This window comes from Panicum virgatum, chromosome 3K (assembly GCF_016808335.1).
Source record: "Panicum virgatum strain AP13 chromosome 3K, P.virgatum_v5, whole genome shotgun sequence".
Taxonomy (NCBI): domain Eukaryota; kingdom Viridiplantae; phylum Streptophyta; class Magnoliopsida; order Poales; family Poaceae; genus Panicum; species Panicum virgatum.
In genome coordinates, this window is record NC_053138.1 from 4,481,629 (window position 1) to 4,553,331 (window position 71,703).

A 71,703-nucleotide genomic window follows, 5' to 3' on the forward strand; every position below is an offset into this window, starting at 1 on the left:
AATCCCACAAAAAAATGTAGAAACAGAAAACAGGAAACTTTTTTCCCTTATTTTGTTATTTACCAATTATTAAATCAATACCATGTTACCAGCTTCAACTTTCAACTCCATTCAAATAGATGCACATGTCTATCCATCTACACATGTAAGATGTCAAATTGGCCATGTTGCTGAGCATACATATCATTGTTAGAATTAGATTCTTTTTGAGGGAGGATAGAAAGGTCTTAATCGCTTTTTATTCCAATGAATATGTAAAGTTTCTCAGCATGCAAAGTGCACACGGAATTAAGGTACTACATTAGCGCCTCCTTTATCTCTCCATCAGTTGAATGTCCTCTGGATCGGTGAGAATGTTCGGTCTTGATGTTAGAAGGTTGTATGAATAGTCGTCCTGCGATCTTTCTCTCTCAAGGATACACAAAAGATGCAAGGATCCTAGCTTCTTTTGCGCTCCTTTTTATATTTCAATACGAATTTGTCTTTCAATCATTTGCATTATTCTTTGCTTTTGGTTTTGTTTCTCCTGATCTGATCCTTTGCATATCCGCATCACTTTATTCTTGAATACCTTGCGGTCTGCTTTATTCTTGACTAAAATGTAATTCCAGTGACCTTTTGCCGCCGTCCTTTCTGGTCTTCTGATTCATTTCTTAGTCTTGGAATTATGTTTGATGCTGATTTCTTGACCAAGAATAATATGACACTGATTGTCACACCCTGAAATTTTTGAATTTCAAAATGTGATTAAAATTAAAAATAAAACAACAATTTTCTCATAGTTTTAAAATTTTCTCAACATTTATTTTTCTTCGCAGGGAATTTAGTATAAAGAAAATAATTGATTGTCTTTTAGATTAAATAAAGTTGTTTTTTTAGTGTTGCATTCATGCTGCAATGCATTGTTTTATTGTTTGTTGTTCGGTTCAAATTTGAATTCTCTGAATTTGAGTTTGAATTGAATTGTTTGAATTAGTTTCAAAAATGCAAAGCCTCTTCTTTTTCCTCCCCTTGTTTTCAGCCCAGCCGGCCCAGCTACCTCTCTCGGCCCGCTCCGCCCTTCCCCCTCTCCTCTCACGCCGACAGGGCGGCCCCACCTGTCGGGATCCTCTTCCCCCTCACACGCGCGCCTCGCCGCTGCCTCTGGTCCCGCTCGAGCCCCGCCGCTGCAGGTGGACCCCTCCGCCCGAGCAAACCCTCACGCCTAGGACCCCCCACTCACCACAGCCGCTCCGCGCTCGCGTCGGATCCGACTCCGCCCCTGCACGCGTGTTTGGCTCGAACTCGAACCCGAGCTGGATGAGGGCACGCCTCCCCGGGTATCCTGGACCCGCACGTCGAGACCGATCACGGAGCCCTATAAATAGCAACCCGAGATCCTCCTGAGAGCTCAACCCTAGCCGCCACCTTCGTTTTGCCCCTGCAAACCCTAGCTCGGCTTGCGCCCGCCATAGCCAACCTCGGAGCTCGCTGCGCCGCCGTCTCGCTTCGCCTCTACCTCAATCGAGCCGCCGTCTAGTTTCCTAGCAAGGTAAGGAGCCTCCCCGACTCTTTTTCCTCCTCGGTTGCCGCTTCTTCGCGCCTGCGCACGCTCGCCGGCGTGGCACACCGCAAGGTGCCACCGCAAGCCCGCTCCGGCCACCCCTGCGCCAAATCAACCCCGCAGCCGCGTTCCTTGCGTCACACTCTAGCCTCCCGACCGAATCTCGCAGTGAATCGAGCCCAGAGCCTCTAGATCGCGCTACGCCGATGAGGTCGCCGCCGCACGCCGCCGTTTCCTGCTCGCCGCTGGTACCCCGCGCCGCTGCTCGCCCCGCATTAAATCCGCGCCGTCCGATCTAACTCGGACGGATCAGATCTAATCCAACCGGAGTCAGCCCCCAAGATACCGGTCAACCTTTGCAGATTTTCAAAAAGGCCCCTCTGTTTACCCAGTTTCAACCCGAGGTCTAGCCCTATACAAAACTAATTAGGTTTTGGTCCAAATCTTTATAGTAAAACCCTCTGATCTTTAGGAAAATCATGCCCGCAGTCCAGAGCTCGAGTTTTTGCATGTTAGCCCATGTAGTTTAGGTTTAATCTCGTTTTAGTCCCTGGTTTCTTCAGATCTAGCCCCTGGAAGCCCAGTTTCTTCACAAATAAGCCCCTAGAACCTTGTTTTAGCCATAACTTCTTCGTTTTAACTCTGTTTTCATCGATTCTCGCGCTCACGTGATCCTTGTGACGTGTGCGATAGCTTTATGACCTTGTTATCCTCTGTGAGCACAGTTTTCTATGTCTTGCAAATCTTTTCCGCTAGCTCTTAACTCTATAGTTAATCGCGACTAGATTCCTGAAGCATCGTTTATCCCATAGAATCGTCGTTTTAGTTCCGTTTTTTCGCGTTTCTTGCGTTCTCGTAACCGTAGCAGCAAGCCCTATCCGTTAGTACGCTCTCTTAAAGCCTTTCTTTTGTTCTGGTGTATTGTTCTTAGATGTATCTTCTTGTTTGCTTTGTATGTTTGCCCGATGATTGCTCTGAGTAGAAGGATCGCCGTTCGAAGATTGAAGATCAAGAGTTCCAAGTGAGCAAAAGCTGAAGGGCAGTAAGAGTAGTTTTTCGTTGGAGAAAGGCAAGTGACCCTAACCATCTTTCTTTCTATGCTTTATTTACAAGAGTACTATGATTTAATTGGAACATGGAGAACCACCCAGGAAAACAGTACAACCACAATACTATATGGCTCTGGTCTTGGCTAAGTAACTTGATGATCTATATGTCGTGCTGGGGCGGTGATTGGTGGATTTTTTCGGGTTATCGTGCTTTGAGGAGCGGGTGAAGGAAGCTTCGTCTTCTGAGGCACCGCAGAAAAAGGGACCAGTGCGTACATATAGTGATTCTTTGGAAAGGCCTCGTAGCGTCCCTATGCAATCACACCTCGGAAGTGTGATACTGTGCCTAGCTAGCACATTGCGTGGTTGGGTTCAAAGTTCTTCGGAACTTTTACACGAATTGTGGTGAAAGTGTACAACCTCTGCAGATTTAAAACTAACCTCACGGTCAAGAGCGGCTTGGACCCTCACATGATTAATAAACTTAAAGATGGATATAAATCATATTCTGGTTATTTCTCGTGGCCTTGCTGAGTACCAACCATAAGGGGGTGTTTAGAAACAGGGACTTCAAAAAAGTCCCAGGGACTTTTTAGTATTTAGAAGTATTAAATAAATATTAATTATAAAACTAACTGCAGAACCCTGGGGCTAAACTGAGAGACGAATCTAATGATGTATCTTAATCTATGATTAGCGAATGGTTACTGTAGCATCACTGTAGCAAATTATGAATTAATTAGGCTCATAAGATTCGTCTCGCGAAAAAGCACTCAGCTGTCAAAAAACATTTATAAACAAATTTTATTTAATAATATAAAATAGTAAGATTCCTTTTGATGTGATAGGGACTTTTGAAAAAAGTCCTGGAGCCAAACAGGCCCTAAGTGTACTCACCCTTGCTTACTGCTGCTCAGAAGGGAAAGTTGCTGTGAAGTTTTTTGAAGATGTTGCTGAGTTCTAGGCGTACGCAACCCCCAGTCGATTGCCTGTGAAGTTTGGAGTCTCCGTTTCCAGGATAAACTGTATAACTATGATAGTCTTTTATTTGTTGTATTTCTCTTTTTCGTGATACTATTACTGATTATTCACTTATGATGTCTCTATATGTATGAAACTTGATCCTGGCATACATATAGCTATGCATTCGGTTTTGTCCTTAAAACCGGGTGTGACACTGATAAATGATGCCAACAAAAGGTGCACGAAAGAATACCAAGACTATTTACTTCAAAAGAGAAAACCAAGACTATACATGCTGAAGAATGGTAGTAAAGATTTTTTTTTAAAAAAAAATCTATGCTAGAACAAATAGCTACAGTAGTAATGAATTATTTTCACTCGAAGGCTGGAAATGCTTGAAAAATGGTAGCACGGTGAGCATGGAATGCAAATTGTTTAGTGGAAGCAGCTGGTTATTACAATCTGGAAAAAATGATAACACAGATATCTTAGCATATATGTTATGATAGTTTGATTATATCACTATATGATACCAATTGTCAATAATAGTGCACATGCTGGAATGAAACCGAGGGTTAACTAGAAAATACACCCAATTATCAAGATAAAGAGCACCTTCCGGTTGGAATGTTGAATAAGTAGTAGTTATTGCTATATCTAGAAATGCTTCAATAAAGATATAAATTTGCCGAATTACATTTCAAACATTTTTAAAACAACTACTAGAAAAGAACTTTGAAATTCACGCCAGATGATCACGGACAAAAACCCAGCGCCTTTGGATGCATGGACTCTGGTCCTCCTGGACCACCTGATCAGGTGTGCCCCGCTTGAGAGAGAGAGAGAGAGAGAGAGAGAGAGAGAGAGAGAGAGAGAGAGAGAGAGAGAGAGAGAGAGAGAGAGAGAGATCACAGATGCAGCAAGAGTGCATGGACCATTTGACTGTCTCTGTTTTTTTCGTTCTACATACTGTCGGACTGAATTTTCACACCAGAGCTAAGTTTGGAGATCCGAGTCTTGCTGTCGTCCCGGACCTCAAAAGAGGAGCCTATCTAGCTTCTTGCTCCTCACCGCTGCCAATCATGTGTGTGCCCTACATGTTGTTAGCAAGGATTTCGATTGGCATGCATGCATTAACCCTACTAGGTGTGGACCAATTGCAAGGGCACTAGACGTTCATTCAAAAGTAGATCATGCCAGGTCCAAATCTTCAATTTTCAAAAAGAAAAATTGCTAGGTCGAAATCTTGGCTACTAGAGAAGTGTTAGAACTGGTGTTACCACGACATTTTGTAGCTAACTTTTGCATTTGAATTGTCCGTGTTGATTTGTAGGTGGCTTGCATTTTATTTGTGTAGAGATGTCCAACTATCTCCCCGAAAACATGTTTAGTTTCTCATCGCCTAAGATAATCAACATGGTTAATTCTGAATAACAGCTGAATAATCATGGAAAATCCAAAGAGAGCAGATGCCAGAATTTATTCTCAAGAAAAAATTCAGAGAGAAAGAGCGAGAGAGAGAGACTTTTTTAGGTGAGGACGGTAGAGATTATTCTCGAACGCGTAAAAATAATTTCCAAATCGCATCATCCAAAAGGTATCAAATGGGTGGCTGTACATCACTGTTGATCCTGATAATCCCCAACGCTTATCTCTTCTTAACCCTCCAATATCTTCTGATCGCAACGACATGACAGAGACATGTCAAAAACATTGGTAATCACCGGATTAATGTGGTCGGCATGCATTGGATTCTTGGGACCGGCCGTATGGCTAACTAGGGACCAATTGGAAATCGCTGTACAGAGGATCTCATAAAACACAAAGGGATTATGTGCATCATCCCAATTTGTTGTTGTGTCACAATCCATGTATCTTTCTCCTCTTCAGCATTGTTCCTCCCCCCCCCCCCCCCCCTTTTCATTTGTCAAGCTTTTTCAAATGGCCGTGCCACTTCCATATTTTGCATGTAGGCTAATTAACCATGATCACTTCAAACTATGTGTGTTTGGTCTAGTTTTTTTATTTGGGCACACCGTTTACTTTCAATATTAAAATTCACAGCATTATTACTAAATTGTGCCCGTGTGGATTGCTACGTAAAAAAGGCAAAAAATGATTTGACAAACTATCAACTATCAATCAAACATATTAGCTTGCTATTGAGTTGAAAATTCAGCTAGATCTTCTTATTTGCAAAATTTCGTCTTCCATCCTCATGGGCTCAAGTTTTTTTAGATTACATAGTACAACTCAGACACTCACAACGCACGCACACTTACCCTTATGAACACACGTACGCAGACACTACCACTATGAGCATCTTCGAAGACTGAGCCGGCAAATCCTCGAGATTGACGAAGTCACCACAGGTACCTCACTGTCGACAGGGACGCCGCCTCCACTGAATGCACAACGCCGGTAAATCCTAGAATATTCGCTCCCACAGGGAGTCGAACCCAGGACCTGATGGTGCTACTGAGGCTGCTGTAACCACTAGGCTACAGGCCCTTTCGCCTCATGGGCTCAAGTTGATGTTTGCATCATGCATCATTAGCTAGTTTGAATGGTTTCGTTTGATAATTTTCATTAATTAAGGGCGGAGTTGATTTCAACAAAGTGAAATATGCATATACAGGTTAAATAATCGAAACCAAAAGCCTTGACTGAACTTAACTCAACACAAGGACTCAAATAAACAAAAAATGAAACTTTTGCAGCAGAATAAAAAGTGCTTTTGAGGTTTATATATCATATCTTTCTTACTAATCATGGTGCATTCCCTGCATCAGGAAGATGGCCACATGGCCCAAAAAATGTGGATCGTTCGATCGGCTGATCCGACGGTTTGAAACAAATGAAGATGTAAATTTTGCAACAAAAAAAAACACCTCGAACTTTGTTGAAATCAACCCGCAGTTCATGAACGGTAATTTTGCAAAAGAACTCTCGAACTTTGTGAATGTCAATTTTATAAAGTACTCCCTAAACTTTAACGAAATCAACATGCACTTTATTGATGGTAATTATTGAGTTGCATGCAGCAACGAGTTCAACCCAAAAGCTTAAGCTGACCCAAAGAGGTGGGCAATTCACTTATATTCCAACACTCCCCCTCACATGGAGGCTCCCTCAAATCTCAGACTTGGAATAGGAGCGAACAATAATTATTTTATTTAATTGCGCTAACTAGGATTCAAATTCGAGACATCTAGCTTTGATACCATACTGAGTTGCATGCACCGACCAGTTCAACCCAAAAGCTTAAGCGGACGGGAGAGGTGGGCAATTCACTTATATTCCAACAGTAATTTCATACAAAAAACTTGGACCTTGGCGAAACCAATCTGCACTCGATGAACATCAAATTCACAGAAACCCCCTAGACTTTTGCGAAACCAATCCCCTTAACGTGTATCAGTGACGGGTTGAATTGTCTCGCATATTTACACACACCTATGATGACTGTCACATACAAACTTTCTCGCTACAGACGCATGGATGGTCCATAAACATATTTCAATGGCCCGGACCTCACACACATACATTTAACAATCCAAATTAAATTTGATCGAGCTCGCAACAAAACTTTACAAGCACGGATATATACATCCGCGACGGGCCTCTGTGGAGCGCTAACGGCACAACATTTTTCTAGTGTACAGCTTGTGGGCAACTCTGGCTTTCTTGCTTGTATATGTTGCCAAAAAATGGATGGCGCTGGTAAGTGTACCTATTAATGAACCTTATCACGCCAGGAAGGTATATGCGTATATATGGCGTTTATGGCATATCCTTAGATATTTGGAAGCATAGCAAATATGTGTGCTATTTTTGTTTTAAAAGGAAAATTCTCTAAAAGGTGTGACAAGAATAGAGGAAAATTCTCTAAAAGGTGTGACAAGAATAGCCATTTTCATCCATCTTTTTGTTTATACATGTGGCTAGGGTTTGTTGAGTTACGTGCCGTGTTACTTGCAAGGGAGGTAACAGGAGACTGCTGTGAGTGAATCATTTTCTTGTCTTTAAAGATACATTAACACACCATCCTTCATTTAAACAAAGATACCTTAACACCGTCTCCCACAGGGATTAGTGTTTGGAGCTTCTTTTAATTCGTGTGGTTTCGTTCGAAAGGGATGTTAGATTTGGTTAGTTGGAACAATTAACAAACATAAGTGTGCTTTGCCTTCAAAGTGTCGTCTTATATACGTGCAAAAGCTATTCTTGCTGGTGGCCCTGTTTGGTTGCCACTATTCCGTTCCGTTTTGTTTGTTCGAAGGTGGCGATATCAGCCGGCAAGACAGCAAGTATGAGTGCAAGGAACTTTTATCTTTAAAAAAGAGTGTATGGAACTTTTCTTTTTAGTATGAGTTTTATCTTGTTTTTCGACGGCATGTTAGGGTTGAACTCACTCTGTACTTTAAGTGCCATTCAAAATAATTCTACTATCAGTGCCGTTACAAGTTAATAGGAAACGTTTTTTTCTTTCAAAGTTTGAGGAAGTAACAAAATCTAAGAGGTCTGCAGTAAAATCTTGGAGATAAACATCCACATCTGACAGGCCTAGTAAAAACACCCGGCTATGCACTCGTAGTCTCGTAGGGAGTTAGAAGTTTTTACAGATTTTGGAAAATGAAACTAATGTGTTATAATATAACAATTTTGATAATTATGAGTTGCGAATTTATTATTTTGTTGCAAACAAAAATGAAACCCATAAGAAGCATAAAAGAAAGAGGGAGAAATGTGATTACACGAAGAGCTGGGCGTACTAAGTAAGTAAAGGCCCACTAGGGTCCAGCCATTTATCACCCTCCTTCCAGAGCAGAATTTTCGTCCAATTATCATCGTCTGAGCAGTGAGATGATGATCATCCACCTAATTGTCACAAACAATATCAATCAGCATACATATCAAGGTTACCTGATTGAAAATTTCTTGGCAGCACCAATCTTTCATCGAAGTCATAAGAGCGAACTCTTACTCAGTAGCAAACAGTGATAAGTGGTGTTAAAAGTGCACACTTATATGATCATAATCAATGGGTTTGTCGCTTTGCATCAAACTAATATCTTCACATGAAAAGTGACCCAAAATATCCGTCATTAACCTCGCAATACAATGAAAGGGCACTTACAGAATCTGTCGTGAAAGGTTCAATGGAGCAATGATAATAGTGCGCACAAAAGGTACAAAGCATTGTATAAACAAAATGGAAGTGACTTGTTGATAGGGCAGAACAGGCTCGTCCCTGATTATATCCCAACCGACGCTGATGTAAATCACAACATTTTTTTGTTTCTCCTCATTCCAGCTTCTCAAGCTCGCCCATCCTCTCTATAATTGCCTGAAAAATATGCAAGTATACGACTTACATGTAAAGCAAAAAAGCATGTCTTGTTTTCCTGCATAAAGTCTGGAAGTTGAAATGAAGTTCTCAAAATAAACAGCACAACAAAATTCTATATACATTTATGTTGACAACTTGAGATGCAGGTAGTGAACTCACTACATCAGCTCATTTGCTTCCCTACACGCATGCATCCATCCATATAATTATTTCAAGTGTGTTCTGGGTTGACCTGATGACCCAGAACAAACAAAACTTGCATCCCTAATGTTGAATTCATTGTGAAACTGCAAATAAAAGTTCATTTAACCTAGAGCTGTCTAGGAGAATCGCAAATAGTGCAGGCACAATCAGATGGGTGATTTGTTAAGTACAGTGAATGATCTTATGTTTTGACACCAAAACAAAATAAGGGCGACAAGATTTAGAGAAACTGAGAAATGTTTGTAGTCCGAAGAGCACCATTTTGTAGAAGCGCATTTAGCGTTACTCCATGCAAACTGAGAATACTGATGATATATATTAACCTGATCTCAGTTAAAGATAGAATAGTAGGTGCATAAAAGAAATCCTTTTACCATTCCAGAACTCCTATGTGTTAGATTGATCTCCTTTCTAATAGGCCCAACGGCCTATTAGGCACTTAATCCGCGCCCTGATCGGGGGCGCTCAACCCTTAATGGTTGGTGGGCCCCCGCTGTACAGCGCCAAATAAAAGGGGGTGAGGGGCCGGGGAACTCGACACAAGGTTCGCCGCGCCGCTAGTACCCTCACCCACATTTCCTAAACCCTAGCCGATCTAGAGGGGGCGCTGGAGCAGCGGGAAGCCTCACCGCCACCGCCATCGACGCTGATCCATCGGCGTCACTGTCACCGTCCCCGACTCCGACGCTACGTCCACGACGCCTCTGCACCGCTCGTCGACGCCCTTGAGCGGTTCTCCATCAACGAACCTGAGATGGCCGTAGGATCGAGTTCGAGTGCTGGTATTGAAGGTCCACTACCTCTCTCTTTCCCTCTCTCCTTTCTGTGTACTCTATGTTCTAGATCTAGGACCCCTTTTGTACTCATGTCGTGGTGTGGCAAACCACAGCCGGGTGGCGGAAGGCACCCGCCTAAGCCCAGAGGGTGAGTACTCGGGGGTTATCTAGTGACTAGTTCAATCTCGCTCAAGAACACGATGAACACAGCAGGATTAGAGTGGTTTGGGCCGCCGGAGCGTAATACCCTACGTCCACTGTGTGTTGTATTGCCTTGCCTCGAGAGAGTCCGCGAGAGCTTGTGTGTTGTGTGTCTGTTCGGCTTGTAATGTACAGCGAGCGCCTCCCTTTTATATCTCAAGGGAATGCGTACATGGCCGTTGGAACCCCGACAGGTGGGCCCAACGATGTAGTACAAGATAACGTACTATTCATAATTATGGCGTCACAGGCGAAGGAGATCTTTCTCCTGGATTCCATTGCCCGCTCCCGGAATCCTCCGTCCGGCGTGTCCAGGCACTGTCTTGTCGGAATGGCGCCAGGCATAGCTAGCGGCGTTGCCGGCCACGTAGCTGAACAGGCCGCATAGCTTGCGGCGTAGGCGGCATGATGGAAAAGTGATGTGCTGTCGTATCCAATTAAGGTGGCAGACGGGCCCTGCACGGGTGCGGCACAGGCGGCTGCACTGTATACCTTGGTAATACGCGGTGCACAGCGAGGCCTGACAAAGGCTGTCCCGCGTGCCGCGGCGACAGAGCACGCCTCAACCACCCGCATTAAATGTTGTGGGTGGGCGAGTCAACCAGCGGAAGACTCGCGCACGAGCCCGCACCCGTGCCTCCGGGATAGGTGGCATCTCCGGACCCCCACGCAGTAAGGGAGGTCCGGATGGACGCAGGAGGTCCCAGACCCCTATGGGGGGGTCCGAGGCCTCGGCTGTCAGCTCGGAGCTTCCCTTCCTCAGGGACACGTGGCGCCTTCGGACCCGTCCCTAGGCGGGGAACGGGCCCGGGGCCGTTGGCCTAGTGAGGAAAGGGCCTGGCCCGTGGGGCCCGGCTGCTCCGTTCTTTGCGCGTAGTTACGGATAACTACGCAGGTCCTGCCTTCCTGCAGTAGGAGTGGGTATCCCTGCTACAGGGTACCGACAGTGGCCCCCGGGCCCACCTCAGGGGAGGTACGAGCCCGCAGGTGGGGCCACTACTGCGATTTGGTTCTGCATAACTTGAAACCTCTTACTGCAGAGGTCTTGACCGGCTTTGACCATCCATCAGGTCGTTTGCTACCTCATCACGTCGCAACGGCTTACTGACTCATGGCCCCCACGCATAGTGGTTAACCTAGTCACGCTCGCGACGCTCGGCATTGTTGCGGCCGGAGTAAACGGTACATTTACCACCGGCGCAGTTCCCGAAAAGCTCGGCCACGCCAGCGCTTAATACGCGCACGTCAGCTCAGCTTCCGCCTCGCTTCGCGCGTGGGCGACGGTTCAGATCCTACCTTTTCACACCTTTGTTGGTTACCCGCTCTCCCTGACAGATGGGCCTGGGCCCCCTTGTCATGGACCGGCGGTTAACACCAGGTGCAGGGCGTCGCTTGGGTTACAGCGACGGTTCCGGGGCGCGCCGGTTGAGTCAGGCTTTATAATGGGGCGAACCGCATACCGCGATTACTTTCCCGCATTCGCCTTCTTCCTTCTAACCTTTGTGCCCTTTTGCCTTCGAGCTTTCCTTGCCCCTTGCTCCCCCACACAGATTGTTCTTCACCTCCACAGAGAGATGACATCCCTTGTTCATCCCCGCCGGTTCCAGACCGAGGAAGAGTTGAACACGGTGCGCCGCTTGCTAGGGTGGAGCCCACAGGAGACTGGCTGGGGGATCCGAGCAGGCTCGGTTCCCCTCGGTAACCTCCGCACCGGGGAATTCGTGCTATTCACCTCGCACATCTCCTGTGGCGTGGGGCTGCCGATCTCTTCGTTCTTGCTGCTGCTGCTGGAAGACTTCGGCCTCCAGCTTCAGCACCTCACACCCCACTCCCTCCTCCTGACGTCCATCTTCGTCCATTTGTGTGAGATGTTCATGGGAGTACGGCCCTGCGTCATCCTCTTCCGCCATTTCTTCAGACTGGTGAAGTCCGGGAGGGCGAAGGATGAGGTGGGGGCGTATTACTTCCAGACAAGGAGCGACCTGCCGACGCCTTACATTCCCGGCCTCACTAGCGGGAGGTGGGAGGAGTGGCGCAGGGATTGGGTGATTGCCACCACCGAAGCTAACGAGCGCCTCGCCCTGCCGACCGAGGGACCCGCCACCGACCGTGCATCCTAGAGGGCCAAGCCGATCCTGCAGCCGGATTTCGACTCCGTGCTGGGCAAGATCAGGTCACTTGCGGAGAGCGGCCTCACCTCGTTGCACGTGCTCAGAGATTCCTTGAATCGCTGGATCGCCCCCCTGAAGCAGAGGCCGCGCCCTGCTTGGAGCTTCACCGGCCTCAACGACTGCAGCAGAACCCACCGCGGAGAGGGGAGCGACCTGACCCAGGAAGCACTGGAGGTCCTGGTGCGGGCGGTGACGGGGGAAATCTTCGTCCCGGAGAACCTGATCCTTCCCCAGGGTGTCGTCCCCCTCTGTGAGGACTCTGCGAGGACGGCGGTGCTGGCTACTCTGCCAACTCTTGACGACGGTGGGCTGGCCCCACGCCAGACCGGAGGCGACCCGAACCGTGGGCTCCGGATCCCTGGCGCGTCCGGGGACCAAGCTATTCCGAGCGCCGCGGGGTCCGGCCCCACTACGAAGGGGAAGCAGGTCGTGCCCGGCAGCGCCGCCACAAGCGGCCCCAGCCAGGTCCGGAGCAGTCCCGGCACGTCGTCGGGAGATGCAGGCCGGCGCAGGCTACTCAGGGGCGACGAGACCCCAATCACAGAGCCCGCCGCGAAGCGTCAGAGGACCGCTGGGGGCGCGGGCCAAGGTAGCTCCCGGGCTTCCGGCCCTTGCGGATCCTCCGGGGCAACCGCGCCGCCACCATCACCGCCGAGAGACAGCTCCCTCCGGCAGCAGCAGCAGCAGCAGCGGTAGGAGCAGCAGCAGCACCAACAGCAGGAGCAGCAACAGGAGCCGCAGCAGCAACAGCAGGAACAGTCCCGTGTTGCGCCTCCGTCGCCGCCACGGGGACAGCGGCAGCAACAGAAGCAGTCGTCGAGCCTCCGCGGACGCTGGATTCCCGGCGCTTCGGGGTTAGTATTATTCTGGTTACACCCCTTATTCTCGGTGCTCTGCTTTACACTGAAAGCTCCTTCTCTTTGTTGCTAGGGCTCCTCGCCCAAGCATCCCTTCCACCATCGCTAGCTCGTCGGCTGGCGCACAGGCGACCGCGGCCTCGGCGGCGACAGCGGCGGCGACGGCGGGTGCGGGATCCTCGGGTGCAGCGACCTCTGCCAGCCCGGTGGTGCCCGATGCGGTGGTGACGGGCGCGCCATCACCAGGCTCAGCAGTGCCTAACGCTGCAGCGGCGGGTGTGCCTGTGGCGGGCGCGACAGATGCAGCGACGGCGGGGGCGCCGTTGCTGGGCACAACCACACCTGATGCAGCGGCGGCGGAGGCGCCGGTGCTGGGCGCTGCCGCCCCCGACGCTGCTGCGGCAGAGGCGCCAGTGCTGGGCGCAGCCGCACCCGACGCGGCGGCGGCGGAGGCGCCGGTGCTGGGTGCCGCCGCACCCGACGCGGCGGCGGTGGAGGCGCAGGTGCTGGGCGCTGCCGCACCCGACGCGGCGGCGGCAGAGGCGCCGGTAGCGGCGGCGGAGGCGCCGGTGCTGGGCGCAGCAGCACCCGACGCGGCGGCGGCGGAGGCGCCGGAGACAAGTGCTGCAGCGGAACCTCCCACCTCCAACTCCGGTCCTGTTGCAGAGGAGGAGTTGGAGGTGGTCTTTGGCAGGCAGCTCCTGCAGCTCCAAGTCCCGGAGGAGGAAGCGACTCCCCTTCCCCAGGTGCTGATCCAGGTCCGGCGGTTGATAGAGGAGGCCACCTCCTCCGCCGAGGCGGCCTTCCGGCGGGAGTGGGGTGCTCTGGAGAGCGAGCGCCAGTGGCTCTCGGACTGGCATACCCGCCTAGAAGAGCACACGAAGGCTGAAGCCTCCCGTGCTGCAGAAGCCCGGTCAAAACTCAAAGCCGACCAAGAGGCCTATCGAGCCAACCTTCTGAAGGTGTTCAACCGGGAGCTTGCAGTATCGAGCTGGGAGAAGGCCCTGGCCCAGCGGGAGGAGGCTTTTGCCCTGGAGGTGGTCAGCTTTGCAGCTCAGCGGTCCGATCTCGAGAGTCGGCTCGCTGCACAACAGTCCGAGCTTGAGACACGCAGCCAGGGTCTCGAGATCCGCAAGCAGGAGCTGGACGAGCTCTCTAGGACCCTGGCTGGATGGCAGAAGCAGCTGGAGGAGAGGGCCAGCAAGCTGGCTGTTGCTGAGGCGGAGCTGGAGGAGGACCGGAAGTCCCTCTCTAAGCGGGAGTCCCACGCCACCGGCATAGAGAAGCAGCTTGGGATACAGCGCGAGTCCCTCAAAAAGCAGGAGTCGGTGGCGAAGAAGAAGGCTGAGCTCGAGGAGAGGTCCCGCGAGATGGACGTGGCCAAGGCGGCTCTGGACACTCGGGTGCAGGAGGCGGTCCGGAAGCACCAGGAGGACCAGCGCGTGGGGGCCCGGCGGATTGCTGACTGGGCGACCGAAGCGAGCCTAGCATTGGTGCCACTTGGAATGAGCCCAATCCAGGTGGCGGAGCCGCCAGCTTCGATAGCTGACGCCCTCCTAGTGCTGAACTCCGCTTCGGATAGGCTCCGGCGTCTGGAGCCGGTCCTTGCTGGCCAGCACGAAGCTGAGGGCCGCGAGCTGATCCGGATGGTGGCGGAGCACATCCTGACCTGCCTCCGGAGCCACGGCCCGGCCATCTCGCTGACGCCCGTGGTCGATGGCCCTGTAGTGGAGACGGAGGCCGCCGCTCGGGACAGCGTGCGGGAGGTCGTCGACTTCGTCGCTGTCTACTTCAAGCGGGAGCCTGCAGACCCTTGAGCTGGGCATTGTATGTTTTTCCTTTTTGCGTTATGTAACAAACATTGTACTAGTTGAAAATTTTGAAATAGAAGAAAACTTCAACTTAGCTGTTTGTCAGTTGCTGGTTTGCGGTATGCAGCACCCCGGCGCCCTGGCCCCCTGGCGGATAGGTTCAGTTGTTTGGACCTGTCTGCCACCTGAGCCGTAGGAGATACTCCGGACCTCCTTGGGCATAGGTGTCGCATAGTTTGTAAGCCGAGCGAGCGTCTTATCCCCTTCCCTGTGTAGCAGAAAGAACTACAGAGAGAAGAATCAACTTGTTCGCATAGTAGTAATGCTATTGCGACTTAGCTGTTTGATGCATGCAGGATCGATCGTTGGCGTCTGGCTCAAAGCAAACGCCCCGGCCCCCTGGGAGATAGACTCAGCTGTTTTGAGTCTATTTACCATCAAGACTGGACTTCGATCTGCATGAAACCTCTAAAGCGGATGTCGGGACCCCCTGATAGGTAGGGTCAATGATTTGATGCTGGCTACCACCAGTCAGGGCTTAACCTGTGTACCACTTCAAAGTTACAGCTTAATAGCAGACCCGCGGGGCTTACTCTGGATGGGTCCCAGGCTAGTACCAGGTCCGGGGCTCTAGATGCACAGGTCCAGGTAGCTCAGTGCTTGTTACAGAGTGGTGGAGTGTGTAGGCTTAGGGTGCGGAACCAGGCTAAGGCGCTACACAGGGCTCCGGACCACTCCAGGAAACAACACGATCTTTCTGGACCTGGCTTCGACGCCCCAGACCCTTCCCAGCAGTGGGTAAGGTCATTTTGTCGTACTCGATCCTTTGAGAAATGGAGCTGGACATGACGTTTAGGACTTAGGAAGCCGACTACGAGGTCCAGGCCCCTAATTACCCAGCTCCGGGTACTAGGGCACTCGTTATAGGGTGGTGGAGTGTGTAGGCTTTGGGTACGGAACCGGCTAAGTGGCTACACAGGACTCCAGGCCACCCCAGGAAACAAGCACCCCCTCTCCAGAGCAGGTCCGTAGGGGTCCGGACCCCTTTTTCCAGCGGCGAGAGGGTCCGGACCTGTACGGGAGTCCAGCAACTCAATACAGATCTTGGGTGTAGCGACAAGAGCGGAAGTCCGCGCGGGGGTTAGAAAAGTAAAATCTCGAGAATCGCAATGCGAATTTTAAATTTTGACACAAAGACAGAACCGTGAGGCCACTACCATGAGGCCCCCGGGCCCGCCTCGGGAGAGGCAACGAACCCGCAGGTGTGGTCACTACTGTGAGCAACTTGGCTGCTTCTGGCGCCCAGCGGTGCGCGCCGCAAGGGTCTTGTCCTGCGTCGTCCATCCTTTGGGTCACCTGCTGCATCATCACGTTTGGACCTGCACATGACTCAAGGTAGATGCTTAGTAGCGTGCCCACGGGTCCCAAATCCTGTTGGCTGTAATCCTTTGAGATAGACAGCTAGGTTCAGTGAACGGAGCTCAAGGGGCCGGCCTTTAGGTTAAGAGAAAGTCCGGACCTCCAGGTTCCCAGTCCTAGGTACTACGGCACTCATTCACAGGAGGTGGTGCGTGCAGGCTTAGGGTACGGAAACAGGCTAAGCGGTTACACGGCTCCGGACCTCCCCGGAGAATGAGTGCGCTTCCCTGAACCTGCAGGTTCCCAGGGGTCCGAACCCCTCTCTTCCATGAGGGGTCTCGAGCTAAGTCACTAACTAGCCAACTCAATTCGGACCACAATCACCGCACAATAGTAAGAAAGCCACGTGGGGGTTAGCGCAAATAGAATGCGTAGATTGAAATTGGAATGTAACATCCTTAGAGGCGAACTGAGAATAAACTTTTCCTTTATAACTAGATGTATATGAGATGTGCGATGTAAGCCAGAACACGGGTTTATGAGGCCGGAGCTGTCCGGACCTCCGGGCCCCCAGTCTTAGGTACTACGGTACTCGTCCTAGGGAGGTAGAGCATGCAGGCTTAGGGTACGGAACCAGGCTAAGCGGCTACACGGCTCCGGACCTCCCCGGAGGGTGAATACGCTTCCCTGAACCTGGTTCGCAGAGGTCCGGACCCCTCCACGGGGGAGGCTCACCGGACTGGACCACACGGAAGTACTACCTAGTTACAAAGGAAAAGGCTTTATTCCCTGCTGGGCCTTAAAGGGTAGGACTTACAGAGATGTAGAGTCGGGGGTGCGACCGGAGTCGGCTTTCCGCCGGAGCGGGCTTGGTGCGACCGGAGTCGGCTTTCTGCCGGATCGGGCTTCCTCACATGAGTGAGGTATGCTGCGAGCTAGGATTTGTCTCTCCGCCGCTTGCAGCTTGTGAGGGGGCCCTTGATGGGCGCCCTGACTCTTGCCGGCGAGCAGCGCGCGCCGCCGCCGACGGTGGCTGCTCTACAGGCACGGTTGCCCTTGGAGCAGGAAGGCGAGAGGCGTGTGGCGCGGATGATGCCACACCCTCTGTCATCTCCACGTCGTCCACACGAACCATGGAGATGAGGAAGAGATGAACTGCGACCAGCTAAATACCCCTACCTGGCGCGCCAAATGTCGTGGTGTGGCAAACCACAGCCGGGTGGCGGAAGGCACCCGCCTAAGCCCAGAGGGTGAGTACTCGGGGGTTAGCTAGTGACTAGTTCAATCTCGCTCAAGAACACGATGAACACAGCAGGATTAGAGTGGTTCGGGCCACCGGAGCGTAATACCCTACGTCCACTGTGTGTTGTATTGCCTTGCCTCGAGAGACTCCGCGAGAGCTTGTGTGTTGTGTGTCTGTTCGGCTTGTAATGTACAGCGAGTGCCTCCCTTTTATATCTCAAGGGGACACGTACATGGCCGTTGGGACCCCGACAGGTGGGCCCAATGATGTAGTACAAGATAACGTACTATTCATAATTATGGCGTCGCAGGCGAAGGAGATCTTTCTCCTGGATTCCATTGCCCGCTCCCGGAATCCTTCGTCCGGCGTGTCCAGGCGCTGTCTTGTCGGAACGGCGCCAGACATAGCTAGCGGCGTTGCCTGTCACGTAACTGAACAGGCCGCATAACTTGCGGCGTAGGCGGCATGATGGAAAAGTGTCGTGCCGTCGTATCCAATTAATGCGGCAGACGGGCCCTGCGCGGGTGCGGCACAGGCAGTTGCACTGTGTACCTTGGTAATACGCGGTGCACAGTGAGGCCTGACAAAGGATGTCCCGCGTGCCGCGGTGACAGAGCACGCCTCAACCACCCACATTAAATACTGTGGGTGGGCGAGTCTTCCAGCGGAAGACTCGCGCACGAGCCCGCACCCGTGCCTCCGGGACACGTGGCAGCTACGGACCCCCACGCGGTAAGGGAGGTCCGGATGGACGCAGGAGGTCCCGGACCCCTATGGGGGGGTCCGAGGCCTCGGCTGTCAGCTCGGAGCTTCCCTTCCTCAGGGACACGTGGCGCCTCCGGACCCGTCCCCAGGCGGGGAACGGGCCCGAGGCCGTTGGCCTAGTGAGGAAAGGGCCTGGCCTGTGGGGCCCGGCTGCTCCGTCCTTTGCGCATAGTTACGGATAACTACGCAGGTCCTGCCTTCCTGCAGTAGGAGTGGGTATCCCTGCTACAGGGTACCGACAATGGCCCCCGGGCCCACCTCAGGGGAGGTACGAGCCCGCAGGTGGGGCCACTACTGCGATTTGGCTCTGCATAACTTGAAACCTCTTACTGCAGATCAAGAAAAGAGAAAGAAATCATACTCGATCTGTGCACTGTGCGATCCTAGAGTTCTAACACTATGTTCAAGAAAAAGTTATATTGTACCTTTGTCTTCTCACTAACTTAAGAAATTGCTAATTGATATTCTAATTATATTCTGTTAAATCATATGCTGGGAAAACTATGGAAGCTTCCATCAATATTGCTTATACAAATAATGCATAGGTGACAACAATATGTATTATGATGGGAGAAGGTAGTACCCTTTTGCTTGTTTCTTGAAGCTCTCCAGCAAGAATAAACTTATCCAATATCAAGTAGACCTATAGCACGCAGTCAAAAAGGTCAAAAAGCAAATATGCAAATGAATTTCAGCTAACCAGAACAATTTAACAAAAAGTTAGTGTAACATCCCAGCTTTCATCGCTATTAAGGGGGAGTGTTGAAATATAAAATGCAAACTTCTAGAAGGTTAAATAAAAATAAGGATAAACCATGTCATAATTTTGTTCACCATGACAAGTTTCTAGAATGCTCCACAAAGAATCATAAGAAGACATGAAGCTTGGATATTTTCTTGTCATGGTAAAATTTAGAATTATCTAGAAATAGATATTTGTAGAGAACCTCCTAGAGTGTGACATGTGTCACTCATACAAAAGGGTATGGGTGCCTATATAAGGAGAGTGCCACCCCTTGCCATGCCATAATACTCCACTCCATCCCACACACATCCAAGGACATGGTAGAAGTGAGCATAGGTAGAGTGTGCTAGGTTAGCCACCACAAGGTGTGTGTTCCTTTATAACTTTGTTGCTCCAATAAAGTAAGTGTCTTTATAAGTGTTAGTCTCCCGATTAAGCTTAGTACTTAGTGTACAAGTTGTGATCCATCGAAGGTTGGCTCTGTCACCCGGGATCACAAAAGGGTCTGGGCTTCATCGAAGGTTGGCTCTGCCACCCGGAAGCCAGTTTCATCTATTGGTAGGCTCTACCTCCCGGAAGCAAAAGGCGGCTCTGCCGTCAAAAAAGACTCGGTACACTAAGTAACTAGAAGCTGACCGACTCTGAAGTGAGCTGGTGTAGATCCTCAACTTAGTAGAGCCACCTTAATTTCCAACAATCACTAAAATAAAACTTATGTTGCAATTAAATTAGTAACGTAAAATAATACTAACGTCATATGAGGTATTACATAATTACTAGGCAAAATATTTTATACTCTTGCATTGCATTAGTACATTCGTTCCCTTCAGTAACCAGCATACGCATGCTTGCGCCTACAAAAATCATCTCGTCTCTTTCCATAGAAGTCTCTCGAGTCACCGTACCACGCCATAATTCCCAGACAATCATGACAGCGCCTACCTCCTTCGCCATAACTTCACCATCCCCTGGAAGCCACAGAGTACCCACACCATTGACCTTGAAATAACCCGTCATGGCAGCACTCACTCCATTTCCTGGAAGCCGGCAAGAGTGCTCACAATATTAAATAACCTGTCATGCAAATATGGCGGCACCCACCTTGCCATAAATCGGGGTCATCGCGCACAGTGCCGGCCGAGATTTTTTTCTCCGCCGCGCGAACCCTCACCTTGTCTATAAAAGAAGCCGACGCCCCTCCCTGCCGTCCTCACCCGCGCTCGCTCTCGCTCGCGCACGCGTGACACGCCGGCCCCACGACGGGACCGCGCACTGCCGTCGGCACCACGCCGTGCCACCCACCTCCGCGTCCCCACCTAGCCCACGCCGCTGCAGCGTCCTCGCCGGCTTTGCCGCCTCGACGCTCGCGCCTTTAGCACTGCCACTGTTCGCGTTGACGACGAGCTGCCGCAGCCCACGCCATCGCCCGTCCCTGCGCGATGCCGCTGCTGCTCTCCTCACCTATAAAAGGAGCGAGGCCATGACGAGCCCCATCATCAGCCCAAGCACACCGAGCCGCTTCGCTCCGCTAGCTGAACCACTCCTCACGAGCCCAGCTCACTCACGAGACGAAGCTCCAACAGTTGACCCTCTTCTTCGAGCTGTTCCGCACCAAGGTGAGATGACATGCAGCTCCCCGACCATTAACTCCACAACACTAATAAAGGCCCAAAACACCCACCTCTGTGAGCACTTAATCCAAATCATTCTATTATCGGAATTAAATACCGACCAATACTATAAACTCAATATCTCCTTCATATCAACTCCTTTACACGTAACTCTTTTCCTAAACTCTCCTCAAATCATATACTATCTATTCCTCCCATTTTCATCTCCATTTGAGCTTATTGCTTGCTTGTGTTTGTTTGCCAGTTTTGCCGTTTTCACTCGTAGATCACGGAGTGACAGAGGAGGAGCCTGCCAAGGAGCCAGAAGACCCGCACCGCGATCAGGAAGCCGCCGCCGCAGACGCGTACGAAAGCGAAGGCAAGTTTCATCGACCCCTACGTGAGCGGTTTCATCCATGTGAGGACGTCTAGTTGTAGCCCTGGTTTAGGATCGATTACATATACCGGTACTTGAGTGATTGAGTGTGCTCATACATGCATATGAGTAGTCATGCATATCCAGAGTTGAGACTAGGATATGAAGGGTTTTTGCTAAGACTAGGGCAGCTGGATATGCTGGAGCCGGCGCTACCATGGTGGTAGACTGGCAGGTGAGTGCTACCATGGTGGTAGGCTCGAGTTGACATGTTGAAGGATGGTTGCTGCCCTGGTGAACCATAAGGACCGAGTTATTTTGACATCTCACCTAGCTTACTTTAGTACGACCACAGGTTCCGGTATGGGCCAGACTTAGCCTAATCCCACTGGTTAGTCTGACGGTCGTAGGGATGGTTTACGAGTATAGACCATTGGGGTCAGGGCCCGAGGGTTTGTGCAGCCGGGCTGGGGCGAGACCACGGCTGGGTGTCGGCTATGTCGGTTGTCCGTTCGGGCAGTCGAGCGTGTGGGTACAGTGTACGACCTCTGCAGAGTGTATAATCCATTTGAATGGTCCGTGTCCATGGTATGGACAGGCTACGGTGTGGTCCTGACAACTAGTGAGCTACCTACTGTGGGTTGTGTCGGGATGGGTTGCATATCATTAGTTGCATTGCTATTGCATTATGCTTAATGTGTGTCGTGCATGTCATTCGCCTCCCGTAGGGTGAGGTGGAACTTGCTGACTACTTTTGTACTCAACCCTTGTTGATTTTTCTCCAGAGGATCCTGACTTTGTGCCGGAAGACTACAAGTAGATCGTGTCCGCACCCAAGCTGATCGAGTGGAGCCGTGATGGATGAAGAGCTAATCCTCCATGTCGTCATGCTAGCCGTTATCCTATGGTTGTTCTGTGTAGCTCTGTGTTGTCGTTTTACCCCTCGTGTACATGTTGAATAAAGCTCTGTATGACACTGGACTCCACTTGATGTAACATATATTATGCCGAAGACCTTATTCGGTAATTAATACATGGTTTAGCCTTGATCTTTGGGTCGGGGCGCTTCAGGTGGTATCAGAGCCATGCTTAACTGTAGGACACGAACCAGTAGTGAACGATGACCGTAGGAGACCTAGGATGGTCAATCCTTAAAACCCTATTACTCCTTAAAACTTTATCCTTATTATGCTAACCCTACCTTTGTAAGTCAGATGGCGGATGACTGGATCACCACCTACTACATCAACAAAGATGGATTCCCCAGGGTGCTTTATACTGCCACGGTGCGACTTGGTATTCCGGAACGACCGGAGTACGTGGGTCGTGAGTTCATGGAGCATGGCACCGAAAGCTGTGAGGTCACCATCCATATTGGCGCTAGTGATAAGTACTTAGAGATGCAACCCTGGAGCGTCACCGCCACTAGAGCCCGTATGCCTGACACCATTCAACTTGCAGCTCGCAAGGCACTGCGGTACCTGTGCCAGATGTTTGAATGTCACTTGGGTTCCACTCCCATGAAGTACTTTCCACCGTTGGATCGTAGCCGTCCTGCTTGGGCGGCGAGGATCCGCAACCTGGAAAGCCCCGCAGGGACAGAGAAGAACCCCACAGTTGTCGCTATGTCTGGCTATTTGCTTAGCCTCGACGATTTGTGAGACCAACTGCATCAGCGTGTGAGAGATTTAATCCAGCATGCTGAGGGAGCGGAGTCCCATTGGCGTAGGGCTAAACTGGCCGTAGCCCAGGCAGAAGCCTGAGCAGCCGAAGCTGAAAGCCGCCTTGCCGTGGCCGAAGAGAACCTTAGGGAGCAGGCAGATCGCCACAGTCAGCTCCTTAGGGGTGTCTACCTAGTGGACCGTGCCAAGCGCAAGGAACGCCATCCCAGGACTGTCGAGGAACCGCCAATCTTAGAGGGAATTCCGTTGTATCCCTTGTCCCAACCACGCAGGAGGATTGGTGAATCAGTGCCACCCACACCTCCCGCGTCTCCCCGAGATCCCGGAAACAGTGACCCCGAAGATCGTGTTGTAGGGTTCAGTAGTCGAGTCGTCCCGGCCGATCCTTAAAAGTCGAGCCGCGTTATTGTAATCCGTCGTGTCATGTATCCCTGCTTGTTTGAATGAATGCTTGTGTGAGGCTTGAATGATTTGCTTGTGTGCATCGTGCAGTACAAAATATTTTATATACATACAAATCTACCCCAGCAATATACTATGGGAGTCACCTAATCTTGCCCTCCTTGACTGTAGATGTCTCGTTGTTCGAGCCGAGTCCAAGGACTCCATGCTCAGGAAGACGGTGATGAGGTCAACCCGAGAAACCAAGCCCCTCTGAATGTAGCCCCAGAAGCACCAGAAAATGGACACCTGCCGCCGCCACCTCCCCGTGCCCCAGCACCCATTGATCTGGCAGCCATACTGCAGCAGCAGAACCAACTCCTTCAAGTTCTTGTGACCACTCTCACAGCTCAAGCTCAAGGCAATCTTGGCAACAATAGACCTGCAATGCATCATAATGGCAATGGCAAGAGAATTGCAGATTTCAACCGCTTGCAGCCACCTAAGTTTGGAGGATCTGATAACCCTATTGAGGCAGATGATTGGTTGCGAGAGATTGAAATGAAGCTCGAAGTGGTCCATGCAGATGACAGAGACAAAGTTTTGCTTGCAGTACAGCAGTTAAGGGGACCAGCCCTTGCTTGGTGGCAGAGTTACTGGGAAATAAATGAAAACGCCAACGAGATGGTATGGGCTGACTTTGTCAAGATCTTCAGAGAACATCACATTCCCAGCAGTGTTATGAAGCTCAAGAGGGATGAGTTCAGAAAGCTTCGTCAAGGTGGTATGACTGTGACAGAGCATCTTCATAAGTTCACAGAGATGTCTCGTTATGCACCAGAAGATATCAACGATGACGAGAAGAAGCAATAAGCTTTTCTTGGTGGGCTTAACCCTGAAATCAGGACCTTAGTTGAAGTCACCACCCACAGTGATTTTAATGCTATGGTCAACAGGGCTATCACCACTGAGAGAAACAGGAAGGCGGAACTCAGTGAGCGCAAACGTTGGTTTGAAACCAAGAAACCCCAGCAGTTGGAGAAGTTTCAGAGGACCCAGTATCCGGCTCACTCAGGCCCGAGGAGCCAGGGTGCCTTTTCATTCAAAGCGCACCCCGGTTCTTTCCAGAAGCCAGCCCATTCAGCTCCTGTTATGAAGACCCAGAATACCTTACGCACCCAACCGTCGGGTGGAAGTCAAGTGACCAATGTGAAGACCTATTTCCACTGCCGCGAAGCCGGACACTACAAGACCAACTGTCCGTATTTCATTCAGCCCGCCCCTTCTGTTTTCTCCAACTCTGTTCAAGGACCAAAGCAGTCGACTGGAGCCAACCGTGCAACACCAGCTAAGAGCCAGCAATAGTCCTTCGGCAAGGCAAAAGTTAACCATGTGAATGCTGAAGAAGCAGAGGATGCACCCGGAGTGATTTTCGGTGAGTTTCTGGTCCAATCCGCTCTAGCCTCAGTGCTTTTTTATTCTGGAGCATCACATTCCTTTATATCCTCCCACTTTGTGGAAAAGCATGATATACCTACTATAGCCCTTAAGAGTCCAATAATGACCCGTTCCCCTGGAGGTCGTATACCCTGCCACTTAGGTGTCTTAGATATCCCTATAAACCTAAGTGGGGTAGTATTCCTTGCCAACCTAGTAGTCCTTACTTCCAAAGGGATAGATGTCATACTCGGTACGGACTGGCTCACCAAGCACCGCGGAAACATAGCCTGTGCTGAGAGAGCAGTGACAGTCACCAACCAACAAGGGATTACAACCACATGCCTAATCCAGCCTAGCCTGTCAGACTCTATGGTGAACCACATCCAGACAGAATCCCCAGAAGATGTGCCAGTAGTTCGAGAGTTCGCAGATGTGTTTCCAGATGAATTACCCGGTATGCCTCCAAAAAAAGATGTAGAGTTCACTATTGACTTAGTCCCTGGAACCAAGCCTATTGCAAAGAATGCCTATCAGTTAGCAGCCCCAGAGCTTGCCGAGTTGAAGAAGCAGCTTGAGGAGCTTCAACAAAAGGGATTTATTAGACTTGCGGCTTCTCCGTGGGGAACCCCAGTGCTCTTTGTGAAGAAGAAAGATGGAAGAATGAGACTTTGTGTGGACTACCATGATCTGAATGCAGTCACCATCAAGAACAAGTACCCTATGCCTCGGATTGATGACCTGTTTGATTAGCTGAAGGGAGCTAAGTTATTCTCCAAGATAGATCTGAGGTCAGATTATCATCAGCTCAGAGTGCGACAAGAGGACCTCTCTAAGACAAACTTCAGGACCCGTTATGGCCAGTATGAGTTCACAGTGATGTCTTTTGGTCTGACCAATGCCTTGCCTTTTTCATGACCCTCATGAATAAGGTGTTTATGGAGGAGTTAGATCGGTTTGTTGTGGTATTCATAGACGACATACTAGTCTACTCTAAGAGTGCTGAGGAGCATGGACAACATCTCAGAGTTGTGCTGGGAAAGCTCATAAAACACCAGTTGTATGCCAAGTTTAGTAAGTGTGAATTCTGGTTGCAGAGAGTCAGTTTCCTAGGTCATGTCTTAACAGCTGAAGGTGTTGAAGTGGACCCAGAAAAGGTCAAGGCAGTATCAGAATGGAAGCAACCAACCTCAGCCTCGGAGATCAGGAGTTTCTTGGGATTAGCCGGATATTACCGGAGATTCATCGAAGGTTTCTCTAAGATAGCCCGGCCTATGACTGAGTTGCTCCGGAAGGACACGAAGTTTGTCTGGTCTGAAGCTTGCGAGCGAAGCTTTCAAGAATTGAAGAGGTGACTAACTTCTGCCCCAGTGTTAGTCTTGCCAGATAATTAGAAGAGCTTTGTCGTTTATTGCGACGCATCCCGACAAGGATTGGGTTGTGTGCTTATGCAAGAAGGAAGAGTTGTATCTTATGCCTCAAGATAGTTGAGAACACATGAGCAGAACTACCCCACCCCTGATTTGGAATTAGCCGCAGTGGTGCAATCCCTCAAGATTTGGAGACATTATCTGATCGGGAACAAGTGTGAAATCTACATGGATCACAAAGAGTTTGAAGTACATTTTCACCCAGTCAGACCTCAACCTTAGACAGAGAAGATGGTTGGAGTTGATCAAAGACTATGATTTGGAAATTCATTACCACCCTGGAAAGGCTAATGTGGTGGCTGATGCGCTCAGTCGTAAAGCATATTGCCATCACTTAGTCACACAAGCCCCGGAGCTAAGTGAAGAAATGAGGAAGTTGAACCTAAGGGTTGTACGCCACTCTTGCAACATAACTTTAGTGTCCATCCCGTCCTGGATGACCAGATAAAGGAAGCTCAGATGGAGGATAAAAGATTGGTATGGATTAAAGGTCGCAACAGTGAAGGCAAAGCCCCAGATTTCAGAGTAGATAAAGATGGAGTCTTGTGGTTCAACAAGAAATTATGTGTGCCTAAGCAAGGTCATTTCCGCAGGACCATCTTGGATGAAGCCCATAACTCAGCCTATTCCATTCACCCCGGCACTACGAAAATGTATCTGGACCTTAAGGAGAAGTATTGGTGGAATGGTATGAAGGGGGATATCGCTCGATTCGTCGCTCATTGTGATGTGTGCAAAAGGGTCAAGGCAGAGTATAAGAAGCCCAGTGGATTACTCCAGCCGTTGCCGATCCCAGTATGGAAGTGGGATGAAGTTAGTATGGATTTTATCACAGGTCTACCAAGAACCCAGAGCGGTCATGACTCAGTTTGGGTAATTGTTGACCGACTCACTAAAGTGGCACACTTCATCCCAGTGCGTACCACTTATGGAGGTGATAAATTAGCCAAGTTATATATTGAGCGTATTGTGAAGTTGCATGGAGTACCTAAGAGGGTTGTGTCAGATAGAGGCACCCAGTTCACTTCGAGATTCTGGAGCAGGTTACATGAACCACTTGGTACAAAGTTGGACTTCAGTTCAGCCTATCATCCTCAGACTGATGGCCAGACCGAAAGAATTAATCAGATCCTTGAAGACATGCTAATAGCCTGTGTTCTTACTTATGGTAAAAATTGGGAAGACAGTTTGCCATATGCAGAGTTCTCTTACAACAACAGCTACCAGTCAAGCTTAAAGATGTCGCCGTTTGAAGCCCTCTACGGGAGGAAGTGTCGCACACCTCTCATGTGGACCGAAGTCGGTGACCCCATTATTGAGAGCCCAGATTTTATTAAAGAAGCAGAAGACAAGATAGCAGAAATCAGAGAGAATCTAAAGGCAGCTCAATCCCGCCAGAAAAGTTATGCCGATAAAAGAAGACGTACTCTCAGCTTCGAAGTTGGAGACTATGTGTATCTTAAAGTTTCCCTAATTCGCGGCACATGCAGATTCCAGGTACGAGGAAAGTTGGCTCCACGTTACATTGGACCTTTCCCAATTATCAAGAAAGTGGGAGCGGTAGCCCATAAGCTTCAGTTGCCAGCAGAGATGTCAGATGTGCACGATGTATTCCATGTGTCTCAACTCAGAAAGTGTCTGCGAGTACCAGAAGAACAAGTGGCCCCAGAGACAATCGACATGCAGGATGATCTCAGATATCAAGAGGTACCCGTAAAAATTCTGAACACTGTGACGCGAAGAACCCACAACTCAGAAGTCAGGATTTGCCGACTTCAGTGGAGCAGGCATTCGGAAGCAGAAGCAACTTGGGAGAGAGAAGACGCACTCCGAGCCGAGTTCCTCAGTCTCTTTAGTAGTGAAGCTGAATCTCGGGGACGAGATTCAACTTAAGTGGGGTAGGTTTGTAACATCCCAGTTTTCATCACTATTAAGGGGGAGTGTTGAAATATACAATGCAAACTTTTAGAAGGTTCTATAAAAATAAGGATAAACCATGGCATAATTTTGTTCACCAAGACAAGGTTCTAGAATGCTCCACAAAGAATCATAAGACATGAAGCTTGGATATTTTCTTGTCACGGTAAAATTTAGAATTTTCTAGAAATAGATATTTGTAGGGAACCTCCTAGAGTGTGACATGAGTCACTCATCCAAGAGGGTATGGGTGCCTATATAAGGAGAGTGCCACCCCTTGCCATGCCATACTACTCCACTCCATCCCACACACATCCAAGGGCACGGTAGAAGTGAGCATAGGTAGGGTGTGCTAGGTTAGCCACCACAAGGTTTGTGTTCCTTTATAACTTTGTTGCTCCAATAAGGTAAGTGTCTTTATAAGTGTTAGTCTCCCGGTTAAGCTTAGTACTTAGTATATAAGTTGTGATCCATCGAAGATTGGCTCTGTCACCCGGGATCACAAAAGGGTCTGGGCTTCATCGAAGGTTGGCTCTGCCACCCGGAAGCCAGTTTCATCTGTTGGTAGGCTCTACCTCCCGGAAGCAAAAGGCGGCTCTGCCGTCAAAAAAGACTCGGTACACTAAGTAACTAGAAGCTGACCGACTCTGAAGTGAGTTGGTGTAGATCCTCAACTTAGTAGGGCCACCTTAATTTCCAACAATCACTAAAATAAAACTTATGTTGCAATTAAATTAGTAACGTAAAATAATACTAACGTCATATGAGGTATTACATAATTACTAGGCAAAATATTTTATACTCTTGCATTGCATTAGTACATTCGTTCCCTTCAGTAACCAGCATACGCATGCTTGCGCCTACAAAAATCATCTCGTCTCTTTCCATAGAAGTCTCTCGAGTCACCGTACCACGCCATAATTCCCAGACAATCATGACAGCGCCTACCTCCTTCGCCATAACTTCACCATCCCCTGGAAGCCACAGAGTACCCACACCATTGACCTTGAAATGACCCGTCATGGCAGCACTCACTCCATTTCCTGGAAGCCGGCAAGAGTGCTCACAATATTAAATAACCTGTCATGCAAATATGGCGGCACCCACCTTGCCATAAATCGGGGTCGTCGCGCACAGTGCCGGCCGAGATTTTTTTCTCCGCCGCGCGAACCCTCACCTTGTCTATAAAAGAAGCCGACGCCCCTCCCTGCCGTCCTCACCCGCGCTCGCTCTCGCTCGCGCACGCGCGACACACCGGCCCCACGACGGGACCGCGCGCTGCCGTCGGCACCACGCCGTGCCGCCGTCGGCACCACGCCGTGCCGCCCACCTCCGCGTCCCCACCTCGCCCACGCCGCTACAGCGTCCTCGTCGGCTTTGCTGCCTCGACGCTCGCGCCTTTAGCACTGCCACTGTTCGCGTTGACGATGAGCTGCCGCAGCCCACGCCATCGCCCGTCCCCGTGCGACGCCGCTGCTGCTCTCCTCGCCTATAAAAGGAGCGAGGCCGTGACGAGCCCCATCATCAGCCCAAGCACACTCTCGAGACGAAGCTCCAACAGTTGACCCTCTTCCTCGAGCTGTTCCGCGCCAAGGTGAGATGGCAGGCAACTCCCCGACCATTAACTCCATAACACTAATAAAGGCCCAAAACACCCACCAGGCCGTGAGCACTTAATCCAAATCATTCTATTATCTGAATTAAATACCGACCAATACTATAAACTCAATATCTCCTTCATATCAACTCCTTTACATGTAACTCTTTTCCTAAACTCTCCTCAAATCATATACTATCTATTCCTCCTATTTTCATCTCCATTTGAGCTTATTGCTTGCTTGTGTTTGTTTGCCGGTTGTGCCGTTTTCACTCGTAGATCACGGAGTGACCGAGGAGGAGCCTGCCAAGGAGCCAGAAGACCCATACCGCGATCAGGAAGCCGCCGCCGCCGCCGACGCGTACGAAAGCGAAGGCAAGTTTCATCGACCCCTACGTGAGCGGTTGCATCCATGTGAGGATGTCTAGTTGTAGCCCTGGTTTAGGATCGATGACATATACCGGTACTTGAGTGATTGAGTGTGCTCATACATGCATATGAGTAGTTATGTATATCCAGAGTTGAGACTAGGATATGAAGGGTTTTGGCTGAGACTAGGGCAGCTGGGTATGCTGGAGCCGGCGCTACCATGGTGGTAGACTGGCAGGTGAGTGCTACCGTGGTGGTAGGCTCGAGTTGACATGTTGAAGGATGGTTGCTGCCCTGGTGAACCATAAGGACCGAGTTGTTTTGACATCTCACCTAGCTTATTTTAGTACGACCACAGGTTCCGGTATGGGCCGGACTTAGCCTAATCCCACTGGTTAGCCTGACGGTCGCAGAGATGGTTTACGGGTATAGACCATTGGGGTCAGGGCCCGAGGGATTGTGCGGCCGGGCTGGGGCGAGACCACAGCTGGGCGTCGGCTATGTCGGTTGTCCGTTCGGGCAGTCGAGCGTGTGGGTATAGTGTACAACCTCTGCAGAGTGTATAATCCATTCGAATGGTCCGTGTCCATGGTATGGACAGGCTATGGTGTGGTCCTGACAACTAGTGAGCTACCTACTGTGGGTTGTGTCGGGAAGGGTTGCATACCATTAGTTGCATTGCTATTGCATTATGCTTAATGTGTGTCGTGCATGTCATTCGCCTCCCATAGGGTGAGGTGGAACTTGCTGACTACTTTTGTACTCAACCCTTGTTGATTTTTCTCCAGAGGATCCTGACTTTGTGCCGGAAGACTACAAGTAGATCGTGTCCGCACCCAAGCTGATCGAGTGGAGCCGTGATGGATGAAGAGCTAATCCTCCATGTCGTCATGCTAGCCGTTATCCTATGGTTGTTCTGTGTAGCTCTGTGTTGTCGCTTTACCCCTCGTGTACATGTTGAATAAAGCTCTGTATGACACTGGACTCCACTTGATGTAACATGTATTATGCCGAAGACCTTATTCGGTAATTAATACATGGTTTAGCCTTGATCTTTGGGTCAGGGCGCTTTAGTTAGAAGGTCTAGCAAAATCAACGACAGTTAAATACTTCAGTTTGGTTTCAGAAAGACAAAAACTAGAACGATAAGCAGTTAAATTTGACCTTAATTGTAGCAAGCATAAAGTTCACAATGTTTATTTTTCAAATCAGTTTTAAGTAGACTGTTCTCACTTCTCAGATTTGAAGATTTATTTTCTAATGTCTAATGCTAATACAATTTTGAGTTTTGACAATATTGAGCACAACTTTGGAGATTTCCATATATGCAACCTCCCAATGCATAGGTAATCCTTCACTGAATAGGAGTACACTAGGCAGTGTAAATACTGGAGATTTCCATATGTGCAACCTCCCAATGCATAGGTAATTGTTTATTGAATACAGTAGGCGTGGTGTATACACATTTAAAGATTATCATTTGATAAACTGAAGGCGTTATTTATTGACATATAAAAAATGGTGATAAAAATAGTACAGAGTATTGGGAAACTAAGATAAAGTAACTAAAGATTGTTAGGTTCAAATAGGTCAGCTATGTCAGATATCCAGGAGTAACATCTTATATTGTTTGTGGTTTTCCGATGGCCCCTTCTATCATCTACTTTCAGTTTTATAACATCTTAGCGAGTAACAGATGACAAGTAAACACAAACAATACCAAATAAGTGCTAGCACATAGGCATGAACTTGGTCATAAAAAATTGGCTAACCCGAACATATTAAATTCTTGTCAGTTGACAAAGGAAACTCTTTCGAACAGTTATTTAAACTGCATAACAGACTAAATGTAAACACAAGTAATGCTGAAAAAAGAAAAACTTAGGCATAATACAGTAGCACTAGTTAAAACACACGAAAATTTGGTTAACAACGAACTTGTTGATAAGGTGTTACATGAAACCAAAAAAATAAACAAGTGTGGGGTTGTGTTGAAACTAGACTTTGAAAAAGCATATGATAAGGTTTGTTGGAACTTCCTTTTTGAGAATCTGAAAATGAGGCAATTCAATGATAAATGGTGTGCCTGAATAAGACAAGTGGTAATGGGGGGGGGGGCTGTCTGTGTGAAGATCAATAATACATGTGGCCCTTATTTTGTTAGCCATAAAGGAGTGAGGCAAAGGGACCCCTTATCCCCCATGCTCTTCAATCTAGTTGCTGATTGCCTGGCAAGAATGGTCAGGAAAGCTCAACATAATGGCCTGATCTATGGGCTGGCAGAAAATCTGATTGATAAGGGGGTAGCTATTCTACAATATGCTGATGACACGATTATAGGTATCAAAGATAATATTGATGTAGCAAGGAACATGAAGCTTCTCTTATACTTATATGAAATGATGTCTGGACTCAAAATTAACTTCTCAAAAAGTGAAGTCTTACTTATCAATGGGGATGATGAGAAACAGAATCAGTATGCTGAATTGTTCAGCTGTCAAATAGGTAGATTCCCCATCAGGTACCTGGGTGTACCGGTGAGTGCTAGCAGGCTACATGTGTGTGATTGGGCTCCACTAATTGACAAGAATGATAAGAAATTAGCTACCTGAAAAGGAAGCTCCTTATCCATTGCTGGTAGATTGACCCTAATCAATTCTATCCTGTCAAGCTCTTTCATCTACCACATGTCAATCTATCTCCTTCCCAAAACAACTGTTGCTAAGCTAGATAAGCAAAGAAGGACTTTTTTCTGGCAGGGGGGAGGGGTCAAAAGAAAATACCATCTTGTTAAATGGGAGACAATCTGCAAAAACAAAGAAAATGGTGGATTGGGAGTAAAGGACATTCACAAAATGAATATCAGCTTACTTTGCAAGTGGTGGTGGAGATTGGAAAGTGAAAATGGCCTTTGGCAAGACATAATTGAAGCTAAATATCTGAAAGGAAAACCAATTAGTGCTGTGAAACACAGACTAGACGACTCCCCCATTTGGGCAGACCTACTGAAAATCCGAATGGTCTACTTACAAGGGAGACAAATCCATACAAAAGATGGAAAGAAAACTTTATTTTGGGAGGACAGTTGGTTGATAGGGGGGCCATTATGTATTGCCCACCCGGTATTATATGATTTATGCAAAGATAAACTCATAACAGTACATGAGATGCTGGTACGAAATGGGCATCCAAACTTCTACAGGTGGCTTCACAATCCTTTGTTTGAGGAATGGCTAGGGATTGTCGAAAAGACTTACTCCTTTAATTTTAGCTCACAAAAGGATATTGTAACGTGGAAATGGAACAGCAGGAAAAACCTTTACCATGAAATCTGTTTACAACCGGCTGTCCAGTGGTAGTGAATCTAATAGATTCAATCACATTTGGAAGTCGAAAATACCCTACAAGATTAAAATTTTCACTTGGCTACTGGAAAAAGGTGCAGTGTTAACCAAAGACAACATGATCAGGAGACGATGGGCGGGGGATCCATCCTGCAAATTTTGTGACCAGCCAGAAACAATCAACCATCTCTTTTTTCAATGTCTGGTGGCCAAATGCATTTGGGCTTTGATCGGGCAATGCCTTGGAGCAAAAAATACCCCGAGAGATTGTGAACAGTATAAGCAATGGATTAGGAAATGGCTGCCTAACGGGCAAGCTGCTTATCACTTCGGTTTTGCGGCAGTTTGCTGGGCCATCTGGAAATGCCGCAATAAAGCAGTCTTTGATGCTAAACTCATCCGGCACCCTGCAGAAATTTTGTTACACTCATGTGCTTCCATGAATTATTGGGCAGGGCTCTACACTGCGGACTTTCAAGGGAAGCTCTTGGAAGGAGTCAAGACACTGCTGGCCTGTGCGCACAAGGTGTTGGCGCAGCAAGCTAGAGGATGCCCCGTGAGTCTGATGCTGCCGGCGCCCGAAGATCATGAAGAACAGGAGGAGATGGAGACTGGGACTCAACGCTAGAAGAAAGAGGAAAAGAATACCTACTTGCTAGAGCATGCCCCTTTCTTTTCTTTTGTTTCCCCTGAAACTTTGCCACTCTGTAATCGATGCCCCGTGTCCTCCCACCTGGAAACTCTGGGTTCCGAGGTTACCTAGCGTTCTCTAGCTTGAAAGTCAGGTTAGAGTAGTCGCTCTAGTCTTGGCTGCTAAACCTTCCTCTCGCGCCTAGTCTGAAAACTCTGTAATTCCATTTTTCGAAATGGAATTGGGAACGATCCTCGTTTCGAAAAAACAACGAACTTGTTGATAAAGAGAACACTTAAATAGAAATTACTCTTTAAAGTTTAAATACAAGATGTGATATGATCAATACTTATAAAATATTGCAGATTGCTATATTAGCCTGGTGAGACACAGCAGTTACCTTGTGGAAGTTAAATACTAAATCAAGTTCACAAACATTGCTGAAGAAATGATCCAATATCTCGACAAACAAATGGATACACTCCAAATATGCCAACTCATTGTCAGTGATATCCACGCATATTGGGAAAAAAAAGCCCTGCATATCTCCTGTAGATGACTTTGTGTGTACGGAACTGAAAGAGAAGTCCCACATTAGTTACAAGGGGAAATAACGAAATTGAAGAAAGCTACAGAACTGGCTATCAAACTGATATACAAATAGAAAATATATTATGCACAACCCATCTTCTTCTAGCAGAAATTGAGCACTACTCAACAAGAAATTTTAGAGATTTAGGATATATAAGTTTATCATATAATACCAATATTGAGCACTACTCTTAGTGATAAATCTTGAAAACATATCCTAAAGAGGCACTTGTAATATCTACAGTACAAAATTTCTTCACTATTTCAAATCAGTAAGTGCTTGATTTTGCTTCTATTTCATGGTAATAAATATGTAATCATGAGTTTCTGGAAGTTAATTATGGATAGGTTTTTAGTGTTGATCTGTACTGTAAGAATAAAAGAGGGAGCAGCCAAGAGATGAATGGATGATTACATGACAACAAATAAAAATTGGCATGAAGGTAATGTATGATACTATGATATAATGCTATACCCAAAATAATTCATGGATAGTAAACAACCTCATCTGTCAGATATTCTCATACTAACTTACATCTCCATCATAAGGTCCTGTTTGTTTCAGCTTGGAGTTGTGAATTGTTGTAGGTTTTATAATCTCGAGCTGAAATAAAACAAGTAGATTTCTCATCCTAAATTGCAACAGTCCAACGAGATAAATTGTTACAATCCAGCAATCTGCTCCCCCTAGGTTGCAGATTGTTCTGCTTTTCACAATCTAAAAGCTAAAGCACATGACCTAACTCACGTATTTTAACTCAACAGCAAGTAAGATTTGATCTTGCCGTTAATTAGATTCAGATCAAGTTATGTTTTCTAACAACAAAAACAAGAGTGAGAATCACCCACCTCGACGAAGTTAGTGAACTTGGGGGGTTTTTACATTTTTACCATTATAACGAATGACACTCATCGGATTATCACTTTTAGAATGACACCTACAACTATGCCAGCGCAGAGAAGTTTGAGTTACATTTTTGCCACATTTGCTGATGTGGAAAGCCATACAGGCATGACATGCCAGCACCCAGTCAGCTCGGGGTGTGAAATGTCCTCCCTGCCCCTCTCTCCCTCTCTCTCCGACAGCCGGGCCCTGCAGATTATCTCACTGCCAGGTGGATCCCACTTGTCAACTTCATCCCCTACCTCTAGCACTAGCCCGGTCGCCCAGCTTCTCCCCTCCCTCTCCTCTCTCCCCGCGATGCTGGGCCCTGGCCCCCCGCCTGCAGCTGCTGCATGACCCGTGCCGCGTCGCCTGGGCCCGTGCTCGTTGCTGCAACGCCCCCGGCCTGCACCCGCTCGCACCTGCTGCCGCTCCCGGATCTGCGCCTCGCCTGCCTGCGTGTGAGCAACCCTGCCTCGTGGGTGCCTGCTGCGTGTGATGGAGATTGGAGGAGCACGCGTGCGATGGAGATTGGAGAATTGTGTTTTTTTTATTTGATTTGGTGGCTAGCTCCATCCTATCGAATGACACTGGAGCGGAGCCCGCCTGGCCGTTGTACGCTCGCGAGGCCACGGCTTGAGCGGAGTCCTCCAGGTCGCCGCATGCTCGCGTGGCCGCGCACCGACGCGTGCGCGCCTGGCCACGGCTCGAGTGGGCTGACCGGTCGGCGAGGTGGACACGGCGGTGTGCCGGCGACCACGGCCATGCAATCCTGCTAGAGGTGAAAGACGAAGCTGACGAGTGGGGCCCACCTGTCAGTGAGAATTTGCAGGGCCTAGTTGTCGGAGAGGGAGGGAGGTGGGGAGGGGTGGGGAGGACATTTCGCATCTCGAACTGACTGGGCGCTAACGTGTCGTGCCTGCGTGGCTGGCCACATGAGTAATTGTGGTAAAAATGTAAGTTAAACTTCTCTTAGCCGGTATAGTTGTAGATGTCCTTATAATCTGATAAGTGTCATTTGTAATAGTGGTAAAAATGTAAAAACCACATGAACAACTTGGGATCCCGGTTGACCACGAGCCGATGCAATTGGATTCACATCAACCAAGAACCAAGAAAAAAACACCACGGGATCAGCAACGCCCAATTCAAACCTGGAGCCCAGCACCAAGATCAAATCTTTCTTGCCCAGCAGGCTCACCGCTCACCTCGTACTCGACCTTGTGCTTCTCCGAGTCCTCGAGCGGGAGGTAGTACTTGGCCAACCGCGTGAAACCCTGCCGGTTCTGCAGCAGGATGAACCGGATCTGCGCCGGCGAGACAGAGCGAACCAAGGTGAGGAACAAGAATGAATCAATGAAAGAACTGTGACGATGGGATGTGCGTTCATTACCATGGCGGAGGACGATGTTGGTGCTTCAGAATCGGGAAACAGGGGTGCGATTCGGGGGGGGCAGGGGAAGAAATGAGGAGGATTTTCGTTTCTTCAGTTCTTTTCGGTCGCAGCCGACGGCTCGAAGCCTGTTTTGCTGTACTTGATGAATAGTCCATGGAAAGGGTTGGCATGTTTGCTGGATTTCGAGTATAGAATTTTTAGAACTCTGAATTTTCAGTTTCATACTATCTATTTATTAAACCCATAAATATATTCACCATGTTCAGCAGGCTGGAGCTGGAGTGGTGTGAGAGAAAAATACTATTACCTGGCTGGTGGCTGGAGGCTGGAGCTGGAGTGGTGTGAGAGAAAAATACTGGAGGACTAGAGGGCTGAAGACCAGCCGGACACGGCGATTTTCAGTAACAATGAACAACGGTTGGCCAAAACTATCACTGTGAGATGAGAGGAGACACGACCTTTGAACTACCAAACATTTATGTTGTTCGCAACCTACAACTTGAAACGGAGTAGTATGTTCTTATCCTGCAACTATGAGACTGTTCGGCTGGCCTAATGAACAGTGCTCGGCTGGCTTATTACGACTTATTCCCTCTCACGGAATACTATTTATTCTATCAGTCGAGCACTATTCATTCCACCAGCCGAATAGGCTCTATAATCGAATAGTATTGTTCTTATCACTTAGATTGAAATTATATGCAGAGTAGTTGTTTAGCTTATTCAAACAGGCAACAGGAAGGTAGAAAGACAATTATTTAAATTAGATCGTGGCTTCTATGGTTCTGTTTATTAGAGCTTCCAAAGAAATTCATCTATTAGGCCTGCTCCAGCTGGCCAGCGAAATTGTCAGTACTAGATGGAAGAGAGAGAGAGCGCACTGCAGACGCATGCAACACCTTGGTACAAGTGCAGTGAGGAGAAAAATCTTAGAATCCGTTCCAGACTAGCGAGTAATGTATCGCTAGCGTGTGCTTTTTCTACTGTTCATCGATTTGAATATTATTTTTGTTAGCGATAACGGCGGCCATTGGAGGAGGCCTTAAACCAGGAGCACAGCTAGAAAGTTTTTTTTCTAAAAGAATATTCTACGGTAATAGAGAGCGCAGTCCTCAATTCATTATCATACACTTTTTTTTTGAGTTGGTCGTCTCATCTCCACGAGAGAGAAAAAAAAACAAGAAAATCGCACCTTAGTGTGATGCCCGACCCAAATACGCTAAAATGTTGTTGGGCCATATGATATGCTACCTAACCAGCCCAAGTGCTAACGTTCTGGGCTTCTGGCACACCCAAAGGCTACACACCGTGGTCCTTGGTGCCTTTGTAAGGCTGCTGATGTAATCTTTACCATGAATAAATAAAATTCATTCCGGCTTTCTCAAAAAAAAAACCCAAAGGCTACACACAGTATATGGAAGGGAAATAACAAGCTAGTTTAATTAAAATTGCAGACGGTCAAACACACTATACGCAAAGAGATACGAAAATCGACGGGTTCTTTTCAAATTTCATCATGCTTTACTTGTTCAAAAAATATTGGCGTTGCCTGTGCAACCAACCAAAAGATAATCCCACGAGAGAAAAAAAAAGTAAGAAATCATCACACTAAAATAAGAGCCCAATGGATAAACACTCTGTAAAATGGCACAATCTGGAAAAAAAATAATATTTCCATCACTCACATAGCCACAAGTAATAATATACGGTAGAGATAGATTTAATATTTTGTCACTAGTTATTAGGCTATGTAATAGAAGGAGAATTAGTTCAGGCACAATTAACATGATAAATAGTATTTCTCCACTATTTCTCATATCTAACACTCTGAATTCGCAGAATGGCCATCAATATAGTACGGTACAATACAATACATTGTTCCGTGCACGGACAGTAAATAATATAATAGAACAAAAAAATAAGTACGCAAAAAATCAGATATATTGTACTACTATGTGTGACTAGCCGGGACCTAGTGGCCACTCGATGGCTCGCATATCCGAGCAGCAAGTTGTTCACCAGATGCGCCTTCAAAAAAAAAAAAGTTGTTCACCAGATGCACTACTGGTCCATCTAGGTTGCTGGCCAGCCAATTTATTTGGCACACATTGGATCAAGAATTAGCTTGGTTCTCAGAAGATTGCATTGGTTGAATGCTGCCATGATTCATTTTCAGACAGTTCATTTGTCATTTTCGAGAAAAATGATTTTATTTGGTTTATGGACCCGTAAGGATTGTCTGTACTTCTGCATCTATCTTTGGATTTATGTGGCACAACAGTACAGAAGTACGGTCTCCACATGTTTATTTGAGAGATATGGATTACACTTTATTACCTTAGGATAGTTAATCTTTATTTGGTTGGAATTTCTTATAGGTCAGTCTCTAATGTGAGTAACAATATATATAGTTATGTACAGCATCAACCCGTTAAACATATAACAAAAAAGAACACACAATTCATTCATACTTCAACCGATACCGTCGCAATCTTTTCTTCTCCTTGAGAAATTGACCCACATTCATACATCACAATTCACAAGGGCAGCCGTCGGCTTCAAATTCAAGCCGTGGTGAACAAGAAAGGGATAGGAGAGAAGAAGAAAAAAGAATCTTTAAAAAAGAAGAAGAAGAAGAAAAGGCATCCATAAACGTGCACAACCGTAGAGACCACACGATGTCCACAAGGGACGGGAGCAAAGCGAGTACCAGAAAGTGTCGGGCACACATAGGGGAGATATTTTCAGGACGAGCTTTATTTTCCACCTACACGAAACGATCGAGCAGCAGCTGCTTCAGGTAATCAAGTTTTCTCCAGCGGCTTCCTCCGTTCATCCGCCGCCGGCCGGCCATCAGCACCAGCGCGCAGACATGAAGATCGGGTGCGACGCGTGCGGGCGGGCGGAGGCGGCGGTGCTGTGCTGCGCCGACGAGGCCGCGCTCTGCCGCCGCTGCGACGCCGCCGTCCACTCCGCCAACAGGCTCGCCGGCAGGCACAGCCGCGTCGCGCTGCTCCCGTCCACCGCCATCGTCGACGGCAGCGGCAGCCACCCAACCTGTGACATCTGCCAGGTAGTACGTGCGTACCCTCTAGCTTTGCTGCTGAACCTTCATAGTAACTCTTACTAACAGCGGTGTAGGTCCAGTTTTCATCAAAACAGAGTGAGTAATTAACAGAACCAGCAGGGGATTACCCCTCCTGTTTCATAAAAAAAATTATGTAATAATAGGACTTCATTAGATCAATATGGATTCTACTTTTACAGTAAGTTTATCTCTGGAGACTAGGCATTTCAGAATCTTACATTCTCAGCACTTTCATATCTATAGTGTTGTTATCATGATGTCAACTGTGTATTATACAAATCATACCATTGATGTTTGGGAATAGTTGGCTCAACCTGTATATATACCAAAAGAAATAGAAAAAAAATCCAAATTTATTTCAAGGAAGCATGCATGGAGTACCCACTAGCCTTTTGTTACTGATGAAGCATGCGTACATTCTGACACAGATAAGGCTACCTATTTCTTCACTGAAGAAGATCAATATGGGTCTTGATTTCTTGAATTAAAGCAGTATAGATCATGTTACCTCACAAAGATTTGGCGGATTGTCTGCTTGCTGCTGCCATTCTCATCAAATGGTCCAGCATTACAGCTCATGTGAAGTACAGCGACGATGTGACAACCCGTATCTGATTGCACATCTTTGCTCGTGATCTTGACAGCTCTGCTGGTTGCTACTTGCTAGGATAGGTGATGCATAGTTATCAAAACAGAGTGATGAATTTTCAGTTGCTACTTGCTATGCATCGGTCCTGCAACCACAAGTTTGGTTAAATTTTCAGTTGAAATAGTTAACTCGAACAATAAGCAGCAAGGCCCAGCCGATAAATCTGCAGCAAAACGTTATGAATGTAAGCCTAACATGACATAAATAAAGTTCAGAGAACTCTGCCTGGTTTTGCATTTGCCGTTGTTCTTTTTTTTTGGTGAAGAAACCATTTGCAGTTGGTTCATTTTCAATTCCTCATACTGTCATACACTACGTGTGCAATTAATTTGTATCCGCTGGCTGGCAGGAGAAGACGGGCTACTTCTTCTGCCTGGAGGACCGCGCCCTGCTGTGCCGGCCCTGCGACGTCGCCGTCCACGCCGCCGGCGCCCACGTCGCGTCCCACCGGCGCTTCCTCATCACCGGCGTCCGCGTCGGCGGCGGCGTCGGCGCCGTGAGCCCAAGCACCAGCAGCGGCAACGGGAGCAGCAGCGCTCCCAGCAGCTCCGGCAACCCGAGGACCATGCCCGACAAGGCGCGGCCATCGACGTCGGCCAGCGCGGCGGCGGCGACAGAGGGCCTTGGCGGTCAGCAGTGGCCGTGGAGTGATTTCTTGGCGGACGACGTTGGCGTCGGGATGGACCATCTCCATCCGGACCTGTGCTGCCCTGCCGAGATCTCCGAACCTGGCTCCTCCAGCCTGACGGGATGACATGTATGTTCACTGTTCAGAGATCACTAAGCTGATAATAATCCATGGCATCAACTGACCCAACAAATAAATTGTTAGCTTTAGCGTCCTGTGGACCATGTACTTGAAACAACAGATTAACAGAGCATCGGGCAATCAAATTGCGGTGTCAATGTATCTGATTGATTGGTACGGTCCGCCGGTGTGTGGCGGCGTTCCGGCGAGGCGCTGCATGAAGCAGAGGATCGAGTGCTTTACCCTGACGGGGGGATCGACCCTCAAGGGACTTGCAAACTTGCAGCGGGGCTTGCTGACGGCGCGTTGACAACACCGGTCAACGAAAGCCGCGACGCCGGCCGGCGTTCCGGGCGAGACGCCGCCGAGCAGCATGAGGAAAATTTGGGGTTTCCCTAACGCCGGCCGTGAATGGGTCACTCACAGCAGCCTCGGACGCCGCGGAGCATCGATCCTAGGCCCCCGGGCGGTGGAAGCCGGCGAGTCCGACGCCCCAGGCCGCGGTAGAGAGAACCGTGCAGATGGGCTGCAGCTCCCATGGAGCACGTCGCCGACGCGCGCGCCACTCTTGCGCGATCCCCCGAGAACGACGACGTTGACCAAGTCAGGGTGTGAGTCTGCCGAATCCGGGCCGCACATGTCGGATCGAACGGCCTCGATGACCCAAGGGGTGGACGGTAAATGAAATACCGTCCACCCCCGACCCCAGCGACGCCGACCACGAGCGCCCCCTCAGCTTGGTGCCCCGGCTCGCCACGCCGCCGCCGCGTTCCCGCCGCTACCCACCTCCGTTTCTTTGCTCCCGGCGGCCGACATACATAGTGCTGCATCGTTTCTGCTCCAGTTCATCGATCTGCTCCCGTCGGTTTCATGCGAACGACTCGAGAGTCCACAGATGGATCCATGTCGAGAGCCTCGCCACCACCACCATTTTCTGCAGTTGGCCTTGTACCATGGGCGCTTCGGGACAAGCCGCCAGCCCGCAACTTGTCTGTTGGGTGCTGCAGCTGGGCGGCGTACGTGCCTCTTGCCGCCCTGGCCGTCGCAGTGATGCTGCGGTTCCCATGCCCCCGTACCGGCTGCTGGTGGTGGCGGTGCCGCCGGGCAGGCGGACACTCCCTCGGAGATCAGCAAGGTCGCTGCCGACCTCATCAGCAAGGTCGCTGCCGACCACGTGAGGTTCGAACCGAAGCACAGAGGCGACCTCCGCTTCTCCTTCCCAAACGAGGACGTCGCCCACGGCCGCGCTCGCCATCAGCTCCCGAGAACGGCGATGACCAAGTCATCATGCTCCGACTCTGCCGAATCCGAGCCGCACGTATCCGATCGAACGGCCTCCAGGTGCCCAAGGGGTGGACGGTAAATGAAATACCGTCCACCCCCCGACCCCGGCAGGACCTCCACGAGCGCCGCCGCCGCCTCGTGCTCCGGCTCGTCACTCCGCCGCCGCTACCCCGCCATGCAATCGTGCGCTGAACTCTTCTCCTCCCCGCAACTACTGGGCGCCGTGGGCTCGCGTGCCCAGGCAGCGCGCTTGTGCTCGCACGCTGGTTGGGCATGGCAGGCGGACATGGTTCGCGCGCACCTCGCATTCGTCTTCCCCCAGAACGCGAGCAGCTGTGAACGCGAGGCGTCTGACTCTAGACTGATCGAGATCAGGGAAGACGACAATGGATTCATCATGGGAAGCATATGCCTTTGCTGAATATGTTGTTGGGACTCATAAAAAATATGGTTGCAATTGAAAATTCAGAGCCAAATAAGCTGCAGCCGGACCTCTGAACATATCCTGACTCTTCAGCTAAATTGATAGCAGCTTTGTCATCTACTGGGCTCTTCAGTTGGTTCAGAGTTGACATTCACACCGACCAAGTGATGGATGAAGGAGGGGCAGGGAAGGCAGAGACGCCCTTGTTCGTTTGCTGCCTGCCACATCCAAGTCCTATCTCGTTCAGCTCGAAGAAGAGAAGAGCGCTACTGAGGAATCTCGAGAAGCCTTTGGAATGATGCAGAACAATCTGAACATTGCTCCTTCTGAAACGACTGAAGCCCGTGGTAAATCGATTTGCACAACAATCTGAACCCATGCTTTCGCTCACTGTTGGAAATACTTTGGCTTGCGGGATTGCAGCGTCGCGTGACGCCCCTGTGTCGCCGCCGGAAACACGTTGCTGTCGTCAGAAGAATTGGGCGATGACCGTGCTGGCAGCCGGTGAGGGCCGACCTAGCACCCCCAGCCAACGCTGCCGACGACGTCGAAGCCTTGGAGACCGTCCTGACGAGCGCGTTCCTGTACCAGGAATAGCCTCTTGGGGTCGGAAATGGCTTCGGAAAACCAGGCGAGAGCTCGCCTGTTATGGCGGCCTCGGACGCCGGACGCCGCGGCGTCCGCGGCACGGGTAACCATGGCACGCCGATTTATCAACATGTAGGTCAGTAGGTCGCTGCTTCGGCTGTCGTCCGCCGAAGGACGCGGCGGCGGGGCTGCCGGCGTCCTCGCTCGAGCAGTTAGCATGACCACCGTCGAGCTCCGACGCTCGCCATCCTTTCCTGTGCGACGCCAGCGTTCCGGGCGAGGTGGACTGCAGCTCCCATGGAGCACGTCGCCGACGCGCGGCGCCACTCTTGCGCGACCCCCCGAGAACGACGACGACGACCAAGTCAGGGTGCGAGTCTGCCGAATCCGGGCCGTAGATGTCTGATCGAACGGCCTACAGAACCCAAGGGGCGGACGGTAAATCAAATACCGTCCACCCCGACCCCAGCAATGCCGTCCACGAGCGCCGCCTCAGCTTCGTGCCCCGAGCCCCCGACTCGCCATGGCGCCGCCGCGTTCCCGCCGCTACCCACCTCCGTGTCCTTGCTCCCGGTGGCCGACATCCATGGCGCTGCATCGTTTGTGCTCGAGTTTCTGCAGTTCGTCTGTTCAGTGCTGCAGCTGGGCAGCGTGTGTGCCTCTTGCCGCCCTGGCCGTCGCATCGCAGTGATGCTTCGGTTCCCGTGCAGCTGTACCGGCTGGTGGCGGTCTTCTTCGACGCCGGGCAGGCGGACACTCCCTCCGAGATCAGCAAGGCCGTCGCCGCCGACCCCGTGAGGTTCGAATCGAAGCACGGCGGTCACCCTTCTCCTTCTCCTTCTCCTTCCCACGGCCGCGCCGCCATCAGCTCACCGAGGCCGGAAACGACCAAGTCATACTGCGACCATGTCGAATTCGATCCGCACCAATGGTCTCTAGTACCCAATGGTCGGACGGTAAATGAAATACCATCCACTCCACCCCCGACCTATGGGTTCGTGCCTCTGGCCTCTGCTTGCTATAGCGCCGCTGCGTTCCCACCTTAAACTTGCTCTCGGAGGCCGACATCCATGGCGGAACCGGTTGCGTCGATCAGCGGAGTAGTTAAAGGTGCAGGCACGGGCCTCCAATGGAGCGGATGTGGCCTGGCCGCGGCATGCCGGCCGGCATCCCCGGCACAGGGCACGATGACGAGCAGAGGTCCTTGCGGGTTGCGCCGGCTGTCGTCGTCGTCGACTATACCCCCGACCAGGCTTCCGTCGAATCTACGCGGCGGCCGCACTGCCGTGCCGGCGATCTCTAGCAGCGAAGCCGCTGCCCATCCTGGTCTGATGCGCGAACCTCCGTCCTCCGGCTCCCGGGATAAGAAACGACCAAGTCAAATTGTGATTATGTCGAATCTGGGACGCACGGCCACCAGGACCCAAAGGGGTGGGCGGTAAATGAAATTACCGTCCACCCCCGACCCCAGCAAGACCTCAACCCCCGTCCGCTTCGGGCCCCGCCTTGCCACCGCCGCATGCGTGCTCCCGGCGGCCGGAATCCATGGTGCCGCGGCACCTGCGGGCCACAGCGAGGCTGTCTTCTTCCAAGACAGCAATTGTCGTCGCAGCTAGCAAGCCAGATACAAGAGGGACGCCTACCCACGCCGATGAGGCCCTGCCGAGTGCCGAGCACGGAGCACCCCAGCCATGGAGACCGTGCTGAGGAGCGCGTTATTGAACCAGGCAGAGCCCCTCGGGGTTTACGGCGAGCTCGCGTCTCTAAATCTCTATGGCGGGCGGCCTCGGACGCTGCGGCATGCCGGCCGCCCGGCGTTCACCACACAGTCCAGATGACGATCGAGAAGAGGTCAGGTCCTTGCTTGTTGCGTTCGTTGTCGTAGGACGATGCCCCGCTGCGGCGTCTGCCGAAGGATGCAGCGGCGGCGCTGCCGGCGTCCTGGAGCAGTGTGGCCGCCGTCGAGCACTCGATCGAGCTCCGCCGCTTGCCATCCTGGCGCTATGCGCCCGACCTCCCGGCTCCCGAGACTGGAAACGACCAAGTCAGACCGCGACTGTGCTCAATCCGGACCGCACATATCTCATCCAACGGTTTTCATGGCCCTAAGGGGTGGACGGTAAATGAAATACCGTCCACCCCCGACCCCAGCACCGCCGTCCACAAGCGCCGCCTCCGCTTCGTGCCTCCTCCCGCCTCGCCGCCGCCGCGTTCCCGCCGCTACCCGCCTCCGTATCCTTGCTCCCGGCCGCCTGAATCCATGGTGCTGCGCCACCCGCGGCCAGCAGTCGTCGCAGCCAACAAGCCAAACGCACGCGTGCTGTTCCGGCGGCTCGAGCTCCGCTGGTCACGCTCGCTCCATGGCTCAAGACAAGAGACGACGACGATTGCGTAATCATCAGAAGCATACCGCTGCGCGGTAGTCTGATTTCATGCACAACAATTGCTTGCAACTGTAAATTCAGTCCACTGATGGCAAGCGAGGCATTGGCATGACGATGACGCCCCTGCTTCTATCAGACTTCATTCTTCACACAGCAGAGAGCTGCAGAAGAGAGCAATGCGGAGCGATCTTTGCCACAAGACAAGACCACTCTTGAAGTAGCTTTCAGAAGGTGAAATCGACGCACCATGACCCCGGAAATCGGACTTGCCGGACAATACGATACATCCGCATCAACTAGTGACTTTGAGTGAGCCCTGTGTGTGTGCTAGAAGAAGGGGAAAATGTACTACTAGTTTCCTGTGGCAACAGAGTTCGGCGGTGCTGCACTAGATCAGGATTGGGCTTCACCATGAATGCATACAAAGTTCGGCGGTGCTGGTATTTTAGTTTTCTGTACCAATTTCGTGTATTGACCTTCTTTCCTCCTGTTTCCTCCACAACAAAAAATGGGCAATCAGCTCATGCCACAATGTTCTCTGTTTAGAGGTTCATATCCCAGCTGCATACTGCTGAGAATTACAGCACGCTCTATGTTCCCAGTAATGCTTCCCAGGTCGGTGTGGAAGCTTTTAACGTATCTTAAGAACAGTGTCTTTTTTTTATAAAAAATGGCAGCACAGCATCCACAGAAGGAAGCATGAAATTAAGACACACTTGTGATCTTGGGTACATAATAATAACAAAAAAATGGGAAAAAAAACTACACCTATGTTGATCAGTTTTTCAATCGAGGTGTTCCTAATCGGATATTGTTCTCGATGTAACAAAAAAACGTTACAATTCACAGATGTATGCATTTTCCTTTCCTGTTTTCCCACGAAGGACACAAGCATAGAACAACTTTATAGGCCCACATATGAATACAACGTAGCTTCCACTTGCTGATGAATGTTGGAGTAATGTATCTCATTGCCCTCCAGCACTGAATCTGTCAGTCATGCACCAAAATCCCATCCCGTGAAGGCCAGAAATATGCGGCCACCAGAATTTGAATAACTAGCAGGCTGGAAGAAGAATGTCAGATATGGTCGTTTCAAAAGTTCTTATCTTCTAAAACAACAGTGTCTGCCATTTTGCAAGACAAGAAATTTTGAAATGCACCTTTGGTTCCAGGCTTGCTGCAATGCTGCATAATAAACATCGCGCAAAACTGTTCTGCCAAATCAAGAAGATTTGCCTGCATTATCTTCAGAGCTTGTATCTCATGCGCGAGATCCTCATCTGCAAGGCTTGAGGGCATTTGGCTCTAGCATTGCTTAAGGGCTTGTTTAGATTACCAAATCTTTATAGAGCTACAGTAACTTCGACAGTTTGACTACTAATTAAGAGTATTAAATGTTGATAACTGACAAAACCCATTCCACAACCCCCGGATGTAATTACGTGACGAATCTTTTAAACCTAATTTGACAATAATTAGAAAATATTGTGCTACAGTAAATGACCTCTAATGACATATTAATTAGGCTTAATAGATTTATCTCGTGATTTTCCGTCCATCCATGTAATTAGTTTATAATTAGATAATATTTAGTCCTTCTAACCTTTGGTTGAAAATTGCTACAGCGAATTTCGTCCTAATTTTTACATAATCTAAACAGACCCTAAAGTTAGCTAGGAGTCCGTGCTCGTTGCTGCAACGCCCCCGGCCTGCACCCGCTCGCACCTGCTGCCGCTCCCGGATATGCGCCTCGCCTGCTTGCGCGTGAGCAACCCTGCCTCATGGGTGCCTGCTGCGTGTGATGGAGATTGGAGGAGCACGCGTGCGATGGAGATTGGAGAATTGTGTTTTTTTTATTTGATTTGGTGGCTAGCTCCATCCTATCGAATGACACTGGAGCGGAGCCCGCTTGGCCGTTGTACGCTCGCGAGGCCACGGCTTGAGCGGAGTCCGCCAGGTCGCCGTATGCTCGCGTGGCCGCGCACCGACGCGTGCGCGCCTGGCCACGGCTCGAGTGGGCTGACCGGTCGGCGAGGTGGACATGGCGGTGTGCCGGCGACCACGGCCATGCAATCCTGCTAGAGGTGAAAGACGAAGCTGACGAGTAGGGCCCACCTGTCAGTGAGAATTTGCAGGGCCTAGTTGTCGGAGAGGGAGGGAGGGAGAGAGGGGTGGGGAGGACATTTCGCATCTCGAACTGAGGAAGGTCAGCAGCAGGACGGACGACGAGAGAATAATCACAACGCCGACAGCGAGGATTTGCACTTGGATTCCAGGATTCCAGACGAGCACCAGGATGGAGATGTTCATCAGGAGGGGCAGACCGGGCAGTATGACCTTCTTCACGGCATGGGCATCCATTCGATCCACCTCCTCCCCTCCACAAACAAAGATGTGAATGAGGGATTGTTGCAGCTTGGCAGATTGAAACGCAACTCCTCGAAACCCCTGATTGGATTGATTCGTAATCGTAAGCAGATTCACGAGTGTATGGCTAGCTTAGCTTGAGTGTGGTCAGCACCCTTCCTCTGTCCTCTCTTGAAGCTCTAGGCCAAGAAGCAAACAGATGAAATAAAACTAGTATCTTATAGGAGCAGTTGTTATAATTATATGCCCGGTCATCCCCTTGATATATTTATTATTCGTGTTTGGACAACTAGTCCATCAAACTGTGTGCTCTCGCACGGGCTACTAATTTTGAGACTCGTGGAAATGTCAACTCTTGTCGACTCATACATGGTCAGTTTGGTGAGTGGTGACACACACACATCTATTATATATTAACATAAGATTGTCTATACTGCGATCTAGTGATTGGCCTATTGGGTGGTATTAGCCTCCTTGTTTGCTCTGGCTATTGGGTATTGGCCTCGTGCTTGCCATTGCCCATTACCAGACCATCTCGATCAATCCATCTCCTCGATCCAGCGCCATGGAGGCAGCCTACGTCTTTGTGCTTCTTGGTGTGATCCTCTCGTACTTCCAACTCATCTTTGGCCGCATTTGCCGGTGGAGCAAGAGTTGGTTGGTCCAGATTGGGGCAGGGGCGCCCCACTACCTGAGCAGCTTGTTCGCGAGCATCGCCCTGGCCAACATGCCGCAGGAGCGCACGGTGCCGGTATGGATCATGTATGCCACAGTTTTGAGCAACTCCATGGTAGCTTACGATGCAGAAAACAGGTTCAAGTACCTGTGGACCAGCGGCAACATTTTGTACTTCGTCTACCGTGCCACGGGCGCCGTCGACCGCGCCGATGATCTCGGCGCGTCTAGCAGGCTGGCGGCCAAAACCTTGGTGGCCGCCATGGTGTTCGCGTGCGCGTCCTGCAAGGTCAGCCTCACCATGGCGAGCTCTTCGAAGCGCCGCTCCATGGAAGTGGAAGAGTACATGCGCCACGAGAACGTCGGCCAAGACTACGACCCCTCCACCCTGCAAGGCTACCGGTACGTCGTCGACTGGGAAGCAAGAACGACCGTGGAGCACATCTTTATGCATAGTCATGTCGACGTGGAAGGTAACCCTAGTGGAGGTAGATGGGACGAGGAACTGGGTCGGCGGCAGAAGGACCTCTGCCTCTCGTTCGCCTTGTTCCGCCTTCTTTTCCGTCGCCAACACGGGCTCCTCTGCGCTGAGGCCGATCTCCCCAAGACCCGCGCTCTTGTCCTTGAAGGGCTGCTACCTGATGAGGAGCAAGCAGAGATGGGTGACTACAGGAGGGGTTTCGGGGTGGTCGAGGTGGAGCTGGGCTTCCTCCACGACCATATCCATGGCGGCTACGTCCTCTGGTCTCGCACGCACCGCACCTCCTACTACGTGCTCGCGGGTCTCAAGGCGCTGCTCATGTACGCCGGCCCGGCGCTCTACATTGCAGTGGCGGCGTCGCACCCAGACTCGGTGAGTATCACTCTGCTGGTGCTGCACGGTCTGTTGGACTTGCTGCAGGTCATCTTCTACTGCAGCTCCGACAGGTGGATGGTGGCCTACATGTGCCGCGCGCATCACCAAAAGGATGGCCTCCGCAGGATGGTGGCGCATCTACGCAGGTCCATCAAGCTGCCGGAATTCATCAGGAGCAACGACTACTGGCAGAGTCGGATCGGGCAGTACTCTCTACTGGAAGAAACAAGGAGACGTCCACGATCCATGGCTGCGGATGCTGCAACCCTACTGTTCCGTCCGCGCAGCTGGTTCGGACACAAGGCGCAAGAATCTGAATCTTCCCCTGCGAGGCTCCCACCGGGCCTCAAGGCCAGCATCGTGCGGGTCTTACGGGAAAGCAATGGCGAGCTGGACGGCGTGCCGTCGCTGGAGCGGGCTCACAACCTGCCGTACTGGGAGCTTAGAGGCCACAGGAGTAGCCACAAGATCAAGGTCGTCCTGAAATGGCACATCGCCACCTGCTACTGCGACATCGCGCTCCGACGATCGCTGGAGCAGCCGGTGGGAACTTCCAGCCGCGGGGTCGCTGAGGCGCTGTCAATGTACTGCGGATATCTGGTGGCTTTCCGCCCGGCGCTGCTTCCAGGGCGCCAGAGCTACACCAAGGCCGCCTTCCAGCAGGTGCTGGACGAAGTGATGGCGCTCGTGGGAGATCAGCTGTCCGTGCAAGGCAGGTTCGAGAGCCTGGAGCGTCGGAGGGAGCAGGGCCACATGGAGACGCTGGAGCAAACAGTGACGTTGAGCGATGGCCTGGACCTTGGCTACCTTCTCATCAGCAGAGTGCGAGATCGGGAGCTGCTCTGGAGGGTGCTTGAAAACATCTGGGTGAAGTTGATCCTCAGCCTCGCGCCACAGCAGTCCGACGACGCTGCTTACGCGAAGCACCACGCGACCTACCTGGCGCGAGGAGGAGAATTTGTGACGCACCTCTGGGCTATGCTCTCGCACGCAGGCATCCTAGAACAGAGCACCTGGCCTCGAGATGGTCAGGTTCACGAGGAACCCCAAGAGTTTTACAATCAACTCATGGCCCGTTACGCCAATGTTCACTATAGTCCTCGATGTTCAACTTTTATCTGCTGCCATCCAACTTTTCCTTTTTCTCGATAAATTAATAGCATGAGGGCTATTTCGAATAGATAGTTTCATTTCGCAGTTTACAACAGTGTCACGTCATCTAAAGACGTTTAAGTTGATGAATGAAATAATGCGTAGTTTCATTTGTTGAGTTTCACAGGCTAGGTCTAGGTATGACATTTAGTTATGATACATGAGATTGGATGAAGGCAAATCTATAACAGCACCTCTGGTTTTCAACTGCATTTTGGAGGAGGTAAGCCTGTGGCGCGCCTAGCGCCACGTAATTCCTATGTTAGTCTCGTGTCTTGTTTCTTGTGAGATTGAGCGTTTTTTCTTTCATGTAATTTCTCCTTAGTGAACTGTAAAACTCTACTTCTCCTTACATAATCTGGCAGCGCTCCTACCTTTTTCTTCAAAAAAAGAGAGAGAGAGATTGGACACACTTAGATGGAATGACCGAATGAGTCTCTCTACTCCCCAATACTAGTTAACATTTCGCAAACAAAAAGTATCATACCTTTAGAAGCAGTAGTAAATCTTGGCACATTATCATATTTGCTGATTGAAACCCTTATATAACCTCTACGGGAAATGGTCTAAGTACACGGTACGGGCGACCTTGTTTATTTGTTGGCTAGACCCTCTTTGTCCATTGGGTGGCCATGATGGTTCAGTTGGGTACACATTCAAAGTATGCGTCTTTGGTGAATGGCGACCGTATAATAATCTAGAGTCTATTCACCATATTTGTGGTGAAGTTTTATCTAGGTCCCTAAACTCTTAAATTGTTCATCTGGGTCCCCAAACTGTGTAAAGGAGTCCATCGCAGGTCCCTGACGTGCCACACAAGCGTTCAACGCTGATATGGCATGCCATGTGGCACCTTAGTGGCAAACATTTTCAAAAAAAAAACTCGTATAGTTATATCTTCTTTCATTTGCTCCCCTCTCTCTCCATCACACAAGTACCGGCACTCTTTTTTTTCTCCTGGGCAGTGGAGGCCCCGGTGGAGGAGGCTCGCCGGTCGGCCTGGGCGTCGGCGGCCCCGCGGGGGAGGCTCGCCGGCCGACCTGGGCGTCGGCGGCCCAGCGGAGGAGGCTCCGGATTGCCCTCCGGTTGCCTCCATGGTGGCGTCCTCGTCGTGGGGAGGCATGCGGGCGTGGAGGCACCAGACGCCAACAAGGGGAAGATGAGCCGCACCGCGGTGGTGGCAATTGTGGCCAGGGATTTTGCCGTGGTGGGGCTCGGGGCCGTGAAGCGGATGCGCGATGCCGCGGCGGTGGCGGGCGCGTCCAGGAAGGATTCGAGCACCACATGGCCGTGCTGGACCGCCTCCACCCCCCAACGTCATGTCGCTCACCGCCTACTACTACGCCGGTCAGCAGGGGCGTCGGCGGCCCCACGGGCGAGGCTCGCCGGCCCGGGCGGCAGCTGCCTTGCGGATCTGGCACCCCAGCCTGGGTGTCAGAGGCCCCGCGGGCACGGCTTATGGGTGGCGGCGACGGCGGCTAGGTAGCAAGGGGCAACGAGGAGAGAGAGAGAGGGCAGAAGTGGACCGAAAAATAAAAGATGATAGATATTGAAGGGGCATTTGTATATTTTTACCATGGTGGCATGGCACATCAGCACTAAACGCTGCGTGGCGCGTCTAGGACCTGCGGTTGACACCTTTACACAGTTTGGGGACCCAGATGAATGATTTGAGAGTTCAGGGACCTAGGTGAAACTTCGAAAAAAGTTTGGAGACCTGAGGTGCAATTTACTCAATAATCTACTGTGCGGATCTGGTGGTGATATGTGCACCTGTTATTGTCACATTTTGGTCGCCTAACTTAAATAACAAAAAGATGACGTACCCTATGTAGGAAATGCAAAATTTCCAACTGGTTTGTTAAATAACTTGGCTTTAATTTGTATGTTTGACTATCCGTCTCACACGCCACATATATGAAATGTGATTGGAGGATTATAGTTGTGCAATTTTATATTCATCATTCAACTGCCATAAGTTGAAATATGAAGGTGCATTTCGATGAAGACAGGCTGTTATTCTTATCCACAATCCCATGGCAATCCATTGAAAATTGCATGGTCACCCCTGATCTTGAGCTGTTGGCTCAATAATAACTTCATTTACTTAGTCTTGCTGACTTGGGGATCTCACAAGTCCGATATATGTTATTGAATTACCAATTGTAAATCTGGATGCATACATCAGCTGCAAGGCTGCAACCGAGTTAAAAAAGGTTTCCTCCAACCATGACACATCAGTAATCTCATAGAGATCTGAGCATCTATTATCTCAATGCAATGGTGTATTAAAAGAAGTCACTCTGTTCTTCGAGAGATTATAAAAATGGTCACGTTAATCGAATAATAGAAGGGTATACATTGTTGGATTTTTATGAAAATCTAGCAGTCTAGATTAGCTCAAACAGTCCATATTAAATACGTCATGTCAAATAGGACTAACTAGTAAGGTGACCCGCGCAAATAGCGCGGGTAGCTAGTCTTTTTCTTTCTAATCTCTATATTTTTCGATAATGTTATTGTAATTCGTTTTCCAAATAGTTCAAATTGAGGGTCATCTATATCATTTTACATCATTTATATTTTATGAAATATTTTTGGAACATGAATTTAAGAGAAAATAGAATCTCTTATGTACAAACATATATTTTTATATTTTCATGCTCATGCTTTAATATTATTTGTATGAATATTTTTAAAAATTTTGATTGGCGGTGTATACCAGTAAAAGCAAGTAGTCTTCTTTCTTTTCTGTATATGACTATTTTTTTGTGTCACTTGTCGTCCATACGCGGTCTACAAATTTAGTATTAATGCTGGCAAGGTACAAACTTCTCCTTTATGCTCACCACTCTTACACTGTTCGGCTGACTGTAAGTTGTTTGGGCTGAATTCGGCTGGGCTGACATAGTTTAGCTGTTCGGCTAGAAGACAGCAGCTGTTCGGTTGGCCAACTTGCCAATTAGTAGTTTCGATCGCCGTCTGACGCTCGCTCACTCAGTCCGGATCCAAAATGGAGTCCACGGCTTGCTCACATAGTCCACGGCGGAATCAGCAAGCTGGCTGCTCGTTGGCTACGACGGGCTACAACACCTCCAGTCCAGACCAGGCATAAGTTGACCACCCGAACGCAGAGTCTGTATATTCATCATCACCCTCTTGGAATTCGAGAAATTTTTAAAAAAAATCTTCGTTGTTCTCATCATAGTTGTTCCATATAAGATACTACTATTAAGTTGTGCTTCTCCGCAGCCACTCCAATGATTTTTCATGGTTGTTATTAGCACGCTCTCTAAATTGCACAATGATGGTCTGTATGGTAGGTTTCAAAACCTTCAAAAATAGTTTTAGCTTTGGTTTCATTTATAAAACTACTTTTTTGAGTCAAAGTTATTTTTTAAAAAATATTTAGGAAATCAGTTTCTTAATGATAATTTGGTAGTTCTAAGAATATTTTAGAGCTAAAGGAAAGAGGATAAGTCGATGAAGCCGCTTTTTAGCTGCTTCCCTCTTTTGTAAGTTATTTTGGAAATCCATGTGGGCTTATTGTGTGAAGCTGTTTAATCTTTTTAACTTATTTGGTAGGACTTCATCTGATGTTAGAGAAGTCCAGTCAAATACACCCTAACAATCACAAGGATTACTTGTGGTATCATCAACAGCACTGGTGTTTGAGACGTTGCCAATATGATGTAAGTGCACATCAAGGCTCGATGAACGCCATGGTCGAGCCTCAACCTAACTACTGATCTATGACGATTGATTCATAATGTATTTCAAACTATATTGTAGAGTAAAGCTTGATGTTAGAAGGTAGCAATAACTATAACGTAGTTGATGTACTCCACGATACTGGACAATTGGTGAAGCAAGCAGTACACATACGCAAATAGACATGTGCTTTTATTTAACTAATTTGGTTCCAAATATTAATGGAAATAAAACATCATTTTTCATTATATATTTTGTAATATAGTCATATATTCATTTGATATTTACATGGAATTTATATTTTTAATTCCTTCCAAATTCAAGTAAAATAGTACATTTTTTCTATTTTTTATTTTCAAGTTAACCCATATATTAAATATATTTATAGAACCTTTTGCATTAACCTAAAACATTAGATGATTATAAAAGTAACATTGTAAATATTTATCTATTATCTTGACGATTCAACCCATACTTTTGAACATAGCTTAAATAAATTTTCTCTATATGGACTATTCACACATGTCATTTTCTTTCCCAACTTAAAATAAATCAAAATATCTATTTTTATTATTTTATTTCCAAATATAGTTCTTTATTAATTGTAATTCACAAATACTTTTATGTAGACATTTTTTCCTAAAATTCATATACAAATTAACTGCTTTTTTATTATTTTTATTCTAGATTTAACTATTTATAAATTATATTTGATATGAAGTATTTAGTGAATTCGTAGTTTTTCTTCTTAACTTCAAATTTATTATTTATTAGTTATATTTGACATATACAATTTATTAAACTATTTTCCTTCCTAATCGGTATACAAACTAACTACTGATATATTATTTTTTAAAATACAAAATTTGCTCATTAGTCATATTAAAGATGGTCTCTTCAGTCAATTGCTAATATTTTTATATTTTTTGTTTGTACTCTTTTTCCAATTGCTATTTTTATTTTTTAGTTTCTAATTTAGCTATTGGATATTCTAATATTATTTTTCATGGACACTTTGGTCAAGCTGTTTCTATTTTTTAAATTTCGAATTTAGGTATTTAGTAAACATATTTGGCAATTATTATGGTATTTGATATAGATTATTTGTGTTAGCCTAAACAGATAGATCTTTATAAATGCAACGGTATAAATTTTTAGTTTTCTAAAATGACATGCGAATTTTAATACATTTAAGCAAATGTGGTGGCTTTCTTTTAACGGTCCCTCGGTCCCTCGGCACCGCAGCCGAGGAGGACAGACGATCTTGGGCGGGATGGCTGAGTCAACCTTGACGATCTGTGATGGCTTTCTTCTAACGGTCCCTCGACACCACAACCGAGGAGGACAGACGATCTTGGGCGGGATGGTCGGGTCGACCTTGAAGACTTGTGGTGGCTTTCTTTTAACAGTCCCTCGGCACCGTAGCCAAGGAGGACAGACGATCTTGGACGGGATGGCCGGGTTGACCTTAACGACCTGTGGTGGCTTTCTTTTAACGGTTCCTCAGTCCCTCGGCATCACGGCCGAGGAGGACAGACAATCTTGGGCGGGATGGCCGGGTCAACCTTGACGACCTGGGTCAGATCGACGATAATGCTCGCTAAAGCTGGACACACCTAAGAGGTCATGCAGCGGGTTACCGGATGGTGCCGTCATGCCGCATCCCGGGGGCCAAGGTCGCCAGCATTGAGCTGCACATGTTGTTGTGCTTGGATGTGCAGTAGCAACGTCAGCACCACCACGTCGTAGGCGGCGAAGCCCTCTACCGCTCTATGTGCTTGCCAACGCTCTCCACCATGCTGCATCTCTGTCAGCAGCCGTTTTGCAGCACGCGATTATTGTTTTTCAATGAACAAATAACATATTGGTTTACGTATCCATACATAGGTCTCGTGGCCTAAGATTATTCTCGGAATGCTGGTGCCACCTTTTTTTTTTGAAACTTGCTGGCGCCACCTAGGGATAAGGTGAGAATGAATAAAACTCGGATTGATCATGAGCTGCGGCCACTGGGAATTAGGCACCATCTTTACATTAGCCTGCCAGTGGCAGAGCGTGGTGAAGATGATCCTAATGCATACTCCTGTCTCGTACGCTCTCGGTGGATGGACGATGATCTCCTCAATGGGTGCTAATTGTTTTTATTTTTAAATTCCGAATTTAGCTATTAGCTATTCTAATCGTATTCATTATGGACTCTTTGGTCAAGTATTTTTTATTTTTAAATTCTGAATTTAGGTAGTTACTTGTTATATTTGTTAAGGACTCTTTAGGTTAGTCTAGACCGTTAGATCTTCATAAAATCCAACGGTCCAAATTCTTCTTTTTTTAGATTAATGTGGGAATTTCTAACCTCTCTCAGTGAACGTGATGGCTTCTTCTAACACTCAAATATTTATATAATAGATAAATAGCTATATTAGGAAATAAAAGTCAAGAAGATTTGTAGTAGATTTATATGCCATTGATTTTTTGAGCATATCTTTTCATGTTTTTGGATTTTTTTGAAATGAACCTGCACCGATTATATTAAAAAGAAGATGAAGCCCAGACTACGCAATACAACAAAAAGAAGAAAAAATAAAGCAAGATTGGATTAGGATATCAACACATGCTCAAGTCAACTCAACTATGTGTGAGATTGAGACATCGATACAATCCGCAACAACTCTGGCCGGTTGGATTGGGACATCGACACAAGCCGCATAATAACACTCCACGCTACTTAGACATAGCCATACTAGCTGGTCTCCACCCGAGTGCCATCCCTGCAGCACTCATACCAACGCCACGACCACTTGCTACCTTCTTTTTTGTATTTTCACTTTTTTAAAAAGAAGGAAAAGAGAGAAGGTGAAGAGACTTCTTGTCACAACTGAGCAACGAATGCGGAAACCACCATGCCAAAAAATCTCGATGTCGCCTCCAGGAAGGGCACGAAGCTAGAAGTGCCGTCAACAGTGGCCCAAGAATGGTTGGATTTTCATCCGCATTCTCAAAGGATGGTGAGGGCTAGACTGGTTGTCAAGTGCGTCATCTAGTTCGGGCTAGACTAATTGTCAAGTGCTGTTTTACATGGAGGAGTGAGAATAGAGGCGAGAGAATAGAACGGGCGGTTCGGAAAATGCCGGTTTCCAGCCGGCGCGTATGGATCCTGCTGCTTCTATGGTTTTCAGCCGGCGCGTATGGATCCTGCTGCTCCTATTGGTCTATCGTGCTGATGAGCAATAAATGGTGCAGGTGCCAATGAATAAGAAAAAGAACGCAGTGCTGTCTGGTGTAACCAATGAACCTCTCGTTGCTTCCATTAAACAACACAGTGCAGATCCAACCATTAAACAACACAGTGCAGATCCAACCATTAAACAACACAGTGCAGATCGAGTTAGCTGTCTGGTGTAGCCGTCGGAGAAAAACACCGTGCGTCATCCTCATTGGCAACGGCACCATGGAGACGGGATCGGCGTTGTGCACGAACGCGTGGCGCAGGATGGCGTCGGCGAGGCAACTCCCCGCGCTTCTAACTACTCCGGTGGCCGATGCAACTGGGTCCGCCATGGACGTCGGCCTCTGGGAGCAAGTATGCGATGGGAACACGGCGGCGCTCTAGCGAGCCGAGGCAGGCACCGAGGTCGAGGGGCGGACGGTATTGCATTTACCATCCACCCCTTGGGTACCTGGACACAGTTCGATCCGACATGTGTGGCGTGAATTCGGCGGAGTCGCAGCCTGACTTGGTCCTTATCGTTCTTGAGAGCCTGATGGGGGCGCGGCCGTGGGCGACGTCCTCCTTTGGGAAGGAGAGGGCCGTAGCGCTGCAGTGCCAGCAGCTGGAGGAACAGGGTAGAGCAGACGACAGGCAGCCGTCTTGCAGCCGCGGCGAACAACGGGCCTTGCAGATCTCCGAGGCCTGACCGGCAGCGAAGAAGGCCGGAACCACCGCAGCATCACTGCGACGGCCAGGGGCACCGGCGGCAAGAGGCACGTACGGTACGGGAAGGTAGTGTGCCGCACAGCCGCAGCACCAAACAGACGAACTGCACAAATGATGCAGCGCCATGGATGTCGGCCGCCGGGAGCAAGGATACGGAGGTGGGTGGCGGCGGGAACGCGGCGGCGGCATGGCAAACCGCTGCACGAAGCCGAGGCAGCGCTCGTGGACGGCCATATGGGGTCGGGGGTGGACGGTGTTTCATTTACCGTCCACCCCTTGGGCTATGTAGGCCGCTTCGCTCCGGCCCTGCAGTTGGCTTTGCTCGGGCTTCCGCTTCGCTACGGTAGAAGTCGGCCAGCCCAATATGAATTTGGAACATATCCAATAGGATGTCGCCCGCCGGGAGCAAGGATATGGAGGCGGGTAGCGGCCGGGACGCGGCGGCGGCGAGGCAAGAGGAGGCACGAAGCTGAGGGGGCGCTCAGGGCGGGCCTGCCGGGATCGGGGGTGGACGGTACCGTACGATCGGATATGTGCGGCTCAGATTCGGCGGAGTCGCAGCCTTGACTTGGTCGTTTCCGGTCTCCAGAGCCTGAGGACGGGCGCACGGCACCGGGATGGCGAGCGGCGGAGCTCGACGCCGGCCACGGCCCACGCCGCTCGATGACGGCGGCATGGCAATCAATGGACCCGGCGCGCGACGCGGTGAGGTGCGGCCTGCTCGAGGACCTGCTGGACCAGGCCAACGCGTGGCTGGAGAGGCTGCACGACAGCGCCGAGCTGGAGCGGAAGGAGAGCTTCTGCTCCAGCGCCGAGCCCGCCGTCGTGCGCGAGCTGCTGCTTTCCTGGGCAACCTGGTGAAAGCGTTCGAATTGGGAACAGCAGTTTGTATCATGTTACATTTTGTTAAAGAATTCAAGACCACTGCCAAGTAAAGTTGAATAATCATGTCGGAATTTTACCTATGGATAGTTTCACCTTTTTTTTAATGAAACCGGGAGGAGCACTGCCAAATCATTAAGAAGCAGTCCACTAGAGATATATTACATAAAACAAAATACACTCAAACTCAGCGATAGCTGACATAAGAAACTACTTCCCGCTTGGCGCTCTCAATACCACTTGCCTTAGGCCCATTTTCCCCAAAATGCAGTTGAAAACCAACGGTACTGTCAAAGATTTGGCCCGAAAAATTATCCTATTTCTATTCTTCCAAACGTTCCACACTGTGTGCACATAAGCAGTGCTGCAACACGTCGCCGCTGATCTTTAGGTAATGGCTGCAGTGAAGACGTCCACCGTACCTCAATCTCCACAATCTCTGCTGCCGTGAACTGACAAAATGAAGATTTTATCTGATTGATTGAGTGGTGGTGATGAAGGCTTCTGTGTGGTCGCTGATTCGCTTCAGTTCACCTGATCCTTGCGTCTTGCCATCATGTTGATTGGATTATTGACATCTCTAGTCAGCTGGTCCACGTGTCGAACTCGATTGAGGAGGATCGATCGAGATTCGAGTCCAGCATCCAAGGGAAAAACCTCCAGGAACGGCTCCGAATCCATGCTGCTCCCTCGCCGGCGCCGGTGACCGACCTGGTGGCGCGCGTGCATGCAGCTGCCGGAGGGGCTGAAAGAGGGAGGGCGCAAAGGTGGACGCGTGCGGCCGCGAGGAGCGAGGCGCAATCTCCAGGTGGAAGGACGCGGCGGACGGGGGCCGCCGGCGCTTGGGCGAGCGGCGGCGCGCGGCGGGGACGATGGCATGGCGTTCCCATAGGGTGGGCGGTGTTTGGGATACCGACCGGGTGGACGGTATTTCAAATACCGTCCACCCCTGACGACCTACCGTCCGTCCGATGCAACGCGTGCGGTCGAGATTGGGCGCCGCGTCGCGGGTGGCATCTTCCTCGTCAGGGCCGCGCGGAAGCTGGCCGTGGCCGCGGTGGTTCGGTGGCTCGGGAGAAGCAGCGGCTTCCTCGCTTCGGCGGCGCTGGCGGTCGGCGGGGTGGTGCAAGCGCGGCCAGACATGTTCGTCGACACGCCGCACCGGCATCCGGCAAGGCCTGGTGCTTGCCCCGGTGCCACGCGGCGCGTGAACCGGAGGCGCCCAGAAGCTGCCCGCGCGTGTGGAATCGGCAGCAGCTAGCCATCATCAACGTCGTATCGAACTCGATCGAGGACGAAGCTTGAGTCCAGCATTCAAGGTGGAAGGAAGCGGCAGGCGGGGGGCAAGCCGCGGCGTGCGGCGGAGACGGCATTCTGGCGATTTCCGGGCCGGACCGGGTGGACGGTATTTGAAATACCGTCCACCCCCTGGGCTCGTACTGTCCGTCCGATGCGACGTGTGCGGTCGAGATTGCGAGCGTCGCGGGGGCGTCTTCCTCGTCAGGCGCAGCAGCCGGTGGGCGGTGGCCATGGTGAGCTTCCCCCTTCCTCTGCCGGCGAGGCCACGTTCTCCGCGGATTGCGTCGGAGCTCCGCGGCGCCCTGCAGCATCAGCAGCCGGAGGGTCTCCGTCGCTGTCGCCGCCCGGTGGGCTGCCATCTCAGAAACTTGGACGAGGCGCATGATATTGTCGGTCACTTGGCCCTCCGCCGGAGAGCGCCCGCTGCGGCACGAGCAGGGACAGGTCAGGTCACAGGGACGTGTGATTGTGGAGAGATGCACCGGTGCCATTGGCACCAGCACACCGCATGGACTTGTAGAAACAGAGCAGGAGCTCACCGGCGCCTCGTGCTCGAGCAGAAGCCTGATGAGTTGCCGGTGGGGCTAAGAGAGGGAGGAGTGGCATTGGAAACACACGGCGGATGCGAACTGCCAAGCGCGGCGGTGGCGGCACGGTGCGCAGGACAGCAGGAGCAAAGACGCCTTTGGTGCTCGCCTCCGGGAGTCGCCGGCGCTCGGGCGAGCCATGGCGTGCTGTGGAGGCGGCGTCCTCGCCACCCCAGGGGGCGGACCGTGTTTGGGATACCGTCCGGGCGGACGGTATTTGAAATACCATCCACCCCTGGGTGCCTAGTAGCCGTCCGTTCGAGCATGTGCGGTCCAGATTAAGAGAGCCTCCTCGTCTTCCTCGTCTCGTCAGACTTGGACTCTGACGGGTACTCCAGCCAGCGCCCAGGTCCGCGAGCGCCAGCCATGCCGCTCGAGTTGCTCGCCGGATCAGAGGATTTCCGCCGCCGGCCGGCCCCTATCCTTTATCTGGGCCTCCTCGCTGCCTTTTGCTCAGGCAGCGCGTCTCGTGCAAGGGAGGAGATGGCGGCCGCACGCCGCACAGCCGCAGGCGCTGACCACCGTTGCTTGGTCTGGTCTCTGCGGGCTGCGGCGCCTGTGCCCAAAGCCCCATACCATCCTACCTCGCCGGAATGCCAATAGTGGAGGGTTAAATTTGCCATGTCCTGCATCCTGCTATTGGCCTTTCATTTGCCATGTCCTGTTCACCAATGGCGTGTGTCCGGGGGAATCGAATGAAGATGGTGGCGAGCTGGTACAGTACAGCTGAGTTAACTCGATCTGCAATGTGCTGTTTAATGGAAGGTTGACAGTAACAGCACCCTTCCTCTCTTGTTAAGCAACGAGAGGTTCATTGGCTACACCAGACGTCAGAGCTAGCACCATTGCAGTTGCAGGGTGGAAAACACCAGACATCAGAGTCTGCAGCCAGGTCAAGTGGCTTCATACCGATTTTCTGCAAGATTCCACCTTCTCGCTGCTGCAGTGATGGTGATGCCAATGAGAGGGGGGGGGGGGGGGGGGGGCTGAGATGATGCTTCAGTATGAAGAGCTCTCTGAGATTTCACCCGGATCCTCTGTTTCCTTTTTGTGTGTCAAACCCGGATCCTCTGTTTCTGCATCCTTTCAGTAAGCCAAAAGTTCAGTTATATCTAGTCTTTAAAGGGCACGCAAGTATTGTTTTCCACCCTCTCTTCTCTTAAGTCTTGATCCACATGGGGTTTTTTACTGCTCATATAAAATTAGGTGTTAGCTGTGCGAATCGATTCCGGACAAGCTTCAACCGTTTCAGAATGAGCAATGTTCGGATTGTTCTGCATTAGTGCTCTTCTCTTTTGCGAGTTCAGCAACGTTCTGCACGCTGAAGACCCTGCAGCACACGAATAAGGCCGTCTTCAATGGTTTAGGCTCCGTCAGGGTCAGGATCACAGCTAATTTGGCGCTGAATTTTCAATCGCAGCCTGGGATGCTCCACGGCGCCGGGCACGCAGGCGTCGTCCATGATCTCACGACGAACCGTGGCTCATCCATGGCGCGGCCACGCCGGCCTAATTCTTGACCGGGGAGGCGGTGAAAGCGGGCCCAATTGGGCCACCGGGAGCAAGGATACGGAGGCGGCTAGGGCCTTGAACGTGGCGGCGCTCCGGCAAGCCGGGCCGCCCCGCGGAGGAAGCGCTCATGGAGTCGGGGTGGATGGTATTTCATTTATCATCCATCGCTTGGCCGTGTTTGGATCGGTTTTGGAAAATTTTATAAACAGTGCGTGCACATTTTTTTAGAAGAGAATTATATATATAGTACTAAATGGAGTCTATTTACGAAACATCTTTAGAAATTGGTGTAACTTTCCGCAGCGAATCTAATGACGATAATTAATCGATGATTGGCTACAATGATGCTACAGTAACCATCCTCTAATCACGTGGTTAAAAGTCTTATTAGATTCTTTAGATTCCTAGCGTAGGGGTTTTGGAGTTGATTTTGTTTGACACCGTAATTAACAGTCAAAGTTGATAAAATTTGTAGCCCAGACTTTTTAGTCCAATCCAAACGGGGCCCTTGAGTCACTGATGCCCGTTCCATGGGACACGTGCGGCCCGGATTTGATAGGGTCGCAGGCTAGCTGGCTTGGTCGTCGTCTCCGATAGTCCGACCCCGGGAGCTCGATGGCGGAGCTCGGCTACAGCGGCGCTGCTCGAGGACACCGCCTGTGGTGCTGATTCCTTCGTCAGCCGCGGGGGGAGGAGACGGCATCGGCCGGCTGTGACACCCGTCCGGAGCCGCCGCAACCTGCGCGCAACGGCGCAAGGTCTACGCGTTGATCCTCTGTGCAGCCATGGATTCCGCGGCGTCCGAGGCCGCCTTGACGACTCACTGTCGCCGCCGTAGTTGCCACCCCGAAGTTGCTCCGGCGTCAGGGGAAAGCCCCCACCTCTCCTCCATGCGCCGCGGCATGCTACGGAAGTTCTGATGATGGGCGTCGTCTTCTCCTCTTGTCTTTAGCCATCGAGCTTGGTGAGCAGAGCTCGAGCGGCCGGAACAGCATGCGTGCGTGCGGAGGTCTGGTCTAGTGCTAAAAATTCGGCACTGACATGAGCGCCGCCATGCCTTCGTCCTCGCCTCTCGCAGTCGCTGCACCAACTGCGCCGTGTTTGGCTTGTGAGCTGTCGACGTTGCCGCTGACGGCGTAGCGCCATGGATGTCGGCTGCTGGGAGCAAAGATACGGAGGTGGGTAGCGGCGGAAACGCGGCGGCGGCGTGGCTAGCCGCGGCACCAAGCTGAGGCGGCGCTTGTGGACGGCCATCTGGGATCGGGGGTGGACAGTATTTCATTTACCGTCCACCCCTTGGGTCATGTGGGCCGTCCGATCCGTCATGTGCGGCTAGGATTGGATATGGTCGCGGTCTGACTTGGTCGTTTCCGGCCTTGGGTTGGGAGCCGGAGGTTGGGCGCATCATGCCAGGATGGCGAGCGGCGGCGCTGCTCGAGGACGCCGGCCGCCGCGTCCTTCGACAGACACTCGGGCAAATCAACGGCGGCGACAGCTGACGCAACACGCAAACACCTACGCACTGCATGACGAGCCTCTGCGCTGCGCGTGACCTTGCCTTGCGTCGTGGATGCCGGCCGCCACAACCAGCGAGGTCGCCTGGTTTTCGAGGTCATCCCCGACCCCAAGTGGTCATGCCTGGATCAGGGACGCCCTCCTCAATCAAGCTGAAGCATGCCCAATGGTGAGCGATAACACAGCTTTAGTTGTGCAAATCGACATGTTTGGCAGTCGCAGTCCCAGGAGCCGGACGGCGGGGGCTCGGCGGCGACGCCGCTGCTAGAGGACGCCAGCAGTGCCTGCTTCCTTCGACATCCGCGGCGAACGGAAATGGCAGTTCGCCAGCCTGTGGAACGCGTCGACAACGTCGCCCCGATGCCAGCAACAACGAAGCGAACGAACGCGTCCTCGGCTCCTCCCCAGAACGCCGCCCTCCACGCCCTCGACGAGACGGCGTCGGCCGTCAGCAACGCCCGTCGACAGCCGACGCAACATGCAATGTGAAACATCGTCAGACGGCAGCAGGTGGTGCAGCACCATGGATGTCGGCCGCCGGGAGCAAGGATACGGTGGCGGGTAGCGTTGGGAATGCGGCGGCGGCGAGGCGAGTGGAGGCACGAAGCTGAGGCGGCGTTCATGGACGGCATTGCTGGGGTCGGGGGTGGACGGTATTTCATTTACCGTCCACCCCTTGGGTCATCGAGGCCGTTCGATCCGACGTGTGCGGCTCAGATTCGGCAGAGTCGGAGGCTGACTTGGTCGTCGTCGTTCTCAGGGGCCTGATGGCGCGATGGGTTGCGCAAGCATGGCACGCGTGGGCGGCGTGCTCCGTTTGGAGCTCCAGCCCATCTCCATGGTGACTCCGTCGTCGTCCCTTCAATTATAGAAGGAAGGGTTCTCTCTACGCCGTCGTCATCCGTCAGCCCCGCCGCGGCCTGGGATGCTCCACGGCACCGGGGCTTGGTCGTCTCCGGTCCGGGTAGCCCGATGGCGGAGCTCGGCGGCGGCGGCGCTGCTCGAGGCTGCCGGTGGAGCTGCTTCCTTCGACAGCTAGCCGCGGCGAATGGAAATGGCAGTTCGCCAGCCCGTGGAACGTACGTACGCGTCGACACCATCGCCTCGACGCCGCCTGGACTGGAGCAACAACGAAGCAAACGAACGCGTCCCCCATCTCCTCCCCGGAACGCCGCCCTCCACGTCAGCGACGGCCGTCGACAGCCGACGCAACTTGCAAGGTCTAAGCTCGACTGATGATCACTGATCTCGCTCGCCGCGTCACTCTAGCTACTTCCTCATGGCGGCGGCGACGCGGCTTTCGTTGACCGGTGTTGTTCATGCGCCGTCTGCAGCTTCACTAGCTTAGTTATAGCCTCGATGCAAGTCTGCAAGTTGCATTTTGCAACGGTGAGCAATAGCAGCGCGTGAGATTGGTCAACAGATCGAATTTTTCCACCTGGTATGGTCCATCCATCTCGCTTCTGAAGCTTGTACAGGAGCGCCCTTGGCCCTTCTCCTCTAGCTGAAGAACGAAGCCTGAAACCTCAACATTCTGCAGGATGGAAGAACATTAGTCAGCTTAGAGGTTTTTCACGTTTCACCTGAAAAACATGCAATGAAGCGCATCAAAGCCATCTATTCTCAGAAGAAGTTGAATCAGCTAATTAAGATATGATATGATTGAACCTGGATTTCCTATTGCTACTGAAAATTAGATCTCGTAGTGCCAATTCCTGATCTTGATAAGATTGAACACAACTTTCAGGCTTGCACATTCTGGAACGGCCTTGCATTTTGCCCCGTGTCTACTATCCAGTAGGAATAGGAACTGAGGCTGTCATGACGCAGATCACAACTAGAAACTAAGACTAAAATCATATGCGCACATGCATGTTGACAAGTGCGGATTAAAGGGGATCAACGAGAGGCGTGCGTCAAGATATTATCGAGTAAAACGGGAAAGGTTTCATCGGACACACACTGGCGGTGAAGTCTGAAAATCCAAAAGCAATGAGGAACAGTACACTCGCGTCGGCATCCTGCACTGCAGGCTGCAGTCGCAGACAACTACGCCCACTACCGCACCCAGGCACTACCAATCCGAATTAGAGGATTATTTGAAAATGCCCAAATCAGGGGGTCAGCTGCAAAAATTGGGGGCTATATGCACATATCCTCCGTGAACTCTCCGGTCCCAATTAAAATAGATTCTTCTGATGAAAGCCTGTCCTGACAAATGCTACAGTGCTGGTATTAACGGGTCCGACTGGAGTGCAAGTAGCACAACCGTGCAAGGCTGCAAGCAACGCTTGCTAGGCCTCCGATCCCCATCGAAAGGTGCATGTAAATTTTGCAGAAGAACCCTCCCGCACCAGCAGATCCGCCCCATGTACACTTTGCACAAGCCCCCTCCAAATACTATACCTCATCCTCACCGGTTCGTGAGTTCATGTGCCTGGTGATCACGTAATCTCCACGGTTCGGCGTGACGAGGTGCCGCCGCCGCCCTCCATCCAACCGCAAGAACGAGCTCTGGCCGGGCACGGACGGAGGACACTCTGTCTCTTCCCGCAGGTCGCCAGAACTCGGCCGCCGCGCACCACTTCCTCAGACTCGATAGTTCAGGCTTCTGGTCGGTGTGGGTCCCTGCTGCGGTATTGGAACCTGCGTCCACTGGTTTTAATTTCAACGATCAGCTTCATCGCCTACGTGTGCCCGGCTCAGGTGAAACAACGATCATGCTTCTTGCATCAGGTGAACAACGCGGAATGATTAATGCTAAATCCTATTTGCTGCAGGAGGAGAATAGTTAGTCGTATAATAATGGATGAAGTTGGGCATAATAGGCGTAATTGCCCAAACAAGGGGAGCTGAAGCAGCGGCTCAAACATGCTCGCATTTACCTGTGGCAATGAAGCAATGTGTTTAGTGCTACACTTTCAGGATGATTTGCTAAAATAATGTGCACTTATATTTTTTTTAGATGCCAAAAACAATTTGGATGCTATGTCAATTCTATAGTTTTATTTTCTCTTTGGATCCTGGAACACATTTGTATTCAAGAATTCCTCCACTGTAACACCTGTCTCAACTTCCTGCCTTCTCTGCTCTTATTTCATATGCAGCAGCAGCATGTTACCTATACATACAACTCGATTGCTGAGGCAAAAGATCATCTATTTTCATTCTTGATCACTCTTTCATAAGAGAGAAAACAATCTTGCATTATCGAAGCAGGGAGCATTCTCACAAGCCGATTTTTATTAGCGACACAAAACTGATGTACATACTCAATTTTACAGTGCGTCAAAGTTGTATAGATGTTCATTACAATGGCAGGAACAACAATTTTGTCTGCACAAACAAGGATTACAGCAACTACCACCTCCATGTTGCGTCCTCCAAAATCATAGAATGAAAATGAAGCAGTTATTGCCCACGGAGTGCCCTTGACAACGGCAGCGAAAGAAGTTTGTGGCCAAGACCTGGGGCATCGGAGGATGCCAGACAACGAACTTGTCAAGGCGTTGCCCTGCATCCTAGGGATCAAGGCGTCCTGCATCTTAGCTTCTTAGGGGCCACGGCGGCGGCGCTCCGAGGCCTGATGGCGGGCGGCGTCCTCCATCCTAGGGGCTGCGTCGGCGGTGCTCCAAGGCCTGATGGCGGGCACGGCAGCCTGTAGCCTTGTGGAGCAACGAGGAGGAGGAAAGTGGTGCGCGGCGGCCGAGTTCTGGCGAGCTGCGGCAGCGCTCGGATGGAGGCAGGCCGGCGGCCGAGTTCCGGCGAGCTGCGGCAGCGCTCGGATGGAGGCAGGCCGGCGGCGGTTGAACGAGTGAACACCACACCGATTATGATTGGGATTAATCTTGCCAAGGGGGTTTTCGTATTTTTGTTTTGCATCTCTGATGGTGTGCTGGGAGGGTTTATGTGTAAATAAGTATGTCACCGTTGGATAGTCATCGGACACATCACAACAGCTGCTTGCACGCTTGCACAATTGGCCTGATTGCACCCAAGTAGCCGCCGGTATTAACAACCATCAAACCTGAGTAATAAGGGGGGGAAAGTAGTTTCGAACATGCAGGAGAGCACATAATAAGGCGCAAACGAACAGGCAGAACAATTCCGGCTGCATCCTGCATGCATGCCATCAGTATTTTCAGAGCACTAAATCATGCATAGCAGGTCACCATTTGGGCCTTACCTTCTCTGAAAGATTTCTGTGTGTACCTGATGAAACAACCCAGTCATGAAATGGCAGAAATCTAACTTTAAAACGACAAAATGATCAAACATGGCATAGTTGGAATCTAAAGCACACAATTCAGTAGACTACAGAGCATAGATGCTTGGGGCCACACACACACTACAGCAGTCAGTCAGTAATCATAGTACTGACACTAAATTCAGATGGATCCTCAAGCATCAACGCCGACAATATCCGGACAAGGTATTCGAATCTATAGCTGCCCTAACCTGAGAACTTTAGCTTACAACTCGACAAGGCTCCTTAGAGCATTGTTGGCAATTCGGGTTTCCTAGACTCAAGCCTTAGCCCTCTTGCTGCCTGTGCAGGAGGGGCACTTGTACTGCTTGATGTGTTCCGCTTTGGCTGGGGTGATCTTCACGCACTTGCCATGGAACCATTTCTCACACAGGTCACAGCAGATCCAGAAGTCATCGTAACTTTGGCCGCATGCGCCGCACAGCGTGCTCTCATGGTCTTCCTGTGGTTCCCCATCCTCCCCTTCACTCTCCTCTTCTTCCTTTGGAGATGGCAGCTTCGGGGCCCTTGAGTTGGGTTCTGATTGGCGTGGCTGTGTATTCACCAAATGTTCAGTGTCAAAAGAGAATCATAGAGTTAGTTGGCTACTTGTCATGTAAAATGATGACAGTGCAATTGAAACTTCATACCTTCGAGCCAGTTTTGTTACTCTTATTGCTGTTTTTAGGGGTTTTGTCTTTGGGCTCTTTCTTGGCTGTTCCTGTGACAACCTCATATACTGTGGGAAGGTTATTGATCATGGTGAAGAGCCGTTTCCTGCAAGCCAATCGTCAAAAGGTAACTCCATCAGTATCAAACAGCTTGAAAACAAAGAAATTTTTGTCCCTTATGGTTTAATAGTCTAACACTAGGAGATCTTTGGGCACAAGGACTTCACATGAAACATATGAAATTAAATAATATCTGAAGAAAACGAAAACACATGTCTTGAAGGGTCAAGACAGGGCACATCAAAGTAATCATGGAATGAATAGGGCAAGTTATTGTCAAATATATCATCAAAGTAATCATGGCGGAATGAATAGGGCAAGTTATTGTCAAATATATCAGAACACTCTCATATAGCATTTATGGACATTCTAAAGGCTTAGGTAATTTTGATGCCAACTAAATATTGTCAACCAATTTAATAAAACAGTATGGGTGAAAATATTCAGCAGCACTTAAACATCTATCACCAGCGATCAATTCATTTCACACCAATGTAAGAGCCCATATTACAAATCCTAACAATGGATATGCAAACTGGCATGTATTTAGACAAAAATTGGATCTTTAACCATGCATTCAAAGCTCCATCAGACAGTATACAACTAACTTAAACAAAAAGAAGAAAGGTTCATAGCAACCCAAACTAAACTGTAGCTCAAGGCCAGTGTACAGATAACAGATGTAACATTTGGTTGCATGCAACGTTCATGTCTAAGCTACAGCTGGCCTTGAAGAAAAACAATGTGAATAAGCTGAAACTACTGCAGAAAACAACCAAAGTAACTGCAAAATTTAGCTATTTCAGAAAAATGGAACACTAAGTAAGCTTGAAGATATAACAGCTGACAATATCCAACATAAACTGAAATAATTATGTTGTAGGTTTAGTTGTAAGTTGACTACTCAACAGCTAAAGCAGATGGAACCATTGCACACTTGACATGACCAAGATATGCAACAAGTGAACTGACATCCAAATAAAGATAATTTCTTTAGCGCCATACAACAACAACAACATAGCCTTTTTTCCCAAGCAAGTTGGGGTAGGCTAGAGATGAAACCCGAAAGAAATAAGTTCAAGGTTCAGGCACATTGATAGTTAGTCTTCAAGCGCTCCTATCCAAAGCTATCTCTTTAGAGATATTCCAATCCTTAAGGTCTATCTTAACCGACTCATCCCACGTCAGTTTAGGTCTACCTCTACCCCTCTTTACATTGTCGACCCGCTCAAGAACCCCATTACGCACCGGCGCCTCAGGAGGCCTTCGTTGGACATGTCCAAACCATCTCAGCCGATGCTGGGTAAGTTTCTCCTCAATTGGTGCCACTCCGACCCTATCCCGAATAACTTCGTTCCGGACTCTATCCCTCCTTGTGTGCCCGCAAAACCACCGCAACATCCGCATCTCTGCTACACTCAGTTGCTGGATATGTCGCCTTTTTGTAGGCTTTTTTATGGTCGCCGGGAAATAAGGCATAGAATTTCAGCTGGCTGGTTGAAATGGCGGCAAGCTTCTGGCATCCTTTGTGACTTATTTCCCGGTATGGAAGCACAAATATGGCTTATTTCCCGGTGACCATAAAAAGAAAACCCTTCAATCTTTCTTCCTCCATACATATTGGATAAAATAACCAACATACCATCATCTTCTCCATATCCTCTATCTATCTAACTAACTAGAGACAATCTCTTTCCACACTCACTTCTCAATAAAAATCTAGGTTCCTGATACTATCATATTCACGTTTCACAACTATGAGATAGGCCAAATCCCACTGACATGAAATAAGTCAAATACAGAAACAAAAACCGAATTCTTATAATAAGAACAAATGAAATACCTGGATTCTTTGTCGAAACCAAACCTTGCTCCAAAATAAAATGCAACTGACAATAACCAAGAGTCACTATGCACGGCAACAAGTGACAGCCAATCTTTTTCATTCATCCCATCACGTGCAAAGTTAATTCCCAGAGCTGGCTCTGGGAGTTCAGGAGGGACCTCCTCTGCAGGCAAGTTGACTTCCCATGTCTCATTGGGAAGTCCATACAAACATAGGTTCTCCTTCTCTGCACAAGAAAAAAAGATGATAATTCCTCACATAAAAGATGATAATTCCTCAAATTATGTGATCATAGTTCTAAAGCAGGATTTCGGTAACCATAAAATAGCAGGACCACAAGGAGAGACTGAACCGTCCATTTGAAATTGATCATTTCATGAAACAAGGAACTGGAACACAAAAGGGCAGACTCTACAACAAAATGCAAGAAAGAAGAGTCTTCATGGCCCCTTGTGACATTACAAAACGAATAAATCAGTTCCATATACATCAACCAATAAGAAGACAATGCCCATGGGCGCTATTTTCTCTCCCACCCA

At 49.8% G+C, this 71,703-nt stretch overlaps 2 protein-coding genes, 1 long non-coding RNA gene and 1 pseudogene across 4 annotated transcripts in view; 1 reads left to right on the plus strand and 3 right to left on the minus strand.

Annotated features, from left to right (window-relative positions):
- Nucleotides 1-8,563: 8,563 nt before the first annotated feature.
- LOC120696946 lies at nucleotides 8,564-36,924 on the minus strand (annotated as a pseudogene).
- Nucleotides 36,925-39,322: 2,398 nt separating this feature from the next.
- Nucleotides 39,323-41,331, plus strand: LOC120696947 (B-box zinc finger protein 23-like). Its single transcript, XM_039980016.1, has 2 exons — nucleotides 39,323-39,757; nucleotides 40,771-41,331. Exons 1-2 carry the CDS (start codon nucleotides 39,557-39,559, stop codon nucleotides 41,173-41,175), a joined length of 606 nt encoding a protein of 201 aa, XP_039835950.1. The 5' UTR covers nucleotides 39,323-39,556; the 3' UTR covers nucleotides 41,176-41,331.
- Nucleotides 41,332-46,533: 5,202 nt separating this feature from the next.
- Nucleotides 46,534-47,056, minus strand: LOC120700801. The gene is made up of 2 exons (XR_005685951.1): nucleotides 47,013-47,056; nucleotides 46,534-46,915 (listed from the first exon to the last, which is right to left on the minus strand). It is a non-coding gene; the product is annotated as an uncharacterized LOC120700801 (long non-coding RNA).
- Nucleotides 47,057-68,578: 21,522 nt separating this feature from the next.
- Nucleotides 68,579-71,703, minus strand: part of LOC120696948 (PHD finger protein ALFIN-LIKE 8-like) — a 4,533-nt gene continuing 1,408 nt past the window's right edge. For both annotated transcript variants that reach the window (XM_039980019.1, XM_039980018.1), the window contains 3 exons: nucleotides 71,162-71,390; nucleotides 69,238-69,364; nucleotides 68,579-69,140 (listed from right to left, as the gene is read on the minus strand). In XM_039980019.1, coding sequence (XP_039835953.1) covers nucleotides 68,868-69,140; nucleotides 69,238-69,364; nucleotides 71,162-71,390 — 629 coding nt within the window. In that variant the 3' untranslated portion in view covers nucleotides 68,579-68,867. The remainder of the gene's footprint in view (nucleotides 69,141-69,237; nucleotides 69,365-71,161; nucleotides 71,391-71,703) is intronic.

Coding starts and splice junctions, on each gene's coding strand:
- LOC120696947 (XM_039980016.1), top strand. CDS start 39,557: ATGAAGATCGGGTGCGACGCGTGCGGGCGGGCGGAGGCGGCGGTGCTG. Junction 39,758..40,770: donor CAACCTGTGACATCTGCCAG/GTAGTACGTGCG, acceptor GCTGGCTGGCAG/GAGAAGACGGGCTACTTCTT.